Source organism: Haemaphysalis longicornis, unplaced genomic scaffold, assembly GCF_048455015.1.
Source record: "Haemaphysalis longicornis isolate Haplotype H1 unplaced genomic scaffold, Haemaphysalis longicornis Haplotype H1 scaffold_1, whole genome shotgun sequence".
Taxonomy (NCBI): domain Eukaryota; kingdom Metazoa; phylum Arthropoda; class Arachnida; order Ixodida; family Ixodidae; genus Haemaphysalis; species Haemaphysalis longicornis.
This window is the reverse complement of record NW_027526203.1, coordinates 110,352,751-110,424,839: the sequence shown is the minus strand read 5'-3', so window position 1 is coordinate 110,424,839 and position 72,089 is coordinate 110,352,751. Positions and strand designations below refer to the sequence as shown.

General features: G+C 47.4%; 1 long non-coding RNA gene across 1 annotated transcript; it reads left to right on the top strand.

The window, feature by feature from the left end:
* Window positions 1-38,924: 38,924 nt before the first annotated feature.
* On the top strand, window positions 38,925-49,017 carry LOC144179142 (uncharacterized). The gene is made up of 3 exons (XR_013324161.1): window positions 38,925-39,270; window positions 40,890-40,968; window positions 48,592-49,017. It is a non-coding gene; the product is annotated as an uncharacterized LOC144179142 (long non-coding RNA).
* The last annotated feature ends 23,072 nt before the right edge of the window (window positions 49,018-72,089 follow it).

Below are 72,089 nucleotides of genomic sequence, written 5' to 3'. Positions count from 1 at the left end.
GCTCGCGAAAAAGTTGAAAAAACTTCGTCGCCAGGTCAGAATTGTTCACTGGGACAAAACCCGCTCTGATGAACGAGCTGTTTCACTAACTGCGGATAACCTCATTTCTACGCTGCAGTCCGTCCTCAGAGACTGCACTATACATGCAACAGTAAACGAGGATTAGCCGACGCGCGATATGCAGCTCCTTAAACTCTGGGCAGAGCGCCGCCGAGCAGAGCTTCATGCTAATCGCCACCCGACGCAACTCTACGGTCGTGCCACGGCAAGCCGTATCGCAGCACAAGCTACGAGAAGCAGTTGTCACGACGCCGGTGGCACGACTGGTGCGCTGGTCTTAGCTCTGGTACTGGAAACAAGGCCTTATGGCGAACCTTGCACGCCATGGAGTGGGGTGGCAGCGTGATTGACCCATCAGCTAGCATTCGCCTGGCTCTCAATATCAGCCCAGAGGAGTTTGCGGACAGAGCGGCTGTGAGTTTCTTTCCAGACTACCAACAACCTCCGGCCACCCCTCCCTGTGTTGACGTATTGGATGTCTCAGGAATAACCGATCCATTTACGATGGCCGAGATCATCGCGGCCATTGAAGAATCCAAGGCGCACTCTTCTACAGGGTATGACGAAATCCCGTATGAGCTATTCAATAACTTGGAGGGGGAGGCCTTGGCTACTCGTTGAATGATGTATGGGCTAAAGGTGCCATTCCACCCGAGTGGAAACACTCAGTTTTAGTACCAATCCCCAGACCGGGAAAACTTCCCACGCACTTCGACCGGTTTCCTTGACACCTACAATATGCAAGATATTTGAACGAATAGTGGCCACTCGATTATCCTGGTGGCTGGAGCACAATAGAAAATACCATCCGGCTCAGATCTGATTCAGACAGCACCTGGGTACCGAGGACGGCCTTTCTGTTCTGGCTGACGATATTTTGCATGTTTCACCCCACAGCCACCTTGCGGGAACTGTCGTGGCTACCGGCATTGTCAAGGCTTATGACAACGTGGAACACAATAAAATACTTGGAAACATGGAGTTCTTGGGGGTTCCACTTCATGTCACCAGAGGGGTACACTCATTCATGTGCTCAAGGACGTTTTCAATACGAGTGGACGGCAAGCCTGTTGGCCTGTTCGAATTGAACCGTGGGGTACCGCAAGGTTCCGTGCTAGCGCCTCCACTGTTCAACATCGCATTTGCGCCATTGGCCTGGAAGCTACAAGACATCCTTGTGTGAAATTTATCATCAACGCGGACGATGTCACGCTGTGGTCTACAAACCGAGACCTCGGCTTGCAGTGTCGTCATCTGCAGCAAGCCCTGGATGTTTTCCATGCCTTTGCTCAATCAGCCGGCCTGGAAATTTCAGCTGTACAAGTGGCTAATGAGGCGGGAGGAAGTTAGCCTCCAAGGCTAACTGTGAACTTAAGCCGCAGTACCAGCCAAAGAAGAGCTGCGGTTGCTTGGACTTCCGATCCACCAGTCGGGTTCGGGTATCCATTGGCTCCGAAAGACACGGAAAGACTCTTCGACGAACTTGCACTTGATCCGTCGGATTGCAACTCGGAGTGGAGGAGCCCGCACGGAGGTGGTTTGGCGACTTGTACGCGCTGTTCTACAGCCGCGCTTACTCTACCAGGCACAGTTTCACAGAGTGACAGCACAACAATGGGCGAGGCTTCAGGCTATCAACAGAGAGGCCATGCGCACCATCACGGCACTTCCTCGTCTCCCTCCGATTCCTATCTTACAGGATCACGCTCAGCTCAATACTAACACGGAGCTTGTAAATCAACGTGAAGAAGCAAGAAAGTTCAAGCGTTTTTATATACCTATGGTCGGAGCGCTCTATTCCCATTTCTCTAAGGAGCCTCCCGTGACTTCAACCATAGACGACCTTCCACCTATACAGCAATAACAGCAATACAGCGCTATACAGCAATAACAACCAATAAGACAACGAAGCTTTGTCGCCGTGAACAGCCAGCGCCAACCTCAGATAACACAGTTCCAGACGATTACTGTGTATTGTACACAGCCGCAGCCCTTCTCCCGAACGGAGGACGGACAGCTTTCGTCAGTTCCACACACTCAGAACTGAAAGGCTCGCGCTGTTATTCCACCGACATGGTCATCCCGTGTCACTGTCATTTCTTCTGTCCGCGCCTAGTGTGCTTTTTACCATGTCAGCTAATCGAACACGTACATTGAATACACGGGCACGGTCACAATTTTATCAACTAATTAGCGGACAATCTTTCGCACTATCTTGCCCCACCTGAATCTGAATCCGCCCCTAGCCCTCTTCATTGTGATCCACGCTTCCGCCTTTTAGCCATGAAATCTCTCCTGAGAAAGGACACACGTGCCCTAATTCCCCCGTGTGTTTGCTCCCTCCCCCATAATCTTTCCCGGGTGGAGGACGTTTCTCTCAGGAGGCTTGGCGCTGGGGTGGCTCTCACACCTTCAGTCACCTGGACTTGGGGGCCCGCACCAGAAGACCCAGGGGCATGTCCCAAGTGTCCCGCTCCGGCAACTGAAACGGATGTCAATCATCTCTTCTAGACGTGTACAGAAACCAGAATACGCTAAGAGTGGTTAGTCCGCGGTGGAATAAAACGGGGGACTTCAACCTGCGGGTGCACGAAGACCGCTGCTGCAAGTCGCTGCTGAACGTTTTACACGAGACCGGACTCCATGCCTACCTTTAGACTTGTACAGTGTCATCAATTTCCTGACTACCTGTGCTTTTGTATCCCTTCCCTCTCTTCTACATAATGCCTTATCTTTTTCTTCATATGCCGCATGGCAAAAATGCGAAATGAAAAAATACCGAGCTTTGACTGCATTTACTAACTAACCACAGGGGGCATTGCTTTACGCCCAACGCCCGTCACCATGCATCTAGCTTTCTTGTAAGCGGACGGGTAGATCCGGTGCAGATCCTTATAGTAGAGGACTCTTTGCCGCATAAGTTTCTGCTGATGACAATGTCTTAACGCGTGCAACCGTCGATGCAGGCTTCGGATGCCGGTGGCAGTGTGGCCACTTGTGACAAGCCCGGCTGTGAGGACCCCCGCTCCGAGGGGTCGCAGCGCGAGCACGTTGCCAACAATGTCTGAGAAGTTCTCTACCCAAGGCGCGGCCTCTGTCAAGTCCCTCGAGAAAGGTGTCGTCTGGCCACAAATTCCCGCAAACGACACAAATATTTCTACCGCACTGCCGTCCAAAATTCCTGGCCCGTCATGTACAAATTCGGACTACTTATTAGGCGGCTCACAACGCGTGATGTGTGTATGTTTCATTTGCAATAAAGTTGCCTCTTCTTCAGCTACCTCCTACGTGGATTTGCTTTTTGTAAATGCGACTTACAGGTTTCAAGAACGAAGCTCTTTAGGAAATCGCGATTTTTCGTGTCCGCAGTTAAAAATCCCCCAAAATTGCCGACCGCGTGCACGTGAGCGCGGGCCTCGTGACGACGGACCAGCAGTTAAAACCCCGGCGCACGTTAGCCACGCTAAACATGCCCACTTAGAGAGATTGGCCAAGGTTGCCCCCCCCCCCCCCCCCAAAAAAAAAAAAAAAAAAACTCTCCAGAATGATCATGGCAACACTTCCACTAGCGCAATCCGACACTGCTCACGTCACTCTAGGGCTTCGCTCATGATTAGAGCTGCGCGTTCTTCATTTGCATGGGTGTTAGAAGTGCGCCGGCTGAGGCTCAGGGATGAGTCACCCCCCGCCGGGTCGTCCGCACGCCCAATGAGGAGGGCGCTCGCCTCGAGGCTCGTCGCGCTGGGTATCGGAACAGAAACGAGTCCAGAGAGCGAAAATGGACCATGTGGCCACAGAGAATGCCGCCAAGAGATGTCGGTGGGCTTAAAACCCCTAATCCGTTCAACGAAACCGGGCGAAGGTGCGAGCGGTACCGGCAACGTCCAGCCGATACCACTCGTCTACACCGGGACGGTCTGTGGGTAACGGGAGCCGACGCTCGGGAGCCGACGCTCGGTTCCACCATGGGTTTCTCTCAGTAGAATTTGGACACTCGTGTCAAGTGTGCGATAGGTTGTGGTTTGACTCGAATCTAATGACGATCAAATCCATTCGCAACCGCCAGAAATACACGGAGGGTGTTCGTGTGCTGCGTGTGATTTTCCCGGACGCACCGGAGGACCACGGGGAGATGCAAGCGGGTCGGACGTGCTGCGATTCGCTAGTTCGAGGAAAGGCCCCTTCATTCATCGTGACCAACGGATTCGCGTGCCCGCCCAAGCCCGTCTCGTTGCCGTGGTTGAACGAGGTGGAAGAGCGGGTGGCCTCTCCTCGAATTCCGTTCGTGAATATTCGTCGTCTGACCAGAGGCTACGGTCAGCACGGAATACGACGTGACGAGCTCGACCTGACGGAGAGCCGGTTCGTCCCACCGGACATGGTGACCATTCTGGCCCCCGATGCGGTGAGACTCTGCCACTCAAACGAGGCGGTAAACGCCTACAACGTGACTCTGGCCAAGGGAGATCGTGGTTCGGTTCAGATCCTAGCTCGGGATGATGTGCGTGATTGGGTGACTGAATCGTATCGCAAGCGAATGACGGCCAAGATGGAGAAGATAACCGGCGCCAAGGTCGGCAACTTGCCATCTGTGTTCGTGCTCTCGGTCGGAAGACCATACATGCTGACGAGCAACATCGATGTCCTCGACGGGCTCGTGAACGGGACGGTGGGAGTACTCGAGCATTGCGAATAACACAATTACCCCTGATACTGGCAAGTGCAATGACCATGCACAAGTCTCAAGGAGCCGCTTACACGGGTGTCGTGTACGAATAAAACAAGTTACACCCGCAGAAGCTCATGTACGTGGGCCTGAGTCGGTCGACCGATCTGCACAAACTGAACAACGCCACCGGAGGCTTCACGTTTCACTACGGCATCAAAGGGCACCCGGATCGCGCACTTCGTGCAGTATTTCAGAGATTAAAAAGTACCCGCTCGAAACGATCAGCCGAACTTGCAGAACAGCATACGCAAACATCGGCCAAGACGAATTCATTGTGGCAGCTCAACGTTCGATTGCTTCAGTGACAAGCAACCGATGTTAATCACGATGAACTGCTACGAAGGGCACACGTGCTATACTTCACGGAAACGTGGAAGGATGCCCGAATGCAGATTGATGACTACACTTGCGTTGGGTACAAGGAGAACGTGGACAGAACTGCGGAGTTAGTCAGCGTCTACGTTAAAATGACCGAAGCCCCTCTACTGGAACTAAGAAAAGTGGACCAAAAGCAGGTGGGTTCGAGCCGTGCGAGAGGGAGCTCTCTCTCTCTCTCACTGCTTAAGAGAAAGCTAAAACATTCAACGGATTCAAACTCAGACGCATGAACGAACAGGGACGTGGGCTCAATCTGGTGATGGAAGACTTTAACGTGAATGCCAAGCGGGACACGTGGCTGGATGACTACATGATGGATACGCTCAGTATGAGTTGCCTTAAAGGAGCCATTAAGAGAAAATACAACTTCGTTTAATTTGAAGGAACTAGGATTCAGTATCTCACTCAGCTCCATTCCAGCCGCAAAAGATGTTTTTTTAACGAAAAAAAAAGCAAGAAGTATTTAAAAACTTTCAAATTTTGCGCCACAGTGACGTGTTATGAGCAAGAATGACGTCATACGGGCCAACAATAAAACAATGTTCAGTGCGTCAACTGCACGTTAGCATTAAAGTGATGCGGTCAAATGGAACTAGAGGCCCCATTACAGACGTCCAGTCATGTGTCGTCGCGACAGGTCAGTTAGGCGGCCGCCAGTCGCACAAACAATGTTCCGTGACGTCATAGAAAAGTTGCGGGAAATTGGCTAGGGGGTCGCGACTGCTTCACACGTTTTCTTTAATATCTCCGTTATTTGTTCGAAGATTGCGATGATATTGGTATCATTGTTATCGGGACTAAGCAGTCTTTCTAATAAACCCAACTTGTATTTTGTCTTCATGGCTCCTTTAACAAGAAGTGGGGTAATCTACCTACTACAGTTCGTGGCACTTGCACAGATCTGGTCTATGCAAACTTCGGCACTTCTCAAATAAATCAATTGTACGAGCCACTGCCAGTCTATAGCGATCACAAGGCACTACTACTGAAGATGAAGAGAACGCCTAAGTGTAAAAGTACACGAAACGACGACGTACTTCCAACATCGGCTCCACAACCACTACCACTACAGGCAATGGAAGTGGTCACCGAGAGAGAAGAAGAATTAGTTCAAGTGTTTAATGAAGATGAACAGGACGCAACTACACTTAATGATGATTAATAAACGCACTTCCAACTAAATGGTTTTATTGCGGTGAAACGTGCTAATGCACACACAGCGTTTAATGACCAATATTTATAGCTTACAAAAATGAAGGGAGCTAACACTTATACAAAGATGAAGCGAAGGGCGTTTCAGCAACGAACACGCAAATCGGTTGCAATCGGGGACTTATGAAGGTTTTTTTTTTCTTTATTGCCTGCTTGGCGACAACACAACACGCACTGTTCAGTACACAAATCACTAGCTCCAGCCGGCTGAAGGGAGTGGCTTAAAACATCTTAAATTGCGCTAGGACATCCAGAATGGGTAACCACTCAGGCTCTTCCGGCATGACTCGATAAACTTCTCTTATATAAGCAACGCCTTCAATGAAGTACTCTCGCACTGTGCGAGCATCCTCTTCGGCATTTTGAACCGCCATGCGAGTTTTCCACATAGAATGCAAACTAAGTGCCGTGAACATATCATAGGGCACGCCTCCATCATTGTTTTGCGTACAGCTTCGCAACCTTCAAGTCTCCCGCGTTACTGTGAGCTTCCTTAATTTTTTTTTTTCATTGCAGTGATGGCTTTTTTTAAAGACGATAGTCTTTCTTGGGCTACTTAAACACAGAAATTTTGGTCTGTCTGTCTGTCTGTCTGTCCGTCTGTTTGACTGCAACTCGATTCAGCCACCCGGCCAAAGTAAACTGCTTACTGCGCAAAAGTCTTATATACTCACAGCCAAATGTAAACGTCTAAGCCTGATTTATATGTTCATACTTGTCAACTTTGTTGAACAAGAACAAGACATTACGCAAATATAAGACAGGAAATTAGTACACAAGGGATATTTACAGTGTTCCTTTATTGAAATTCATGGATGCTTGGTTTTACGGTAAAAAATGATATTCTACATCTACTGAAGAAAACCGCCGCCTCCTGGCGGCATAGAAAAAAACCCTCCGTCGCATGCCCCCGCGCGAGGGACACGAGTAAATGCAGAGCAGTGGGGGTGGTCACGTGGCGTAGGTTGTGGTAGTAGGCGGTGGTAGTTGTAGTTGTTGTGGTCTAGGGGTTCGGTAGTTGGGTTGCGAGACGAGAGAGAGAGAGAGAGAGAGAGAGAGAGAGAGAGAGAGAGAGAGAGAGAGAGAGAGAGAGAGCCATCGTTTGCACCCCACCCTCTCTGCGGGGCAATCGGTTGGATCGAGACGGCGCGCTGCCGACGCTGAACGCAAGCGTCTGAAGCGCGCTGCCGACGCCGAACTTCATGCACGAGAAGCCGCGGCCAAACGTCAACGTCGGGCCGCGGATCCTTCGTTCGGGCAACGAGTATATTCGTAGCGCGCGCAGTAGAGGGAGAGGAGGTAGCACCTGCTGCTGCAACGCCTCTTTCAGCACCTGTTGTTGAGAGTGAAGAGGAGCGGGGGAATGCGCACGTGCTGGCTGGCTGCGGACGCCTACTTACGGACGCATAACATCGTGAGTCAAAGAAATGCTCTGCATTTAAAATCACGCGGCAACAACAACGAAAGGTTCCACTAGCTAGGTTCCAAGTTCTGCTTGGAACGCACGTGGAGCACGGCCACGCGGCTCTATAAACCTTGTAGTCGGCCGCCTCAATTTACGCGCGTCTCCGCCGTACTGCAGCGCTGGCATCGAGGAACCTTGCCTGTAGCAGTGGAACCCGGTAAATTCAAATCGCCTTGCGCAAACCTTTCGTGTGTTTACCTTGGGATGAGCGCGACGGTACAGAAACAGCATGAAAGGTGAGCGGGAAAGCAAAGGGGAGGGCGGGCATTTTCTTGGCAAATGTCTACAAAGACTATCGTCTTTTGACGATATTTCAACAAAAGGAGCAGATACGCGGCCAATTTTTTTTAAAATAGATAAGCACTTCTATGCAGACGCAACGTGGAAACCCGTCTGATCGGCCCTCTTCCCAAAAACATGCATCCCACTTTGCACTCTGGTCGTCGCCACGCTCGTAGCCAAGCCCAAGAACAAATCTGCGGAGACAATCCTAATCTTTCATACGCAGATGCCAGCCCTTACTCCAGTCTGCCCCATCACTTAGCCATGGTAACCAGCAAAGGCAAGGTCGTCACGTGCGCCTCAATCAAGACCACATTTATCTGGGCCACGGAATAATTGGCTGTGGCCCTCGCTATCACTCAAACTTAAGCAGCGCTTGTAATTACAGACTGTCAAGCCGTCTGTCGCAGCTTTTTCGCAGGTTATGTGGCCTCTACTACGTGGAAGCTCCGGGCTCAACACGCCCCCAATAGGAAGATCGACATTGTGTGGACCCGGGGACACTCCTCACTAACGGGCAATACCTTTTCCCACAGCCGCAAAAGTTGTTTTTTTAACCAAAAAAAAGCAAGAAGTATTTAAAAACTTTTAAAAGCCTGCGAACTTTCCTCTCATGCCTCTGAGAAAACACCGAGTCCCGTTCCCCTGCTCACATTTGATGGCATCACCCAACGTTACCGCACTTCAAGACATTTTCCACCTCCTCACCCGCAGCTTACTAAAACAGAAGAAGTAATACTCTGGAGACTTCAGACAAACACCTTTCCTCACCCAACTTGGCTACACTGTATGCACGCCGCGCAATACCCTGCCACATGTAAATTCTGCCCTAACCCATGTACCACTTGCGGCGCAGCGCGCGCGCAGGGCGCGCGCAAAAATGCCGCCGCTTTTTGGAGGCCAGACTACTGGGAGCGCGCGCGCGCAAAGGCGGCAGCGGCGGTGGCTCAAACCGGTCCTCGCCCTCTCCGACAGTGTAGAAGAACGTTTCTGCGCGCTTGCCGGCTGTCCGCGCCGGCCCAGCTCCCCGAGGAGAGCACTGACCTCGCTCACGTGACCTCGCTCACGGGACCCGGGCGCTGATTGGTTCGTTGAGTTTGCCGCAAAGCGCCCTGCCGCGAGAATGGGTCCGAACGCCATCCGTGCGCGGCAGAGGAATCTTGCCGCGAAAGGGCGTTTTGCGGCGCCGCTTTTTGCGCGCGCGCAGCGCCGCAAGTGAGGACGTACCTTTATACACATGATCTTGGGGTGCGCACACAACCCAGCCCTCCCACTTTTACCCACTTCCCTTCCCCTCCCCGAGCTATGGGAGAACCTGACGGCCAGCGCCGGCTTAGATGCGCGGCAAATGCTGGTGTCCAGAGCTGAGGCAACACCAAGGAGGTTGTATAAAACTTGGGCAACACGGTCGTCCCAAGGTCTCCTGGACTGAGGGACAACTCCCACATCACCAGGCTCGCAATAAAGTTTTCCTCTTCCTCTTCTGTAACCTTGCTGTGTTGCACTTTCGCTGTATAAGAAAACGTAATGAAGGAAAGGCCCTGCGCCGCTAATATTTTCATAGAAGAGCGCTTGTATTGCCCATGAAGGAATGTGTTCCCAGCAATGCACTGTGCACCCAGAAATGCAACCAGAAATGCACCAATGAAATCTACTTTCAAGGGGCTTGGTGCATAGCGCTCTATAGGGATACGCAGGGTCTTATGCATGCATTTAATAAAAGTCACTAGGACTTTCGTACATTGCTATCGACTGCTTATATTATTTGTTGAAAAATGCATTCTCATGATGAACTTGATAGTGGTAAAGCCATCTTTAAAGGGGCTCGGTTCATATCATAGTGGAGTATGCTTGCGCATTGTTACGTTCGCGCACCTCACTTAATTAAATAATAGCACCCTGCAACTAGATTATCGTTCCTTAGGTATAACGTGTTTTCCTTTCTTGTGTTTGCTTCCCGCCGGCCGAGCTGACTTGGGCGCAAGGGGCGTCAGGAGAAACCACGGAAGCTTCTGTTTTGTTTGCCGCGCTTTTATGTTTACCCGACGAACGGGCCCGGAGAGGGCTTATACAAATTCGTAGGTCAGCCCACAATAGTTAAAAGCAATGTAAACTTTTGAAGGAGGCTTTCCTTCAGTTAGTTTGGGAAGCTGGCGGAGGGGGACCGGTGACATTTTGACGACCGCAATGACCTCCATGAGAACGCTCCGAAGCAGACGAGAGCTGAAAGCCAATCAAGGGGTCAAACATATGAAGGGGTCACTAGAGAGTTCTGTCTACCATGGTTACACAGCTCAAAGCTACTGGGCGAAGTTTTCATTCGCTCCACGTCTGGCCTTGGCACAGAACAGGGAGGATTTCACAGACTCGGTGGCTGGGATTATAGTGCCTCAATGGGTAGGTTGCCAGGCTTTCTTGTGCGCTTGTAGTGGAAGCCGCTCGGCACCCGTGCGCCAGCGGCTCCCGCCGAAAGGGGACTTTTTCTTTCTCTCCGGTCTGCCGCCGGCTTGACAGTGCGCCTTTGTGGAAAACGTGTATTGGCGGTGAGATCTTCGAGTGGCGCCCCCTGGCTCTGACTTCGGCTTAGGGATTCGCGCCGCTGTCGTCTGCTACACTCCGCTTGCGAGGGGCAACAGTGCCTGGGCTGGAAATCGCCCGCTTCGTTGCTGTAGTGCGTTAAAAAGCGTATTTCTAGCGACTCAGTTATTTTGCCAGCTTCTGACACATCTGAATAATTTGAAGCTGTATCCCCCACAAGTTTGCAACACACGAAGAGATAGAGAACAGCTTTCTTCAGAGTATCGGTCAGAAGATCGTGTGTAGCTCGTCCTTTCTTGATTATTCGCGAGGATATCAGCGATCAGAGATTCTCGATAAGTATTCAAAATGCGTAGGCTTCCCTGCAGTATTTTTGAGATGCTCCTATGAAGACTCAACAGTCTAATACTACGTACCAAGCAGCGGCCTCTACACGCTCATCGCTCAGCAGGAAATAAAGCGGCTTTCTTCTGTTTCTGTCGTTGTTGTCTTGTATCGGATTAATGTTTCTTGCTTTTTTTTCTGCCCAACGCATTAATTTTTCTGCGCTGTCACCAACTTCTTATTAGGAGGTTTCGGGATGTTTGGGAGCCTCACAAAGGTCGTATGGATATTTCTTTCATTTTGTATGGCATACATTCCCTTCTTCACAAATTGGCTTTCATTATGGCTGCGTGCAAGAAGGTGCATATCCGCAGCGTGCTTTGTTTATTCACATGCAAATACAATGAGAAGGTTTGTGCTACACCACCGCGATCGCGCCCTAAACAACGTGGTCCACAGTACTCGAAGGCGGTTTTTGTGCTCCGAATTTCTATCGTAATTATATCGTTATCATAACGAACTGACTCTCAACTCGAACAATGATGACATTTTTACGGTGTTGAAGGCACGATATACTCGCTAACTAACGTGATAAATAGTATACCTGCATATATTACAAGACTCGAAACCGAAGAAGAATTCCAAGTAGCTCTTTATTGCTTTTCAACCCTTCCAGGCGCGAAGAACAAATCCTATTCTACTCGGGATGACGTTCTATGATTTGAAGAAAATTACTTTTACTCTCTTGTCCGGGACTGAAGACCCGGCCCACTTACCAGATCGATTTAATTGTTAAACTAAGTTTTCCCCTCCTCCCCTTACTCCTCTTCCTCCTCTTGAGTGCAGATTTCCTATAACGCATATCCGAATATCGGGAAGATATGGCTGTGCAAAATGTTCCGAAATATCCCTCCAGGTCTTAACAAACATATATGTGTTACTATAAATTTAACGAAGACATGACTCGTTTTGCTCAATAAACCTCCATACTGGTTAGATGCCTGGTATAGAATCAGCACGCGCGTATTACACACTGGGTTATTTGGAACTCAACCTACAGTTTTTGCAGTCTATAGTGCATGTCGGCAAACTTTCATGCCTTGACAACGTAAAGGGATGTGACAAAACGCGTTCGAGCGTTCGGCAAGGTTGCAAAGACTGTTTTACCTTACATATGATTACCGGGAATCGTACGTGATGCCTTCTGCCAAAGCCGACAGCCCTGAAGGCCTAGAATGTGTTTTGGTCTTCCATTTTCGCTGTTGTCGGTTATTAGCAGCTGACTGTTCCTTTTGTTCGAATGCTTACATGAGAAGCTGACGCCTAGCTCCGACTCTTCGCGCTCCGCACAGGACCGGCTTCGCAAGGAATGGGGTGGCGCCGGCAATGTTTCTCCCGTAGCGGTATCCAAAACTATACATTAATTGACACCATGAGCTAGTGTATGCGATTTTAAGCCTATTGTTATGATAAAAAGTTACCCACACGCCAATTCTGGTGCGGACAAGCATCAGACGTTCATCAGAAAGAAACAGCAGGGAGAGCGATCCTGAGTGAAGCAGACGACAAATGAGAGAATCCCTAAGCTGACGTCACAGAGGCGCGCTTCGCAGCGCCGCCTGTGTTCGCGGGCTTACTACGGGGGTCATCCCCCCCCCCCCCCCCTCTCGCACCCCTCTTCAACGGCCGCCTTTCGGGGGAGCGCTTACTTGTCGTCTGGCCGACTCCTGGCATTAGTCCTGGCGTCGTTGTCGTCTGGTCGCTTGGGGGGCGTTTTTCCTCTCCCTTTTGAAGACCGCGGGGGTTCTTCTTCTCGTCGGGAGAAGCTCTCGGCGTACGCATCTTTTGGAAATAAACAGTCTTGTCTTGAAACTGCAAACCAGCTTCACGTCTGCTTTCTCGCCACCTTCAGCAGCCGACATTCCGGGGTGATACACGCTCAACGAGATCACAAAGCAAAGGAATTTTGGCGGCGCGGAGCACAATCATAGGCGGCACGGTATGGACAATACATCGAGACAAGCAGCCCGAAAACCGATGGCCGGCGAAAGGTTTGCTTTTCGTTGGTTGGTTTTTACTTGCGCTATATTTGTGTTTTGCTGAATACCATCGGGTTTCTGTATGAGAGTGGGAGAGGTGGGTCACGTGGCTATTTTGTACCCACCTAGCATGGTTGGCACGGTGGCCAATCAGCGGCCTAGTGTGGTATAATCAATGAGCATTCTCCCTCTCAAATTGTGACGTTCCTTCAAGCCTCCTCCAAATACATCTCTTTACATCGACCGTCATACACTGGAACCCTCCATGCTGGCTTTAATTGCACATTTTTCTCTAAAAAGCGGTCTAGCGCGAGTAGTTTAAAGTCTTGAGCCTGCTCTCCTCACCCCACGCGGCATCTCCAGCCTTCTCAAGGAGCCCACCTGTTTTGGGTCGAACTGTCCGCATTCAAGATGTCCCAAGTTGCAAACCCCCGACCTTCTACTCCCACTTCCCCAACTTGACGTAGAGTCTTCCTGCCGCAATAAAGTCTACCTGCTCCTCCTCCTCCTCCTACTTTTGTGGCCGGGGTTTTGCTGGTAAAACCGAGGAGTTGGATGTGTTTGTGAGAACAGAGGGCGGAGAGGAGAGAGCGGTGGGTGCCCGCGGGCCTTGCCGGACCACGTTTATGCGATGCATGAGCCTTGAGATTTGTAAATACGTAGTGTAAATAAAGTGTACATATTGTACATCTTGCTTTTGCTTGGAGTAGACCGTCGTCGGCTACGTGTCGTCGGACAACGAGCCAGCAAGCCGTCGTTTCATCTTGTGATTATCTCTTCGATCATCGGCCGACAAACCCACTTTAACTCAAGTTATCAAAATATTCCCGATTGGGTGTTTCTAGAATGTTTTTAAATCTTGCTCCTCAGTAATGGAGCACCCTCGTCATTACTCGTGGTTGCAGTGGCTGGTGCTGTCGTTCTACTTGTGAATATATGTGCTGGTTTGTATCTTGCGCAGACTGACAATATTATTCGGCGTTGAGATCCCCGTGTGTCACGAGGAAGGATGGTGTTTCTAGATGCGTAGGATGAGGAAACATTTTTATTGTTTTTTTTTCCGGGAAAGCACTTTGGTAGTCGTGGTCAACACGGAACACGGTATGCGAGGGGGGTGGGAGGGGATCAGAGGCGGCAAGTTGGAGGCAGGAGGAACGAGGCTCTCGGCGAGTTCTCTGCTGGACGCGAACGCCCAGGAAACTCTGAGCGGACGCATGTTCCCCTCCTGGACTGGTAGACTGCCAACCAGTGTTGCCACCGCTGGGCGTCAGATATCCACTAAAAAGCCATAAGAAATCCGCCAGATTCCGCTAGGGCCTATTTTATTAGAAAAACAGTGCAATTTCGTATGATAAATACCTTTATCATTCTTAGAATCTCCCCAAAACTGCGAGAGCTGAAATAACATATAAAAGAGTCTTCCAAAGAGTCTAACTAGAACACTTGAAGCTTCAGTGCGGCGGTGGTCGTCATTTGTCAACCTCATCACAGATGAGGCTAGAAGTAATAAATGTTCACACTGATGAAAAAAAGAACTCACAGGTCAACAAAAAACACATCGAGGTCTTCGTCACCGCTGTCGTCGTCTGATATCATCTCTACAGGAACTTGTTCAGGTACTTGTTCAGGGACCAGAAAGGAGACTTGGTTGCACATACGTTGCAGATGTCCCGATGGCACTAAGAACTGCCGCGGGAAGTTCGTAATCAAAACAACGTTTCTGGTGTCGCTTCAGCCCCGCTCTTACGACGAAGATGGCGTTTCTAGTTTCAGGCTTCATCTTATTCCGCAGCTTGGATTTTAGTATTTTAAGCTGACTAAACGTCCTCTCTACTTCGGCATTTGAATACGGCAGCACGAGCATCGACATGGCAAATCTGGCCAGCTCGGCGAACAGGTTTTCGCCGCAGGCGTCCTTACAGGAGTGAACTTCACACCAGAACGACTGCGTGGATGATATTTGCCTCCAGTTCAGGAGGGTGATTTTGCTCCACTGGTTTTAATTTTTTTCTGTTGTCTCAGGGGGCACTGCCATTGCTTCCAGCAGAGGAATCAATGGCTCCTTCACGACGCACAAAGCGTTTTCGATCGATAAGAGTGATGTTTCCTTGAGTACTGTGATCTTGTAGGGAAGTCGCTGTCTGATTTGATCTACTAGCGTGGTAATAAACCGTATGCAGCTTTCTCGCATCACAGCTTCATCTGCGAGAGAGAACCCGTCGGTCTTCTGAGCTTTCACGTTGTTAACGTACGTCTCAAACACGTAGCCCAGATATGGCTTGGGGTTGAAGTGGTCCTCAAGTCTCCACGTCAGAACGTCAATCTGTTCTATCGGAATTACGACTTTTTTAACCAAGCTTGAAAGCAAAGTCATAAGGTCTTTCTTGCAGGGCGATTTTGAATCGGTGCACTGCGGGAGGTATATCCGCCAGAAATCCGCTATGTATGAAAATGGCCCGCCAAAAAATCCACTAGCCGCTAGACTAATTTTTTTCCCGTCAGGACAAAATGAAATCCGCCAGATTTAGCGGAAAATCTGCTATATTGGCATTACTGCTGCCAACGCCGTCTTCCCGGCGTCCTCAATGCAGCCCTCTTCTTTGACCAGTGAGTGCACGGGCAAAAGCGCCGCGTTATATCTCGCCAAGATATCATCAACGGCCAGGGCACCGGGCTAGTGCACCGCTCCAGCTCACCGACGCCACCGACTCCTCACACGTAAGCACGAACTATTGGGCCTTCTCGAGTATCAGTCCTTGATCGTCCGCGGACTGCCCGAGACGCGATCCGGCGCTCGATTTTCCCATCTATTCCTATGGGGTTTCCGGTCCGAAAGCAGTCCTCGGACTTCCCGCGGATCGTCCAGGACTGGTAAATCGAGGAGGCCCATTGTACTTTGGAATTTCCTACATAGGAACTGTACCGATTTGACTAGTTTGTTATTTGTATTGGTTACGTTGTAATTTGTCCCGTCAATATACTTTGTCCGACGCCAACACCTCTCGCTTCTTTCCCGCCAGTTCTACCTAACCTCCTCAGCACAAAAACTACTTGCAACAATATAATGACGTATACGACTGGACTCTCTCACTAAATAGAATAGAATAGAATAGAATAGAACTTCATACAGGATGGTACATCACCAGAATATAGTCAATACAGAAAGGGGTCCCAGAGTAATGAACTGTAGTGGGACCCCTTGTTATTGATCGCATACACAGAAATACCTTAATTGCAGATGTTAGCAGGAATGATACCTAATTTTTATTACCTATCTTATACAAAGAAATAACGAGAGTACGCGTAAACAGTGAATTGTTAACATTGCATATTTTAGGAATAAATAAGGAACATATTGAACAAATAAAGCACACAGCATTCAAACAACTAACCCAGTAATATTTAAACAAAATAAAGCATCCCATAAATGATACAATATTGAGTTCAGTCAATCCATATACATACATAGCAGTTGTATAAATGCAATGCATAGGTGTGTAAAAGATAAAAAAAACCACTACACTAGGCGAAATGTGAATGCGCACGTCAAAAGTCTATGTGATGGTTCATCAAAAATGATGGAGGGAACGTTTAAACGTTGATGGACGTACTTGTGTTTTAACCGTATGAGGTTAGCTCGTTCCATATTTTGATTGAAGTAAAAGCGAATGTCTGTTTACCGTAGTTCGTGCGTACCTTTGGATGTAAAAAGTTATTTCGCAATGAAAAACGAGTGTGGTTAGTGTTTTCTAGTTTAGTTCTACCAATAATATAGAGAAGGTCGGATTCATTAAAAATGTAGTTCACGAGGATGGCTTGGTGGGCTAGTTGGTGTGTAGCATCATAAAGGGTTGACAGCACATAAACACTACGACACAAGGAAGAGAAGACAGGACAAGCGCTGAACTACAACTGATTTTTTATTTCGCCATGAAAGACAAATAAACCAAGACACACCCAATCACAAGGCCCAAAAAACATGACAAACACTTATGACGCGCCCCGGCTTCTACGCTCGTTGCACCAGATACTGTTTTTCTTTTTCTGATAGTGCAACAGATGGTCTGCTGACGCAATTTTTATGAAGACGTTCAATCTCGAGGGCCTCGATAACCTCCCGTGTATGTCTGTCCTTCCCTCTAGCAATGACTGAGCAGTCCCCGAATAGCGGCACGCAGGCGCAATCTTTGCAGTGCGCAGCTAGGTGGCCCGAAACAGTCGTCTTTTCTACGAGGTTTTTATGTTCTCTCAGCCTATCACTAAGGCATCTGCCCGTCTGGCCGACATAGGTTTTCCCACAATCCAGCGGGAGAGAATAAATAACGCCTTCATCGCATTCAACAAATTGTTCCCGGTGTTTCTTCGAGCACCCCCCTTTTTCTCTGTCACTGCCATTCACCATCGGACACAGCTTCGAAAGTTTGTTGGGAGCAGAGAAAATTACATCAACACCTGCGCGCATGCCAATCTTCTTGAGGTTATGCGCAACCCTGTGCATATACGCCTCGAGCTTCGCGATCGCTGCGCCGCCTGCCGCCGCTTCTCCGCGGTGTTGACGGGATTTGCGCTGCGTGACTGATAGGGGCTCGTGCAGTGTTTTGGTTCTATTTCGCTTCTTTTCGCCTTTCCGCGCCCTAAAAAAACTTGTTATGGTGACGACTATAGACAAAGAGTACGTTTAGGTCACTTCAAAAGCAGCTGCGTCTTCGTAGAGTACGCGATCGCCTGCAAGAGCTACCCGGGGACGCGGTTCTGCGCGCTTCGTCGCTGCTCTTCCGGGCGTCGGCGACGGCAGCAACATATCACCCATGCCACCTCCAAACATCAGGCACAAATGAATTCTACTGACGCCTCGTTTAGACCTGATACTGGCACAATGAGAGGTTGGCTTCATTTTGCAGCGTGGACAACGAATGCGGCTTCGTTTCGCATATATACGCCGCAGAAAAATATGTTTCGGGGATGTGACTACCCAATCCAGGACAATAACTTATGCCTTTTATAAGAATATAAACCATGCAAAAATGTAAAGTATATTCCAAGCCTGTGCGTCGTTAAATATGTGCCCACACACGCCATATAGCAAGAACCAAGGAAATGAAACCACAGAAAAATAAATGCTGTGCCAATGCGGAATTTAGAAACATAATAGCTCTAACGGAAATGAAGAAAAAAAAACAGTGCAGCTTCTGGCATGCTTCGTCTAAACTTAAGCCAGGTAGGTTTCACAAGACCAACTATATACGCGAAATGCACTGCTATTTCGCGAGAAATCGGTGGGGGGGTGGGGGGGTGGGGGGGGGGAGGAGGAGGGGACGCCGTGTACAAATGCGGAGCGGAATCAAGCAATGAGCGTTTTAGTAATCCCACACATAAATCTCGCGTTCACTTTCCTTTTGTTTTTCTACTTCAACGAACAGCTGATCGTACGGCGGACGCATTTTTGGAAGTATACAGGGTAGGCCGTTCAACAAGCGATGAAATGTGTCGTTGGAAGAGTGTGGTATGTGATAAGGCCCTCTGATTTCAGTTTCTGGTTTATTCTGCAGGCTCCCTGTGCCATATGACGATATTTCGAAGAAGCATTTAGTCGCGGACGCGAATTATATTGTAAGCCCGTCTCCGCGCTGCTCGCAGAGGATATATCTATAGCAGATGAAGGTCTGCGGGCGCGCACCTCACGACAAGACGACTCTGTCGTGTGCTGATCCCCGAGTATAATTATGCATTGTCCATGCGTAGCATGAACATCTGAGGAACAGGTGGTTACGGAGACACGGCTAGTAAATTCAGGTCAGTGTAACTACAATCGGCTCCACCCTACGCCGGTTCCGCGACGCTGGCCTGTGACACACACCTGGCGCTTATACAGACCGAAAATACCACACTAAGATCGCGTCGGAAAGATTTAACCTCTCGTAAACACACCCCATTTGCGAACAGAGTGACTGCTCCACACAAACATGAATTTCAAACGCCCACAAACAGCAAATCTCAGTCGTGAACGTGCCGCAAAAGCAGCGGCGGCACTGGGGAGCGGGGCGCGGACTCCCGCGCCTGCTTTCGAAACGGGCCGCTAGGGGGATTTCAGTGGCGCCCCTACAGGCCGCGCTCGAGGCGTATAAGGAACCACCACAAATTTTTCTTTCCTTCGCCTTATCTCCGGGCAGTACTGGTCACCACGTTTTAACCCCCTTAGTAAGTCACGAGCCACTGCGGTCAGCAAATGTTGTGGGTACCCAGCAGACAACAGGCGTTTGATTTGAGCCATGAAGCTTTTTTCTGCTGAATATGCACATGACTTCAAAAACGAATTTTTTAGACAAGACTTAACAATGCCCCGCTTTACCAGTTTTGTGTGATTGGAGGAATAAGGAAGTAGCGGCTTTGACGCACGGGGCTCGTACATCCAACACACATGTTCTTCAGTAAAATTAAACAGCATATCTAGAAACTTGAGAGAACCGTCCAGTGGAACTCTTGCGTCAATTCCAAAGGCGCAAGACAGTAATTGAAAATCGCCAAAACACGGGATACCGAATCGTCAAACTTAACAGTTTTACAATTTAAAACTATGAGGTAGTCGTCGACATACCTAAAAATTCGTTTCACATTCGACCCAGATAAATGCTCACTTAAAACACGATCGTTATAGGCTAAAAACAAATCACTCAAAATAGGTGCGATGCATGACCAGATGCAGATCCCGTTTTTTTTTAATGAACGTGCCCCCTTCCCATGAGATGAACGTTGAAGTAAGGTAAAAGTTTAAAAGCTCTAAAAAGGCAGCGACCGTCATACCAGCTGAGTTCTGGAAGCCCTCAACACCGTGGTTGTCAATTGCGCTTTGAACGCAGTTCAAAAGCTCTTTCAGGGGGAGGGAATAAAAAAGGTCCTTAATATCGATTGAAAACGCTAAAAGCCCTTCGTCGTTGGCTTTTAAAACGTCTAATACTTCTCAGAGTTTTTGATCATAAAGGGATCGTCAATAACTAAAAGCTTGAGCTTTTGCTGCAAGAATAACGCAAGGGGCTTTTGCCATGCACCGTTCTCCGAGACAATGGCACGAAACGGAAATTCTGGTTTGTTGGGTTTTTGCCGAGAAAAATACCTTCAAGCTTAAGCTTTCTTTGCTGGCTATGTAGCGTGCCAGGGACTCTAGCTTCATACTTTCACACAGGCTGAGAGCGCCTTTTTTCACTTTTGTTCCAGCGCCTGCACAGAGGAGTGGAGGCTCACCGCGCCTCAGCTCGGTGGCGAGAATGTGTGCGCATCCTGGACACTACAACTGAGTGCTGGTGGCAGCACATGTTGCCTCGTCTACGAGCCATCGTTCCGAAGAAGACTCCGTGTGCGACTAACCCTATTCACACCCTCGAAGATCTGCATCTTCCAAGCGAAGTGGTATGCGTCCTCGAAAAAGGCCCAAAGTTCGCTGTTGAGCCTAAGAAGAGTGCAGCTGAATTTGTGGCACTGGTGCGCAAGGTTGGGGAGGCAGCCGCCCAAGAGTGCGAAAAAGAACGATGCATCTCTGAAGGTGTGGACGTTTTATGGAGGACAAAACTGCCTACCTGTGGCCTCCCCGTGAGTCGCACTGTGCGCTTTTTACGCCAGAATGAATTGTCTATTGTTCAGGCAGATAAGGAAGGTGGCTTCGCAGTTTTCTCTGCTGCTGACTATCGGAAAAAAGCAAATCGTGCCATCAGCACCCTTTTCATTAAGCGTAACGATGTAAAGCTTTCAAAAGTGAAAAAAGACGCTCTCAGCCTGTGTGAAAGTATGAAGCTAGAGTCCCTGGCACGCAACATAGCCATCAAAGAAAGCTTAAGCTTGAAGGTATTTTTCTCGGCAAAAACCCAACAAACCAGAATTTCCGTTTCGTGCCATTGTCTCGGAGAACGGTGCATGGCAAAAGCCCCTTGCGTTATTCTTGCAGCAAAAGCTCAAGCTTTTAGTTATTGACGATCCCTTTATGATCAAAAACTCTGAGAAGTATTAGACTTTTTAAAAGCCAACGACGAAGGGCTTTTAGCGTTTTCAATCGATATTAAGGACCTTTTTTATTCACTCCCCCTGAAAGAGCTTTTGAACTGCGTTCAAAGCGCAATTGACAACCACGGTGTTGTGGGCTTCCAGAACTCAGCTGGTATGACGGTCGCTGCCTTTTTAGAGCTTTTAAACTTTTACCTTACTTCAACGTTCATCTCATGGGAAGGGGGCACGTTCATTAAAAAAAACGGGATCTGCATCTGGTCATGCATCGCACCTATTTTGAGTGATTTGTTTTTAGCCTATAACGATCGTGTTTTAAGTGAGCATTTATCTGTGTCGAATGTGAAACGAATTTTTAGGTATGTCGACGACTGCCTCATAGTTTTAAATTGTAAAACTGTTAAGTTTGACGATTCGGTATCCCGTGTTTTGGCGATTTTCAATTACTGTCTTGCGCCTTTGGAATTGACGCATGAGGTTCCACTGGACGGTTCTCTCAAGTTTCTAGATATGCTGTTTAATTTTACTCAAGAACATGTGTGTTGGATGTACGAGCCACCCGCCGCGGTGGCTCAGTGGCTAAGGCGTTGTGCTGCTGAGCACGAGGTCGCGGGTTCGATTCCCGGCCGCGGCGGCCGCTTTTCTGATGGAGGCGAAAAGCAAAAACGCCCGTGTGTACGAGATTTCGGCGCACGTTAAAGATCCTCAGGTGGTCAAAATTAATCCGGAGCCCTCCAACGCGGCGCGCCTAATCGCCTGCGCTGCGTCGGCGCGTTAAACCCTACAATCAATCAATCGATGTACGAGCCCCGTGCGTCAAAGCCGCTACTTCCTTATTCCACCAATCACACAAAACTGGTAAAACAGGGCATTGTTAAGTCTTGCCTAAAAGATTCGTTTTTGAAGTCATGTGCATATTCAGCAGAAAAAAGCTTCATGGCTCAAATCAAACGCCTGTTGTCTGCTGGGTAACCACAACATTTGCTGACCGCAGTGGCTCGTGACTTACTAAGGGAGTTAAAACGTGGTGACCAGTACTGCCCGGAGATAAGGCGAAGGAAAGAAAAATTTGTGGTGGTTCCTATATGCACAGGGTTGCGCATAACCTCAAGAAGATTGGCATGCGCGCAGGTGTTGATGTAATTTTCCCTGCTCCCAACAAGCTTTCGAAGCTGTGTCCGATGGTGAATGGCGGTGACAGAGAAAAAATTCCCGCGCCTTCCCGCGAGGGGAACACGAGTAAATGCAGAGCATTGGGGCCTCAGTACTGGGGCGGTATTCTTGAGTTTTGTCCCTTTTGCGTCCCTTTCAAAAGTGTCCCTTTTGGCGAGCCCTGATTGGCTAAAAGCAAATAACCGGAAGTGACGTACCGCAAGCGTGGCAAGCCTACTGCCAACGCCCACTGCTTAACCGGAAGTGCGTCACGATGAAAGGGACGCAAAAGGGACGTTTTCAAAAGGGACAGTTACGAGAATACCGCCCCTGGTTGAAGGCAGTGTTGCTTCCATCGCTTCTTCCGTGATGCTGGAGTAGCAGACACGAGTAAACGTGGGAGCGAGCGTCAACCAAGGAAGGAAGGAGCAACGCAGTGACTGAAGCACGAGCGACCGCTAGCGGCTTTATATTTGCAACGCGCGCAGTAGAGGGAGAGCGGTACGGGGGGGAGAGCGCGCATGCGCAAGCAGCGCGCGCTCTTCTACGCCCCACCGCGCTGCTATGACGCACCTGTTACGCCGAGACACGGCCGGACTGGAGGAGCGGCGAGCACGCACTTTCATATGAAAGTGCGCGCCCGCCGCTCCTCCAGCCCGGCCGTGGCCGAGACCGCGACGGAGCGTTCCGGGGGTGACGAGTGAACGGGCTGACTACGACGCATGCGCGCACCTGCTGCGGACGCGGAGCTGTGGACGCCGTCCGACGCAGGAAGAGGCGAGGCTAAGAAATGCTCTGCATTTAAAAGGGGGTGCTCAAAGAAACACCGGGAACAATTTGTTGAATGCGATGAAGGTGTTATTTATTCTCTCCCGCTGGATTGTGGGAAAACCTATGTCGGCCAGACGGGCAGATGCCTTAATGATAGGCTGAGAGAACATAAAAACCTCGTAGAAAAGACGACTTTTTCGGGCCACCTAGCTGCGCACTGCAAAGATTGCGCCTGCATGCCGCTATTCGGGGACTGCTCAGTCATTGCTAGAGGGAAGGACAGACATACGCGGGAGGTTATCGAGGCCCTCGAGATTGAACGTCCTCATAAAAATTGCGTCAGCAGACCATCTGTTGCACTATCAGAAAAATAAAAACAGTATCTGGTGCAACGAACGTAGAAGGCGGGGCGCGTCATAAGTGTTTGTCATGTTTTTTGGGCCTTGTGATTGGGTGTGTCTTGGTTTATTTGTCTTTCATGGCGAAATAAAAAATCAGTTGTAGTTCAGCGCTTGTCCTGTCTTCTCTCCCTTGTGTCGTCGTGTTTATGCGCTGTCAATCCTTTATGGTTCATTAAAAAGGCGAAGGCAGTTGTGGCAACGTTAAATGCTATGGTGTCAGTAATCGGAAGACATTTAAGATCAAGAAAAAGGGGGGGCAACGGGAGCATCAAAACGACTACAGGTAATTATACGCAGTACCCGGTTTTGATTTTGCTGTAATGGTGCTATGTGGGAGTTGTAAGTCAGACCCCATGACCCAATACAATAGTTTATATGACTGTGGAAAAAAGCATAGTATAAGGTGATTAGAATCCGTTTTTCAAAGTAATGGCGCGCTTTTATTAGTACCCGAACACCATATGCAACTTTCTTCCTGATTAGGTTAATGTGTGCATCAAATTCAGAAAACGGTCGAGTTCAATTCCTAAGAATGTGCATTCATCAGTCGGTATGATGGCGTGATTATTGATGTACACAGGGTTGAGATCGTCGAAGCTTTGTGGGCGTGCTAAAAACCACAAATTTTGTCTTAGATGGATTAATTAACAACTGATTATTGACACCAGTAAGAAATGTTGGCGAGGTCATGGTTCAGCTGTGAAATAACACTGGAAAGTTTTTCTTGGGATGTGAAAATGGTGGTGTCGTCGGCGTACAAAATGCAGTCGGTTCCGGATGTCAGAAAATTCGGCAGGTCGTTAATATAAATCAGAAATAATAAGGGGCCAAGAACGGATCCTTGGGGCACACCTTTGTTTACAGTTTTTGTGTCGGAGAGAACCCCTGATATGTTAACTGTTCGCGTACGATTATGTAAGTAATTGCGGAGAAGCTCTAGTGCGGGACCATTTATACCTAATGATGCCAGTTTACAAAAACGTATGTCGTGGTTAATACTGTCAAAGGCCTTAGTAAAGTCAATAAAAACGGACCCAACATATTTTCCTTTATCTATTTCGGTTTTAAATTTATCTGTTAATGCTGTTAGGGCAAGGTTAGTTGACAGACCACGGCGGGATCCGAATTGTCTTGATGTCAAGAGGCGAAATTTCTGGAGGTAGTTCGAAAGCCGCTGTTCGATTAGCTTTTCTACCACTTTGCTTAGCAATGGAAGAACCGAAAGTGGTCGATAATTACTAATAATTGCCTTATTTCCTTTCCTAAATACAGGAGTTATTTTACTTTGCTTTAGTTCGTGAGGAAATGCGGCATTTGTGAACATAAGGTTGACGGTGTAAGCAAAAGTATGTGAAATAAAATTGGCAATTCCTTTGATATAAGACGCTTGAATGTTATCGAGGCCTGGACTGGTGATTTTGAGATTAGCTATCGTCGTACGCACTTCACTCGGTGTCATAGGATAAAGAAAGAATGACTGTGATGCATGATGCAAACTATCGTCGTAACTTGTGGCTGGTGCACTTGGTGAATAGCTAAAGTAAGTGCTAAAAGCATTCGCAATATCTTTGGGCGTTGTAAGTACTTCTTCGCCAAGCTGTATTTCGGTGGCGACACTTTTTGCAGGGGTGCTGTTAAGGAAATTGTTTAGTAAACGCCACTGCTTGGAAGCATTATTACCCGTCTCTGGTATCTTATATTTATAGTAGTCCTTTTTGGTTTGTTTCAACAAAGAGTTTAGTTCGTTGCAATATTTTTTGTAGCGCTCCTTTAGGTGGATACTGAACGGCCGTTTCTTAACTTTGCGATAAAGGTTGTCTTTTTTGCGCAAGCGCTTTAACAAGGACGGTGTAATCCACGGGTTTTGCGGGCATGAATAATTTTTTCGACAAAGTACAGTTGATGTGCAGCGTTCTATGGAAGTGGTTATCATTGAACTAAATTCAGTATAGCAACTTTGTGCGTCTTTAAGACATGTTACACGTGTCCAGTCAGCGTTTTGGATTTCTTCGATAAATATTTTTGTCAAATATAGATTTCGAAAATTCATTAGTTCTTCTGTAATTGGGACAGTTAAAACGAAGTAAAACTGGATAGTGATCAGTGATGCTCGTACGTATGATATAAGCTTCAGGAGTACAAAATAAGTTCGTCAAAGCATGGTCAATGACAGTTCCTGGATAGTTGGGTGGACAGCGGGTTGGTATATTGACTAATGATTGAAAGCCATAACCTTGAAAGCAGTTGGTGTGCTCGTCGTGAGAGGAGTTGTCTAAGAGACTAATATTAATGTCGCCTAATATCACTACATTTTTGTTTTCATGTGATAGCGTATGAAACAGTTTGTCTAATGCTGTGCAAAAATCTGGGAGGGAGGAGCTACGTGACCTATATATGCTGCCGAATATTATGTTTTAAGTGCAATGCACTTTATAAGCGACCCCAAACCTTCCACCGCCGGCGGCGCCATCCGTCCGCAGTCCTCCTATCCCCTAGCAACGGCGTGGAGCGGAGAGGAGCGTCGGTAGCAACGGCGCAGTGACGTCACTCACCACGTGACGACACGCCCCTCACCGCTCCTCGCGGCGCGACGGCGTGGGCCGCGCGCGTCCCTCTCCCTTCCCCGCGCCGTGACGTCACATACTCCACCTCCTCTCCCCGGCAGCTGCCGTGCGCCGCTGTGTGTCACTCTCCCTCCCCGCGCCGTGACGTCACGCACCCGCACCTCCTCTCCCCTCGCTCGGCTGCAGCTGCCGTGCGCCGCTGTCCCTCTCCCCTTGCGCTCGCCTCCTCTCTCAGCCACCTGGCTCGGCGCGGCGTACCCCCCTATATATGCAGCGATAAACCGCCAGACCTCCGTGGGTCGGCTCGCGCGCGCTCTCTCGCTAGTCTCCTGCTCGCTCTGCTCCAGTTTAGACCGTTCGCTGGCTGGGCGCCTCTCAAGGCGATGTCAGAATTACTACGCCGTGTACTCTCGGCGCAAGAAATGCATTCGCACTTCCTCACGATTCCCTTCGGGGAGGTGGGGGCAATTTTTTTACTATCAACGCCGAAACACGAATTCTCTACTTCTACCCACACCGATTCGCAGTCTTGTACTTCGAGATGAAGGTCGTGTCTACGCTTATATCTAATGCTTGATAACACAAAAATAGCAGAACCACCATAAGTTGATGTTTGACGGTGACACAATTCGGGAGTATAGGAATGAACACTGTAAATATTCTTATCGGAGTCGTTGAGCCACGTTTCTGATACGCAGACAACCGAAAAAGGATAGGGGACGGCAGATAAGAGTGCTTGAAATTCGTCATGGTGTTTCCTGAGGCTGCGGGCATTAAAGTGGATTACAGAGTGGGAGTTTTTTTAGTTGATAAGGACGGAAGCTGTTTTGTATCGATGTATGCCATTATGGTTGTTGTGAAGTCACAACTGATAACCCGTCATCGTTCTACGAAGGTACCTGTTCATTTGGCGTCAGACTCACGGCGGGTGTCGAGCGGCGGAAAATTTCGAGATCAGATTCGTCCCTAATTCTAAACACTCGGCTTTCTGTTGTCTGACGGTCCTTGATGACGCAATCATCTGTCCAGAGCAACTGCCATGCATTTTCTTTCTTCAAAGCAAGAGCTTTGGCAAACAGCTGCTTGTTTCCCTGAGTGAGGTGATCGTTCACATATACGGACTGGGCGTCAGTTCCTTGAAAACCGATGTCGTTTGTTTGCAGGCGGGCCTTTCGCGCTTAGCGATGAATTCCGCTTTCTTTGCGTGAGAACTGAATCGAGCTATGATGTGTTTTGAGGCGGATTTGGACGGCACTCGATAGACAACATCAAGGTCGTCCTTTGTCACAGGACACTCAATTTTTCCCCGATTGCTTCCATTAGGCTGATGTTTGGAAGCGGTTGCTTCCATTAGGCTTCCATTAGGCTTCCATTAGGCAGCTCGTGTAAATGCCAGAGAGTTGAGAAAGAAAGCTTTGGCGGTCAGGGATGTACTTGGCGGCCGACACGGAATTAGAAAAATTGCTGAAGATAGGGAAATGGCTAGGTGTGGCGGGTGCTGAGCTGGTGGAATGGTTTTAGGGTGAGGCAAATGCTGCTCGCGAACGAAGGGCACTCGCGAGAGACTCCGAAGTTCAGATGCTTCAACTCCAACTGGCCGCTGTAGACCACAAGGGAGAGCTCGTGAAGAATAAACCCCAGCTCTCGAATAGATTCTAGAGTTAGACCTTGCAATATAAGAGGTGGCTAGTCGCCTTGAGGAAAATGGATGCAAAAAAGAAAGCGTCGAACTGCAGGCGCGTAAGAAGGAAGTAACGCAGGTAACGCAGGAAGGGGGTGGGGGTAGTGCTGCTTTTTGGTCCTTTTAGCCACCCGAGTAACGTGAAATTAACCCTCTCGTCCCCGTTATAACTCTCCGTTGGCAGCAACACGCAATTTGCCTGCGCCACCTTCCTCTCTGTTTTGGCAGCTAGCCGCTCTGAATTTGCGACCTGAGCTAGGTTAGCGTGCTAATTATTCCAGTCAATGTTTACGCGTGCCTAGCATATAGCTGCAGCGCATCTAAGCGCGTATAATCTTCTATGTCTTCGGGTAAAGTGTTTAGGTGATTTGTTTAATTCTAAGGTTTAGGTGCTCCCATACACGGACTTAAATGCGTGCAGTCTCTCAACTGACATCGCTTCGTTAAAGAAATAAAAAGCTGTTTCAGGGGCACAGAAAACTAGAATGCGAGAGAAGAAAACAAAAAGTAGACAAAAACTGCCGTCCGTGAGGCTAGAACTTACGACCGACAGTTTAAGAAACCAGTGCTCTACCACTGAGCAATAACAGCTCGTGTAAAGGCGATTTTTTTTTACCTATTTTAACCTATTACCGATTTTTTTTTACCTTTTTGGCGAGTGTCACTTTGGTCCCGGCAACGCACGAGGAGCACGTCAAAATGAATGAAAAAAAAAACGTTTTTATTATGAAACACAGAGCACTATGGGGAAACAACAAATATGTGAGAGTAATCTGGAACGGTGCAATGGTACCCGCCATCCCTCTTTCAAACGCAGTAGTGGTTTTTAATTACGAGGTTCAGTCAGTGCTTCAAGGGAACCGGGAGGCAGTAGTTCTCTTGACATATAGCAGCCGAGAGTAAAACAAGTAATGGGGCAGTGCAGGGGGAGATGGGGTGGGCCTCTTTTGAAGTGAGAGAAGCGCAGAACAGAATGTATCATGAAGGACGGCTCAGAAACATTGATGTAAGAGATTGCCGGCCTAAGTGTAACGCCATCTTCAGATAAAAGGTGTGGACACGCAATGGAGAAAAAGAGCTAGGAGGCTTTGCGAAGTATAGGAAACCAGGCAGCGCAGGGGAAACAAGCAAGACAATAACAAAGACACAGGTAGACCCGGAGACTACGTGTCGGGAACAAAAAAGGATGCACGCAAGAAAATATTGTTAAATATCACAATTTATGGTCTATTTTGTGCTAGAGGAACACAGGCTAGATGAACCTCTTTCTTCATTTTGTGGGATATGTGAGGGGTTCCTCGGGGCCCTTGCCAGCCCTCTGGAGTAGGCCCCCACGCTAGCTCCCGGCGTGTCAACCTCGCGGGCTCCCATGCCTACGGCAGCCCAGCGCGGTTCGCCGATACGAGAACACAGTAGACAGTAGTGCCGAAGCACAGCCGTTTATTTGGGGAATCCCAAAGCATGCGAGCACAAGGCTCGACGGCGTTCACGAATCACGCCGTCCGGGTAGTGACCGCGAACGGGAGGCAGACACTCACGGCGCGCGACAAACAAAGCTCCCACCTGAGATACATGTATCCGCACCGCCGCCATGTTCCGCCAAACCAGCCCCGACTGGGTCTCTGCCGAGACCCCCCCCCCCCCCCCCTCCCCTGACTCCCGCGTGCACACGTTCGCGCCGCGCGCCTATGCCCGCACTAAAGATCGGTGGTGCTATGGGTCTATTCGATTCAGCCTGCACCTCTTGAACCAGTTCACAGCGGTGCAAAGCGGGTTCCGCCATCGGCGGAACCAGACCTGCACATTTTTCGTCTGCTTCTGCACCTCCTCGGCAGGGAGTGCAGGCAAAGCCAAGAACCCGTCCTGCACCCGTCGGCACCACCGGTGAATCGAACGGCGCGGTTCAGGTGCCGCGAGCTGCACCGCTGAAACGAACGGCGGAGCGCCGGACCGGTTTCCGCGCACAAGCCTCTCCCGAAGCGCGCGCCGGCTCGGGATCGCGGACCGTGGTTCTCCGCGATTCCCACAATTTAAAACCAAATAACCATTTCTACCAGAAAGCTGTATACCTCTACCCCTCAACGGTTTCATCTCCGTGGGAAAAAAGCCAAAGCGTCAAGGCCTAATACACCGAGCGCCTGCGTCAGGCTAATCAGGCATGCAGCCTAGAGCTCAGAAGGAAACCACAAGACAAGCATCGAAACCACATTATGGGTGATAAGGCGCCTGCGAAAAATGGAACCCCCCCCAAGTGTTCCTGGTAAAGATTATGTTTGCAGAATATATTTGAAGGCTAAGCAGGACTAGCGTCACTAAATAGAGCAGTTCTTGCCCAAGATGCCGAGCGCATGTTTCAGGATAGACAGGACCCAGCATTTGCCGCCAGAGAAGCCGAGCGTAGTGTCAGTAGATAGGGTATTAGAGTACCGCCGCTGAGGCATCGGCGGCCACGGCGTCAATGCCGGATATATCAGCAACGGCGGCCATTTTGGCGTTTTTCAGTGTTGCGATGTTGCCACATCTACGGCCCTCTAAAAAAAAAGAGTCCAAAGGGGGTCGTCGCTGCAGTGACTCCCTTAGACTCTACTAAGACCCTCTTTTACGCTCCACGACCCTCTTTAAAACAGGGAGGGGTCACGGGACTCTTGCACTTTGCAGTGGGAGTCACGGGTCAACAGCATTTTTAGCATATATTTATTGACTGATTGAATTTCCACAGTGATACTTAGGTTTGTTGCTACCGTATTGCAAGATTTAGTGGCGCAGATACAAAAACATGAAAAGTAAGGGCACACAGGTGTGTGTCCCGTGACTTTGTCCGCTTCTGCGCAAACGGTACAAAATTTGATTTTCTAGGACTGTAAAGCATAAAAAATCTAACGCTGTTTATGGAACACACAAGGTTGAAACGCCAAGCTTTCTACGATACAAACGCAAAGTCCACAATGCAAAGTGCTGAGCTAAGCTAATGTGGTGATTATGATTTTTAGTGTGTAATTGGGTCATCTGAATATGCTGCTTCGGTTAGCTCAGTGTTGTCATTGATTTGGACTTTGGCGGATAGGAGTGTGGACTTTTCATTTGTATCGGAGACAGCTTCGCCTTTTTCATCCTGCTCCTCTTCGTCTTCTTATTATTCTTTTTTCAATATGTGCCCTCCAAATTTGTAAAGTTGGCTTTCCTACTTCGCGTTTTAACAACTACACCACAATTTGCCCTCCCATTGTTTAAAGTTGGCTTTCCTGCGCTGAGTTTATCATCATCATCACCACCATAAGCTTTCCCTTTTGATAAAGCTGGCTTTCCTGCAGTGCGTTCAGGCGTAAAAGCGCCATGAGTGGGCATAGAGAGCTTCACTTTAACATTTTTTTTGAATATGTCGTATCAGAAAGCAATCATCTGCAATACATACCATACCTGTGGTAGCCAAATTATTTTGTTCTTACAATTGTCGGTTACTACGGGCGAATGAAAATGCTAAAGGGCGCAAAGACTAGCAAATATTTTAACATTGCATAGAAACCACATGTAACAATAACACAATATACTTAATATATACGAATTAAAGTCTTTACTGCAATGCTGTTCAATGTTGATGAAATAAGCAGAAAGTATGATTGACATTGCTTCTCTGTATGATTTAAAGGGGGCCTGAGATGGATTTCAAAGTGTTTTTGTTTGTGTCAGAAATCTACTCTATAGTTCTTGTAGAAACAAGTCCAAAAATAGTAAGCATATTCGCTCACGCTAACAAAAGTTATTACCCCGACGAGACAGAACTATTTGTTGGCTCGGCGGCTTGCGATGACGACATAGTCCGACCTCGTCCGAGGCGAAGCACTCATTTCATGGTTGGCCGCCGGAATGTCCGCGATTTTTGACGGCGGCGGTTTGGTTTAGAGCGTCGTCGTTACCATGGTTACTTCAGCGAGTGGGTCGCACATGAGACGACGACGTCCTTTTTTTTTTTAAGCTACATTTTCAGCCTTTACGGACTTTGAGCAGGAGATACTGGTGATTGCGGAAGTCGACCTTGCATGCGCGAGAGTTTCCATGAACGGTAACTTATTTTTACCGTCGCTACATAGCGATACAGAGACTAGAATTTCTACCGACTGTAGTAGCGAGCCCCCTGCGCCGGCGAAATGTACGCTCGCGTTTTGATTAGATTACCGGAAAGTTCCGAGTGAACGCCCTCCCCCGAAACATCGCCCACCCCCTTTTACGGGTGAAATATTCAATTTACTGAAAGACGCGCGCCCACCCCGTGAAATCCATGGCTTTAGCGCCGATGAGAGAACAAAACAAACCCGAATCATCTCTTCATGTGTAGATGCGGTCACTTATTCGTCCTTTCCGCGCTTGACCCGAAATTTCGCCCATCTCGTATTTTTCACTTGATATCACTGTACTTAAATTTGGGTGGGCGTTCTTCCGGAACTTTACGGCACAGCAAATGCGCTGTGCTCTGCGCTTCATGCAAGCAATCTTAGTTGATGTTGTTTACTACATTCTTGCTAAATGATGATCAGGAGCACGATAAAGGACAATTTTTTTTAGAATGAGTGAGCAAAATTTCCGCCCCTACTCCAGCTTCCCGCGCTTCCAATGGTTCAGATGCCTTTATGAACTAGCATAGCTCTTTTATGCTTTCAAAATCGTCTTGGGCAAGGTAAATATAGGTAACTGCGGAATCATTACAATATATCTTACTCATTTTATATCGAAATATTTAGCGGTGGCGTGAATTCTGGTTAATGCAATACTTGGTCCTAATTCTTCCCACTAGATAGCGGCGTCAACGTCATGTTTTCGATTTTTTAAGCTCTACAGTAGAAGTATACGGCTCTTTTAAAAAAAATTATTGTATTGTGAGAGTTCAATCTAAGATGTCTAAGATTCAAGCCATTCCAAGCGTAAGCGAACAGCTCTGAGCAACAAACGTTTGTGTCATTTGCTTTGCGACAAATTCGCCAGATGTCGCTACTCGGCAGCGCAGGTTAAGGTCAGGGACCTTAGCGCCGGTAAGCCGGAATGCAGAAACCGCAGAGTGCAATCCTTTCGTTTTCAGCGCAAACGGCTACTCTTGCTTCATTTAACACGGTAAACGGTAAAGCGCGCTAAGGACACTAGGCAACAGGTTCATTCAGAAGGCCGGTGCAGCAAACCACACTTTCCTGCGATCATGACTTGATAGGAAGCAATGAAATGAAACTCTTCGGCAGTTGTCGTTACGGGATGAGCATGCTCTTGCCCTTGTCGCGACCGCCGCAGAGAATCAGCTGCGACAGCGTTTGGGCTTGAACTGATTTATTCAGCCCGCGTGAGCGCACTTGAGCGTGCGCCTCGTGATCACGAGCAGTGGCCGGCGTCGTCCAAGCGCTGCGTGCGGAGCTCCTCCTTCGTCGTCGGCGCGGCGCTCCCTTGGCGCGCTGTTCGTTACCACCTCTGAAACAACGTCGAGGCTACGCTCGAAACACAGATGGTGCAAAGAATCTATTCGGGTACAGCGTCCAAGAAAGCAAATGCAAAGAACCAGACACGGAGCGCTGAGCGATCACGCTGGCTGCAAGCGTCGTTGCTCCTGCGCTCACTGTATCCTTCCGCCGAGAACGGAGGAGCGTCAAGCCCGGTTTGGCCCGGTGTGTAAGTGCTTTACACTCCGCTATAAAACAAATATGTGTGACTGTGTAAAAGCACCCACACACAAAAGATGTTTTTTGTAGCTTTGTGATGTTTTTACGCTCGTAAAAAAATGATTAAATCAAGAGCGCACAAACACGTCACGATTAGTTCAAGAAATAGCCGTTGCGCTCCGATACCATCGACCCCCCAAAAAACCCCATCTCAGGGGCCCTTTAAATGGGTTGTCTATTTTTTACGTTAAAAACATTGCCAACTGTGCACCGGATAACGCTCTGCGAATAAGAACACGAATAAAACTATGCTTCGTAATATATATTGCTACGCAACTAAATGGCCTTCTCAGGAACCCTACAAAATAGGCGGGAGAATATCAGGACGTGTGGCGTGTTCGTAACTAGCTTTTGCGCCACAATTCTGCCGCTCTACAATTCAGCCTCTTTATGCACGATGTTGCGTGCCTGCTTTCTTGCAAAGCTTCGTTGTCGTGCAACAAAGCCTACTTTACTGCAGATGTTATTCTCATTCGCGTTTTACCAATTAAGCAGTATGTTCAATGCTTCATGTGCCACTAGTAATTTTGTACATTAAGTACATATCGATGTAAGGCATCGCACTTGCGCGCGTACAGAGCTCTGTGTTCAGATGTCGCGTAAACTTACACCAAGCTGACCGACCAAAAAGCAGAATTCAAGTGTTAGTCATTCAAATCCTTACTTGTAGTTGCTTTTATTCAATGAAAACTACTTCATATTGCGACAATCTTTTTATTTAAATGATTAATGCATGTTTCCCACTATTATTATATATTTGAACCTGTGTGCGAGCGTCGCCTGCCTCTTTCAGTGCGTTTAAAAAAGCCGCCAAGTAGACACGGGACTGATTTGCGTTCGTTTTATAAAACGCTGTGTCTAAAGGTACGTCGGACGTACCCGCAGCATTTCTTAAAGATACGTCGGACGTACCCGCAGCATTTCTTAAAGATACGTCGGACGTACCCGCAAGATTTCTTAAAGATACGTCGGACGTACCCGCAAGATCTTTTAAAGATACTTCGGACGTATCCGCGAAACTTTTTTAAGTACGTACGTCGGTGTATTCGGTTTCACTCGGCCCAAACATGCAGCGTACGTTCAGCGTTTTCTCGCTTCGACGTCGCGTCGCCAGAAATGCATGGCGACGCGAGCTGAAACTCGAGCGACGCCGATGTCTACGCGCGCAGATATCGGCGTCGACGCAGCGCAAGAGAGCATCGGAAAGCGAGCGGCAGCGTCCCTCTTCGCCTGGTTTGGGGTCGTTCCTTTCAGCAGAAAACAATCAATTTCTTTTTAACTTACGGTAATCGGTTGCCTTGAGACAAATTGCAAGCTATTTCTGCTCGCAAGCGCTCATCCATTTGTGGCTTGTTCAGCTTTCATCGGGGAGATCGGGGATCTGCGATAGCTTTGTGTGAGTTAAATGAGGGAGCTCTGGTTACATCGCATCCATTATTAGAATAATGTGGCTTGTCAGCAAGATCGGTGCATGACGAGCAAGCGTTATCAACGCCAGAATTCTGGCGCATTCCATTCCATTCGTAGCTCCCGTGGCTTGCGCAGGGGAGACCGGGGATGTGCGATAGTTTTTTTTTACTCAAATAAGGGAGCTGTAGTTACATCGCTTGTAGCACTAGCATTATTGTCCTCGGCTCCAAGATCGGTGCGCAAGAAGCAAGCGTTACCACTGCTCAAATCTCTGAAATACGACCAAAAGAACGCACACCCGACCATCGCCTCCTTTAACTGGGCAGACTCAGTTGGTACACCGAATTCTTCAGGCCTCCTCGTCTCCTCGCGTGGTCGAGCGGTTGAGAGCCGGGCTTGTGTTTTGAAAGTCCGTAGTTCGAATTCTAGCAAAAGCGGTTTTTTTTTCTTTTTTGTTTTTTTTTGTTTTGTGGTGAGGGTTTGATCAGTTTTTTTTTTTTTACAGGGCACAGACAGGGTGCCAGAGTACCCTGCCTTTCAACCTACAAATGACGTTCGACGGTAACCTCCGTACAAGGCAGCGCTGAAATTTGTTTTGCTTACAATTTGAATTCATGAACGTGCAGTCGGTACGCAACATGAAGGTTAAATCAAGTAGCAACTAAAGCAGTTGTGCTAGGTGCGTCTTCGTTTATCATTCGATCTTATTTTGTTCTGATTTGACCGTATGGCTCGAGATACATTTCGCAGCATTTCAATATTTGCCCGCCAACATAGCAATAAATAAAGACGCCAAGTGATTTTTTTTTTTTTTTGCTAAAGCTAAAGTCTTGATAATTGCAGTTCAAGAAGCGACAATAACTGCTCATAAACGACTTCAACAGGATGGCATACGTGTCCACCAACGCCCGCCGACGCAGCGACTGGCGCGCGACTTCGCCGGTCTCCTGCGGGCCCGCGCGTTGACGCCGAACGACGCCGACGCTCGCGCGACGCGTGATTTCGCGTCCATCTCGTTAGGGCAGCAGAAACATATGAGGGGGGAACACGAGGACACTAGAGAACACGAGAACACGAGGAAAAAAATACATTCTGCGTCAGGTTAGGCATCGTTAGATTCTTGGCTTAGCAAACGCGTGATGGTTTTGCCGTTGCTGGTTCGAGATAACCACGCTAGTTTCGAGCAACGCCGCTTTCGAGCCACTCTGGGCCCTGTGCGTCCGACGTATCTTTAAGAAATCTTGCGGGTACGTCCGACGTATCTTTAAGAAATTTTGCGGGTACGTCCGACGTATCTTTAAGAGATATTGCGAGTACGTCCGACGTATCTTTAAGAAATATTGCGGGTACGTCCGACGTATCTTTAAGAAATTTTGCGGGTACGTCCGACGTATCTTTAAGAGATATTGCGAGTACGTCCGACGTATCTTTAAGAAATATTGCGGGTACGTCCGACGTATCTTTAAGAAATTTTGCGGGTACGTCCGACGTACCTTTAGACACAGCGTTTATAAAAACTTGTGTACATTACGTAAAACGTACATATATAAAAAGTTCCTGCCAGAACCAGATTTCTTTTGTCTAGCGTTCGCTTTAAAACTCAATAACAAGAATACAAATGAAAATATTTTAGACAACGCGAATCAATAGAATCCACTGCGAGCCAAGTGGAGTAAGCCAGTGAGTGGCGCGAAGGTGGCGAAGGCAGCGGGGCGAGTTGACGCATTTTTGTCGAATTCGCGAATCAAAACCGCTGCGGGATGGAAACGGCGTGACACCGGTATGAAATTTGCTGTGCGGAATTCATTGCGCACCGCCTAAAATCGTCTACTAGAGTTCTTCAGTTCGGCAAGTCGACGGCGTGCTACGGTTGAATGCGAAGCCGGAACAAAGGCTGTGTCATCGTGTTTTTTCACGTGAGTACTGTCCCTGCTAATAATACCAAGTGAAATAGTTGTCTCGGTTAGCTTTCCGGACACATGCCGAAAAAGTTGCATATGCTGTGCTTGTTTGCTTGCTGCCTGGCGCCTCGTAAGCATTGTGAAATCTCTCCTTCGCCCCCTCCTCCCTATTTGAGACTGTTAATTCCGTGCAGTGCGCTTCGAAGCTATCGCGCTCGCGAGACCGGCTGCCGCCGCCGCGACCGTCCTTCCTCGCGGCTGCTCGCGGTCTGCGGGCCGCGATATGCGTCGTGAAACTGCCGTACTCCCTGTTCTGTGGCCGTACTCGCTCGCCAACGCGCCCCTACAGCGTACGCGTTGACCGTGTGCTGGCGGCGTTGTCGGGAAAAAAAAAGTTGGCAAGAGGTGAGGACGCAGGAAATGTAGTTAAACAGATGAGAATTTACAATGTGCAAGGGGGAGCAAATAGTATGCAAATGCAGGACAGGGAGAGAGAGTTCGGGCCGCGCGCCAGCGAGCGAGTACGGCAGTTCCACAACGCCTGACGTCGCCAAGCTTCACGAGCTAATGACGAAGCCCGTCTTTGAGTTCACGTAGAGTTCACAGGGGCACAGAATTCATATACGTCGAAATTGGAGGTGAAAGGCGGACATGTGGCCCCGCAGGGAATTAAGTCTCGGGGTGTGTGTGTGGGGAGGAGGGGTATTTTACAGCGCCTACGAGGCGCCTGTTCTAACTTGTTCATGCCGTCCGTATTCTTCAGCACACCCTCCTTTTGCCCTCGTCCATTAGCCCACGTCAAGCTTGTCTCTAGCGCTACTGTTGTGTTCGCTGTCTAACGGCTGCTTTTTGCACCGTCGGTCGCAGAAAACCATTTGACTGTTGGGCGGAGCGGTACAATTCTGTAATACACGGCGCTAGTTTGCAATGGCAGGCTATTCAAAAGTGTGTCAAGTGTTCCCTTTTTATTTTGTAGTTTTCTTCTTTGACGTTTCGTGAAATAACAAACCGAACTACAAAAAAAAAAACAGTACATGGGGGGTGTAAATCGTTTTGAACCCTTTGGTGCAGCGTCATTTTTAACACTGGTCTGCCCGTATAGGCAAACTTGTTGGGACCGTTTAGTGTCCTTTATATGGGGAAAAGCCATTATGAATGGCATATTGGCTTGTATTGTCACGTTCGCGCGATATTTGCAGGTAAAGAAAATAGGCCCCAATGCAAAATGAATCCTTTAATATAGGCATCAAAAGAAGCCTGGAGCATGCTAAATATTCTTTTGAAGGTAGGTTGTGCTTTTTATGATCACATAGACGGACACAAGAAAACTACGTACAATTTCACGAGTAGACGGCGCCATCTTCTCGTGAAAGCGTACGTTTTTCTTGTGCCCGTCTCTGTGATCGTAACAAGAGCAACTTACCTTCAAAAGCTTACACCAACTAGCCCGACATAAAGCTGTGCAAAATATTACATGTCCTGATCACACACTCAGAGTGTACTTTCTGTATTTAGTGAGTCGCCTGTTAGCATCATTATTGTCTGCCAGACATGTTGTCACTTGGGCATTACTCCAGCATGCAGACCAGTGTTGCACAAGTAGACATGCTTCAGCGCTCTTCCTGTCACCCTCATCTTTTGCGCAGTCTTTGTGCGCCATTAATCAACTAGCCAGCAACCAAGTCTTCATCTTCCCTCTCGTTATATTTCGTATGTACTGTATTACAGGGGCATAAACACATCAGCTTGTCTACATTAATTAAGGAGGAGGTGCTCAAGCAAGGAACAAGGTTCGGGTGGAGGCCAATCGCGGAACCAGAGGACTCTGAAGCTGGTGAGCTAACAAGGACTGGAGATGGGCCTGCGGATTCTGTGTACCAGAGGTTCCAGACGAGCGAGTTGGCTTGCAGACAACCGGGCTTGGTTCTACACCTGGCCGCGGTTGGTGGCCACGGCCCAGGATGGATCACCACACCTGCCACGCAGGGCGGGGTGCTGCCTGTGCTGCTTTGTCCGAGCAGTACATGCATTCGGGGGCCAATGCTCTGCTGCAACCTGGACCAACGATGACCCGTGGCACACATCGCTGAATGGTGCTTCTCGTGTTGGTGAGAGCATTTCCGTTTTTCTCTTCGCTTGAACTGGATTTCGGGGGCTGCACATTGACCCTTGTGTCCTTGTTTGGTGCTAAGTCTCCCTTTCACCGTTCGCCATTGTAACTCATTCTGTTCCCTTTCTCCCGAGTTCCGTGTGAACGTGTCACACTCCTGCAAGGCCAAGAGAATCTTCGTATCAACAAATTATTTTTCCCGAAAGGTTAGAGTGTCAAGCACCATACTCTTGGCTGTTTGGCATGGAAAGACCCAGCATTTGAAACATGTCATAACAGCAGGTAAAATCTTGCAGGGCTGCAGATTTTCATCGACATGGCTGTGTGAGGTTATGCGGGTTTGTAGTAGGTTTCAGGGGATATAAAATTTGCTTGTGCCTGCTTTGGACTGGCCCTTGAGACTTCGAATTGCTTGTGCGGTTGACGTCTGTGTAAAATTGTCATTTGTTGCAACTGCTCCTGCCCTTACTTTTTGCCTTCACCTTTGGCTCTATCAGGTATGGCTGCTCTTAATCCTCAAGTCCTGTGGATGTCCATGCTCACGGGGTACTTTGCCTTTTTGGAGGTTTGTATTACACTTGTCTCTATCTCAGTTCTTTCAGTTCAGCTCATAACCACCATTTGCTCTCCTAGAGATCGCATAAATATTGTTGATTTCAAATTAATTCCAAATAACGGTTGGCTACTGTTATTGCACGAAGGCATCTTTGGATGTTAAAATGCTGTGAAAATTGTTAAAAATTGAACCTTGGTGTCACTTCTTTTTTTATTCCCAGAGAGGTTGTGTCAGTTTTGTGCTTTTCGTTTACGCACCAAAGGCTTCACATAAAAAAACCAAAGCTTCATAATACTAATGGGTCATTCCACGCGAAACGTTCTGGCCCAAAAATTGGCCACCGCCAATTCCGTTGAGAAAAGCAGGTGAAGGAATCCTGAAATACTATGAATACGTCGAAACCTTCATACAACAGCTGTAGAAACCCTAACGAGGATTTGAATATTCAGACAGATTTGATCAGTGGACAAAGCTTCCTCAAGACAATATTACACTAAAATAATGCCGAGCACGGCAAACACTAGTTCGGAAGAGTTTTTTTTTCCACCCTCCGGTTTTGTGAGTAATGTAACCAACATAAATGAAAACATGCAAACCAGTTATTCTCGATAGCACAAAGGCAAAGGAGACTGGGAGAGGGTAAAATGGGGGACAAGAAAAGGAGGGCTGGTCAGCCTTAAGAGCAGAAATTGACAAAGGGAGCAATAGAAGAACGGAAACTTGAAGGGAACAGTGCAACAACGCCTTCGCGGAGGGCTCAAATTGGTGCGAGGGGCCAAATATGGCCTACCGTCGAAACAAAATCTAAGTAAAATTATCAGGCTAGATACAAGTTGTTCCAGACGGAGTTCACTATGTGCGGTGCGGCTTCTGTCTTCACTTGCGGCAACTTTTGCTATGTATATTGCACATCTGATATGTTTAATCATTTTTGTGGACCACAACACAGGAAGAAGCAGTTTTCCTCCCTTCATTGACCAGGGCAGTAGTCTGATGTGAAGTGAAGTTTAGAAGCGAACACATGCCCAGAAAATGCTAGGAAAACACCTAAGAGGACGTGGTGGAGAAGCGCCACTCTAATGTAGCAGGGCCGGCAGAAGACTCTTGTCTGTCGACATTTTTTAGTGCTAGCCCATATTGCGTCTCTCATGCCAAAGCCTCAGTGAGAAATATGAAAATATTCTGTGTTGCTTGCGTATTTCTGACTAATGTATTTCCGGCTTGGAAGGGAGCCGAGTGAGTACTGAAAAGCTAGTTCTTTCAAACTAAACAAAGCTGTATTCAGTCTTTATGGACCCTTTACTGCATGTGTTATTGCTTGCTTGCTGCAGAAACAGTGCTGACGTTGTCATCTGTGTGTTTACAGCAATTCCGCGTTTTTCACAAACTTGTCATCCAGTTCCACTTTTAATACTGCTAAATGAAAGTAGTGCGGAAGTAGAGACCCTGATAATAAAGCAATTGTTAATACACCGTGAAAATATGAGGAACGTAGCAATTACCACATTGCATTTGTTAAGCTGGAGCCCTGTGGAAATTTTTCCTTATGGCCTCCTCTATACTCTCTTGTTGGTCCCCCACGTCTTATTAATTTCCATGTCAGTGATATGTATTTTTTTTATCATTAGATGCAAGAGGGTTGGATACACTGTCCTGCGGCCTGTTTTGCTGAATGAAAGTGGTGTCGAAGCCTTCAGAGAAGCACTGGTAAGAATTTTTAGAAAAACGGTTGTGTCAGCGAAATTGCTTAAATTTCTTGGAATCGTTCCCAGTCTTCAAAAATCATCTATCGATTTCTCTATAATCTCGCTCCGAATAATCTGCGAAAAAAAAACCCCGAAGAAGCAGACAAAAAAGGCATATTGTGAGCTACTAGCTACCAACCTTCAAAACAACTACCTGGTTTGATAACCACGCCACCACTGTGACACCGTGACACACCTCCTAAATTTCCAATACGGACCCTGGCATCAATGAATATCGATGTGTGGGTGGGTTTTGTATTTTTAAGCTATTTTGGCAGTGATAACGCTCATTTCTTACGAAATGGTCTTCCAGATCGGCCTAGTCATGCTAATGCTACAAGCAATTAGGTTAAAGCTCCCATATTCAACTCATAAAAAGCTCTCACACAGTTGCAATTTAAACAACTTCAGCCAGCGTAGGCATGAATAAATCGAGCCACTAGAAAATTCTAAGAAAAATAGCTTTGTTGAATTTGTCTCATGACAGCTGATTAAAGCTAGAGTTTAAAGGTAATTCTTTTTCTGTGAACGAAACGATGCTTCCTACTACTAAAACCTGTCCCGAACATCAAAACGCTCGAGACGGTCCGAAAATCCAGAAGCTGCCGTATGCATTGCGATGCTCGCTAAGTACACTACTTCTGGCGTTGACGCTGATATCTGCTAAGAATAGACTTCGGAATATGGCACACAGACAGGGCGGTAACTTTCTTTTTATCGCAGAAAGTCTACCAGTTTTTGGGGTCTAACAAAACATTTTTGTGTAAACATATTGATTAGGCACATTCTGCATCAGCTCAAAATGCAGATTATTCGATGCCCTTTCCAACAAGAACAGATTCGCAAATGAACAAAATCAGTTTTTGGCCAAACGTTGCAAATATGGATAAGTTGTGTATATCAGTTCGCAAATAGTTTAAAAAGTTTGGAGTATAATTTTTGCCAAACATAAAAAACACATCTTGGAAAAAAGTTTAGTTGCCCAGTACAATTTGTCAGATATGAAAAACATGTTACCATGTGTGGTGCCCTCGTTCTGCAGTGAAGCCCTACCTCTGTTTCAAAATATGCAATTTCGGATAGTTTACTGAAAAAAATCGGGTGGTTTGGCATTATTAGAGGCACTAATTTGTCCCCACATGATGTAGAAACATCTTGTCAATGGTTGACATTGCATTAATGGTCAGGTAAAAATTCGGGATAGGACAAAAACTGCTTGGGGCTGAAAACAAAACTCGGTCACTGTCAGTTTACTATCATGCACCTGTTGAAGCTTTCACTTGCTGGTTGTTATAATCTTCTGGCTCACTTTTCTAACCCTGCTTTCAGGAATGAGGTGCGATGCACTGGAACAGTGCCCAGCTAGCTATCCCCGAGTAACTGTTGCGTGACAAATGAAAAAGGCGTTCAGCTCTATGAGCCTCCTGCATTGCACCTCCACCTAACATTTTAGAAAACAAACAATACCAATCTTGTGGCAGACTCTGTCAGAATATGTAGTTCTACTGAGGAGCAACTCTAGACCTCCGAAAATATCCTCGTACAGAATCAAAACTGAAGCCAATTTTAAGCTCTCTCTCCTTGCCTTAAGGGGGGAGGTGGGTCTTTAGACAATTTTTTTTATTATTAGTGCCAGCTAGATGAAAATTGGCAGTCTTAAGCAGTTTTTTACACTGATTTCAAATATGCAATTGGTTTTGACATAGCTTCATTTGTTCAAGAAATACAACAATTTGAAATTTATTTATTGAGGCATTTCTTACGGGGGTTTAGAGCAATTTCGCTTTAGCAAACTCAATGATGATTGATACGGACATAATGCCAAAGGTCTACTCTGGGGGGCTGTGCTATTTTTATTAATTTTGAAGACTTTTGCAAAGCATGAAAGAGGTGAACATTTGATATCAGCAATTCGTATAAAATTGCCTAATTTTTATTAATTTCTGCAAATAGGTAAACAATGACAGAGCAATAAAAATAGCATCACCCCCTAGATCAATTCAGTACGAATACAATGGTACCAGTCTTGTCATCCTAGCCCAAGAGTAACATTACAAAAACCCCCGTAAGGCAGAGCTTGGTCTTGCAAAAAAAGAAACCGAGAAAAATGCATTTGAAGATTCAGATCACGATAACTTTTGCTACAGCATAGCTACAACAATATAAATAGCATCATTTTGTAGCTCTATTCTTCACGAAGAAAAGCATACCAAGTATGTGACTGTAACACAAAAATAACTCTGAAAAGGTTGACGTAAATTCACACGAATACCATACAAATTGCAAAGGAAAATTAAAATTTCTACTGTTACACCTCACAAACTTTATATCCTCATCTGTGTCTTTACAGAATACAGAAAGGCACAATTACCATGTGCTGTTGTTATTTTTGCGGTACCAATGAGACTGAAGCACAGCAGCCACCCAGAACTAGATTGTCCTGCAATGCATCCCAAACCTACAGCAAGGCTGTAGGTGAAATGCACTTTGGTCATCAATGCTTCAGTGATGCAAATAGCATCAGCTGCTAGACCAATTCAATACAAATGAAACTATACCAGTCTTGTTATCCTGGCTCAAGAGTAAGATAAGGAAACACCCCGCAAGGAAAAGCGTGACCTCACAAAATAAACTAGAGGTGCAAGTGGACTTCAATTTGGCGATGGATACCAGAGTGATAAAAACAGCATCACCTGCTAGACAATTTGGCGATAGATACCAGAGTGATAAAAACAGCATCACCTGCTAGATCTAATAATTAAATGATACCAGTCTTATCACCCTAGGTCAAAAGCCTGATAGTGAAACACTCAGGCAGAGCATGACATCGCAAAATAAGAGAGAAATGCATCTTTAGTTTCTAACTCTTGCTACAGCATGGCCCAATATAAAAAGCGCCGTGTCACTCTGTTCCTCAAGAAAAACAAAAAACAAATATGCGACCGTACCACAAAAATAATCAGGAAGGCTCTATGCAAGTAATGAAAAACTTTTGTAAACAGCGCTGGAAAACTGCACTTCTTGCTGAACTTCAAGTACGGTAGTTCCTACTTTGCACTTCCTTCAATGTCTATGCAAACTAAAGACAAGCACAAACATATTGTGCTGCCAACTTTGTTTTTCACAAATGAGACCAAAGCACAACAGCTAACTAAATCCGGACGTTTTCACGCGGCGCTTCTCGGACCAGATTCGTACGTGACAGGCGATCTCGGCACCGCCGTCTACGGCGTCTTCCATCGTGTTTCCGTACGCTTGCAGCGCGTAGTTCCTGGAGGTAAAAGTCTCCAGGCATTGCGGCACGAGACGTAAAGACGTTGTGACAGAATTGCAGTCACTAACGGCAAAGAAAACACACCTGAATTGCAAATACTGCGGCGCCGAACGCGCGCCTGCAAAAACAAAACGAAAAAAAAAATGGCGGCTCAACGGCGCCGGCCAATCAGAGACGCGGAACGGGGGGCTCGACTCGAGCGCGCCTGCTCCTGCCAATCAGCGGCTCCGAAACGACCTTCGGTAAATCGGCGGTACCGCTCGTTCTTCTCATGCGACGCCATTTTGAGTTGGCGCAAAATACGCACAAAGAAATCAGCTACAAAGCGAGCCCAAGATGGCCGCCGCCGGCAGTCTGCTTCGAGTGTGGCGCGCGCGCGAAGTTCAAGCTTTTTTAGCCCGTTTTTTGGCGTTTTGCGGCTCCCGCTGCGTTTTCAAAGTCGTTTTTGAGATTATTCCCGATCAAATTCAGCGGTGAAACTTTTAGAGTAGGTGCTTGAAGGTACAAAGACTTCAAAAATGTGTTTTTCCCAAAATGCGTATTTTCGCGATTTTGGACCATTCTAAGACCCGCGTCCCCCCTTAACTGATGTCCTTAACTCTCTCCTTGCCTTAACTGAGGTTATCAATTGACTTTCAACTGGAACTCTTATTGCACAAGTAAGGCATCGGTGAAGTGAAATCACAAACGGCATGCTTTTTTTAGGAAAAGTAGTGGGCAACGAAGGCGTTAAGGCAAATCGGGTTGAAGTTCTCTGTCTAGTAGTGCCAAATATAAATTGCGCAATGCAGAAATGAAACAAATGACAGGAAAAGGGCTGAAAATGCTAAGTGCACTTGTCAGACATGCGGAGACATCCACGAATACTTTGACTGAAAAAAAGCTACCCGTCCTCTAAACCAAAGCTCACTAGTGCATACCTGGTGTCATTTTCTGGTAGTTCTCACCTTTAAACGCAGTCGGATTGCAAAGCTGACGACATCACTTGATACTTGACTTCTGTGAGCCATTTGATCAAAAAATCTAATGTTAATGCAGCGTAACCACAAGTGACATCCTTTTTTGTATAGCGCAGCAGCCATGGCACCTATCGAAACAACACATGCTGCTCAACCCTCAAAAACACCGTTAGAAATTTTAGTGTAGCGAGAGCAGGAAAATTAGAACTGATTCTGAAACTGCAGTGCCTAGACTAACCAGTGGGATGCGTTAGTTGCAAGAGAAATGACAACATGGATATCAGGAATATACAGCATTGATCATCGGTGATCGGTGCTTTATATTGCCGATTTTATGTGGCAGTTTTTTGCAAGGTGTGGTGTGTATGTTTTCTCAGAAGGGAGCGTTGCTGCTGCGCTTGATAAAAAAGCATGCGACTCGTGGTCATGCTGCATTACCATGGAATTTTCTTGATCAAAAGTCTTCCAGCAAGCCAAATACCAAATTTTGCCAGTTTTGCAATCCGGTGGCAGTGGCAGATGATAATTACCTGGAAATGACACCAGCTTTCCACTACTGAGCTTTGGTTCAAAGAAAGGGTCGTTTTATTTTGTGAAAGCTTATTTCTGAAGGTTCCCCGCATGTGTATCAAGTGGTCCTGGCATTTTCAGCCACTTTCCAGCAGTTTTCATTCTGTTTGTGTGTTGCAAACCTAATATTTCGTGCTACTACGCAGTTACCCAACTTCAAGCCGATTTGCCATAGCACCCCCGTCGCCCTCTACTATTCCTCGAAAAAAGAACGCCTTTTGTGATATCGCTTCACTCATGCCCTACTTTTGCGATAACAGCTCCAGCTGAAACTCAAAAAATAACACCAAGTCATCGGATATCAGTTCAGACAAGTAGAGATTTCCAATCAGCCTTGAACACTGCCAGCTGTTCACTGGCCAGTTTTGTTAGTACGAGGCTATTTTTGGAAGTCTAGTGTTGCTTCTTACTGCAACTGTCTATTCTGGCAGTCTCCAAAAGGTTTGATATGGTGCCTTTTTGAAAATGTTAGGTGGCACTCTTTTCGCCGTGCGAAAGCTTGCTGGGCACAATTCTAGTGCATCGCAAGTTATTCCTGCAAGCAGGGCTACCATAGCGAGTCAGAAGATGACAATAAACCGCAAGTGGATGTTCTGGTAGATAATTGATGATCAGAATGTCAACAAAAATGCACCACTGAGATTGGTTTTAAATTCCAAGCGAATTTTTTGGCATCTCTTGCTTGCCATGAATCTGGTGCTTGCTGTAGTCCTTAATAAGATGTTTTTACATCACGTGGGGACTAAGTTGGGCCCCTAATAATATCAAACCATTTCAGAGAACCATCCAAAATTGTGTATTTTGGAATGAATGTTCGGCTTCACCACGAGACGCGGGCACCATGCGTGCAAGCACCACGTGGGCACCACGGGGACAAATTAATTTGCACTAGTGAATTTTTTCTTGGACAGGATTTTTTAATGTAAACCTTCAAAATGCGTATTCTAAATTTTTTCCACTATTGGTGGTTTGTTATACACAACTTTTTTTTTCATTTTTCTTTACGGTGACAAAATTTTGATTTGGGTTTTTTTTTGCGATCATTATTTATGCAAACATTACACAACTGGTGCTAGCAAGGGCGTTGAATCATCCGCATTTTTGCCACTGCACTATGTGCCTAACCAACACATTTAGCAAAAAGAAATGTTTTCTTAGAGCCCTAAAAACTGGTCAATTTTCTGCGGTAACAAACGAGTTGAAATCAACGCTGGTGTCAGCTTTACTGCATCACTCTGAATTTGTGCAGAGAAGCCCCTCTAGTACATGAGAAGTTCGAGAACAAAAAGTTGGACATCCAAAGTCAATAAATTTGGATAGGGAAACTAATTATTGTGGCATGTCCCATCAAGGCTGTAGTGTCAGCTTTACTGCGTCGCTCACAACTCGTGCAGGAAAGCCCATCCAGGGAATTGGAAACTTTGGAACAAGTTTTGTGGCAAATTTAATTATAGGAGAAGTTAAAAAATCAGGGTACGGAAACTAAACGCGTTGACAATAATTCAAATAGACAAGTGGTTTAAAATTTTTTCTTGTGGCCACTAAAAACATGAAGAAACCGAGGCACGTAACAAGGCAGTGGTGCCCTTTGTACTGACAACTTAGGTTTCTTTTCCATCAGTAATAAGTGTGATCTCGATAACTACAACTGTAAGCATTATTTAGTGCTTCATGCTTTCACTTAAGCTAAAAACTGTTGAAGGAAAAAACTAAACGGGGTGCAGACATTGCATGCAGAGTAGAAAATATAGTCAGCGTATTGAATAACTTAAAAAAGCGTTAAAGTTAATCAGTGAAGCATAGATAGAAGGTTCAGGCAAATTGCTATCAAGCCTAAAAGCAAAAGAAAAGTGCAACAAGCAGCACACACAGCGGTTTTTGCCCAGGGAATGGGGGGGATCTATGATTTGTCGTTCCCATCTGGAAAGTCGATGTATCCAATTTGTCCCTTGGCTTTTTGCATGTACCCACTCATTGCGAATCATGCAAGTACAAGCCTTTCTTGGGCCAAGTTTGACTTCTGCAAAGAACCTAAGCACTGATTTGGGAGCTTTTAGATGTTTATTACATAAAAAACAGGAGCAAAGTGAACCTTTATTGCAATGAGCTTGAATATTTAGACACTTCGCTATGATTCCTTTGTTACCATTGTGCGGCCCACTATTAAAGGGTGTTATTTTAGACGATGCACTCAATAAACTTAGTTGCAAGCAAGTGCTTGTCCTATCATCTTCTTTGTCATGTGCTATGGACTCGACTTTTTAAGAACTATGTACCAACTTGCCTCATGCTTTTTACTGAACAGTTTGAGTTAGACTTTGTACCCCTCCAGTGTTTAGCAGTGTGGAGCATGGCCTTTTTGCAGCAGGTGTCTCAGTTCACTTACTGCTTTGTTACTCGTGCTGCCTTTAAGCTTTACATAGATATTTTCATACCATCAAAAGGGGGGAGTAGCAGCCTTTTGCACTCATAAATTCTTAGTCTCCCTCCCTGGAGCTTTCAGATCCTCTTTATGGATGCAATAATTTTTGAAGCCTTTGCATTTCTGGGGTGTCCATATGTAACTTCATACATTATACATATGTTCCCTCATACAAAACATTTCATAACAAAAGCCAAATGGCGAAGCAAGGAAATGTAATGGCAAGAGGTGTGCTCCTCGCCCTCTTTTTTGTCAGGCACTGGGCAGTTAGCCTGTTGTTGATGATTTTACTGTGCTGGCTACAATTTCATTTTTCTTTTGTCTTATCGTTCAATTTCTTTTCATTGATATTTCTGGCAGGTCCGAGACAGGGCCTGGTCCAAGACGCCAGGACCCGAGGACACCTTGCAACGCTTGTGCACGGCCTGTGAAGATTTCTGGATTGACTTCATGGACTTGTGTAAGAAGTCTGCCTTAGAAAAACAGCAACAAGGAAAGAAGCCTTTAAAAATTATTGCAATTTATTTCCACACCAGTTTAACCTTGCTCCAGCAGGTATGCAAAGCTGGTTAACACAAAACTTGTTTTTGTGATTTAATATCATGCCTGTTAGTCTAGCAAACCTGCGTTGTGACAAGCCTTAGCAAGCAGTAAAACATGCTTAGTGTATCTGTATTTTTAGGCTATTTGCTGGTTATTTTGTAATTTAAAACAGCTGTGATACCCTAAGCTGGCTTTTCATTCAAATGTATCACTTTCGTCTTTAATAAAATAATTTTCAAATACTTTTGGTTTGCTTTGCTATACTTGTATGAAACTGCTCATGAAGCTGCATGCATGTGGGCTAAAATTGCACTTGCACGTATACTGCAATGATTCCACCAGGAGTATTACTGACCATCTCTGGGAAGGTCACCCATACACTTCCACGACTCTGTCGCCATAAGCATCACGGGACTCTTTAAAAAGGGGCGTCCTCACAACTCTTGTTACAGGATCGCAATGATCATCAGGCAGGAGTCCCGTGACTCTCTTTTTTCTTTAGATAGGTCAGTGCTGACTCTAAGGAGGTAGTCACCCATATTCTACTGTGACTACTGTGACTGGGTCCGTGTGACCCCCTTTCAATAAGAGTAGCGTGATTCTGCGAAAGGGGTCGATGAAGAGTCAAATCTGTGGCAAGTAAATACCCCCCAAAGAGGGTCACAGGGACTCCTTTTTTTCTTAGTGTGGTACGTGCACCTTTAACTTAGAGGGGGTAATTTGTTAACAACGCTACGGAAGATGCAGCAAAACAGCATCTTTGGACACACTTCTGCCGCTGAAGTGCTGTACACGCGTTATCTTTTATTTGCATTCGGAACGGCGTCAGTCGCGCGCAGCCGCAGAGCAGGGAGGACAAGCTAAGCCTACCAGGGTTGACCGACTGAAACGCACTAACAACAAAATGGCGGTGCCCATGAACCTTGATTGATTGATTGTAGGGTTTAACGCGCCGACGCAACGCAGGCGATGAGGCGCGCCGTAACGGGAGGGCTCCGGATTAATTTTGACCACCTGGGGATCTTTAACGTGCGCCGAAATCTCGTGCACACGGGCGTTTTTGCTTTTCGCCTCCATCAGAAAAGCGGCCGCCGCGGCCGGGAATCGAACTCGCGATCTCGTGCTCAGCAGCGCAACGCCTTAGCCACTGAGCCACAGCGGCGGGTGCCCATGAATTTTCAACTTGTAAACGAATTTCACGTAATACGAACTGACCAATGATCATGGCGGCAGTACGGAACAACCGGAGAAAAGAGTAACGATGCTCTGTACCATTATCCAGTGCTTGTGTAGCCACTACACTAGCCGAGACACTAGCCGAGCGCAAGCGACAAGCACGCCGAGGCGACGGAAAACATTTCATACCCTCCTCCATTACAATTTGTAATGGTTTACAACAGCTTTTCTGGACATGCACTTTCGCAGGGCGGGACGCGACCATTTTCTGATTATAAGGTGATCATTTTAAAGCGAAGTTTCGGTATCCTCACTGATACGCCAATAAGCTTTGCAGGAAAGCCAACTTGCTCTGACGATAATGATGAGTGATCGTCGTGGAAGTGAAAGAAAAAACCCGCCCCGTGGCCGGAATTGAACCTGGGCCCTTCTTGTTAAGAAGCCGGCGTCTATCCGATTGCTCTATTTTGGCATTGTCGAAGCTAACGCCAAGCAGAAGGTACTGATTCGCGCCGTACACACCAAACCAAAGCGCTTGGCGTACGGAGTGCACACCCGAGAGTTGCTGTGGGTATTCTAGAAAAAAGTACGTACGTCGACTTAGAGTAACATGTACTCACAGTGTGGGATTGTCTAACCAAAGAATCCATCACGAGAAATCTGCGCGTTCAACCAACGTCTTCGTTAGACGGAGAGGTGCAAGATTTTTTAATTTCTTTATCTTTCCTTATTATTCTTCTACTTCTGAATTTTTATAACATGCTGACAATAAAAAAAATTATCACGCAGATTGCTCTTGTACAAATTGCAGTAAAACGAACAGCTCTCTTCTCTCTTCAAACTTACGCGGTGTCAGTATATTGGTGACCATGAAGTGTAGGTGGCACATCCGTATTCGCCGCGAGCTCGACATGTAGGTGGCGACAGCGTCGCGCTGCTAGTGTGGATGCTCCGCTGAGCGGCCCGTAAGAATGCACACTGTGGGCGCGCTTCTTGCCTTTTTCCCGCCGTATGTGCGCACGAAAGGCGCAAACAAGAGTGGTATGCTGTAGTTCGGTTCCTCAACGTTCAATGCATAGCATGGAAGCGGCAGTCAGTTTTCATTACTACGCCAAAAAAAGCGACGACTCATTGGGAATCTCAGAATGGCCGTAATTGTGACAATGAACTTGTACGCTGTGGCTCGTAGCAAGCTCGATCTTACCAGACTGTGGCTTTGCGCCTTCAATGAAAGCAAAAATAGAAACAAATCAGGACGCCTCGATCTCTGAAATTCAGTTTACAACAACAATCTCACTCGCTTTCACTGGCTAGCATGACGCATTCTTGCATTTGTGGGATGCCCTGAAATGGTAACACCATCTACCTGCCCCGACATTCTTTCTAAGAGCTTACGATATTTTTTGTGTCTTCGAAAGGCAACATAAAAGTACTGAATTTTGATCAGCGCAGAGATATAAATGTAACCGTTCTAACGGGTCTTTTAAATGAAATTTTAACGACTCTGAAGGAAGGTTTGATGAATAACGGTTTAGGATCACTTATTTACGGCTTTCTTCGCAAGTGAACTTGCGAATTGAATCGTCCACGCACGCAGTACAATCAACATCTAATGTTTAGCTAGGTTTTCGCAAAGTGACAAGCAGGTTTACAATGTGCAAACCAAGCTTCTGGGACCTCACAGTGAGCACAAATTTTCTGTTACGGCTGCTCTGTTGACCATTTGCGTACCTTTTAAAATCTAACAGGTGCCTGCAACAGCGAGATGTGTTTGCAATCTTGCGTATAAGGTCGCTTACGAACCCTAAAGATGGCAATAAATGTAGTTGCGCTGTTGCAGATGTAGTAAAACAGTTCCTTTTTATTTCTCGTTGCGATTCAGCGCAACGGGTTCCCGGTAACTACTTAGTTTTGTAAACTGAATATCGCTTTTGTCTTGGCATTTAATTCTTTAGGATTGGTTAAAAAATGAAATTCTGTAATTCTGTGCATTTAGTTTTTTTCCGTGAAGAGGGGGGGGGGGTCCGGCCAACGTTGCAAGAGCAGCGAGAAGAGAACGCATGTAACGCGAAAAGCCAAAGTATAGTTATCAGTATTACTTACAATCGAAACTACACTAGGCGACGTGTTCTGTAGCGGTGAAAAAGCAGCACGAATTTTTAAAACTGATTAACCCCCCTTTGGTCCGGGATTGTCCAGGAATTGTGGCTAGCCTTTCTCAAAATTGTATTGAAAGCAAGCATTGTGGGAAAAAATTAAAAAAGAACAGCGAGTCATGGCACACACCCCTCACACATGTGGGCAACAACGCTCATTATATGACGCGTTTTCTCCTGTTTCTTTAAACTTACGTCCACCTTAAGAGGTTAAGACGTGACCATATTAGGCGTTTGGTTAGGCTGAGTGAGACACGTTTCTGGACAAGGTGATTTATGTCGGATTTGAAAATTATATTATGAAAATGACACACGAAATGCCACATGACAGACGCAAACTCACAACTACTTAATTTTACCGAAAAATTCACCCTAAATACTCTTGCGCATCCATAGAAACGCATTTTAAATAATACGTAAAATTAGCAACTCGATACAGTTGAATAAATGTTTATTCCTCCTCCTCAGTATGAACAACGACTGTCTGAAAATGGTATTAATTTTAGGAAAGGTACCGGACACGATCACACAGGCGCTTGCGGGTGTAAAATACGTGTCCGGTAATTTATGGGCAATAGCGCACGGGTCGTGTGCAGGTAAATGTTTTAAAGCAAAGCTTTTTACCTCTACCCCCCAAGAGTTCTTTCGCGACCGTTGGTGTCACCAGAAAACTCCAGCGAATAAATAAAAGAATTTACTGGCACCGCCGCGAATCGAACCTGGAACTAATAGACTAACAAAGCGAAAGCCCGTTGTCTTACCGATTTAGCTACGAGCCCACGCGATGACTGGGAAGACAGGTGGTGTACTACACAAGCACATCTACGGGTTTACCCCCTGCCTTCTCGCTGAATGCCACGTAAAATTCTCACGCGACCACTCACGCCCGTCTAGCGGCCCTGTGCGCACCTTGCTCATGTGCTAACAGTTACAAAAATTAAAGGAAGCTCACACCAATGCACGGCATCTCACTTCTAGTACGCCAATGTGCTAACGCCTGTGGCCTCCAGTGTTCACGTAAACAATCACAGCTCCTTGTCGTCCGCCCTCACGTCAAACCAAAGAATACATTCAAATACTCCTTGATGGCCAGGCCATCACTCCAAGCCCCAGCATCAAGATTTTGGGCCTACATCGCGAGGCTAACACCAAGAGTGACGTCTCCTTGCAGCGCCTCAAAAATAGCATTAATCAAATCATACACATGATCAGGCAAGTTGCCACCAAGAAGCGAGGCCTAAGGAAATCCGGTACCTTTCGATTATTTGAAGCTTTTGTCATCTCGAGAGTTACTTACGTCCACCCCTGTCTTCTTGTCGACAAGGAAGACATAGAGATGCTTTATATAATGATTAGAAAGGCGGTCGAGCAGGCCATTGGTCTCCTCATGAGTGCGTCAACACAAAGGCTGCTTAGCACGCGGCTCCACAACATGGTGGAAGAGCTGATAGAAGGCCATCTTTCTAACCAGAAGGTCCGACTCAGAACTGCGATGCGTAACCGCATGGTTCACCAGATTGGCTGGGCAGCCCAGAATTTCACTCCGCTTGACGTACTCCCAGACTCTTGGCGACTAAAACTAAAGATGCTCCCTTTGCTTAGAAATGTGAACCCCTCACATGACCAGGGTCACCGAAAAGCACGGGCTCAAGCGCTAAACACCACCCTCGGTGGGGATCATGCAGTTATCTACACAGACGCCTCCAAACATGGAGGGCAGCAATACGCCATCATCGTGGCTACCTCCAAAACCAACCTCCTTGCTTGTACCTCGCTTATGACCCAAGAAATGACGGCAGCAGAAGAGGCAGCCATCACCTTGGCTCGCGCTCAACCAAGGGTCCGGAGGGTAGTCACCGATTCCCAGCAAGCCTACTGAATTACCAGTAGGGTTGGGTGTCCTGACCTGCACTTCGCGTGCTAAAAGCCACTCCCCAAACGGTTCCATTCAGCTCATCTGGACACCCCCTACGCTTCAATCTAGGGCAACAAATACACCCACCCAACAAGCCTGCGCTTTTACCTCCCGTGCTATGGAGCTGCACGAGGACAGTCACCCGCTTGTCATGTTCAGGGAGATAACCCAGCATTATCGCCTTCTGAGACAGACCGTACCTTCCCCTTACCCTGACCTTTCCAGAGAACAACAAACTATTCTACGGCTCGTACAATCCGGCCTTCTTCCCACAGCCTACGCGTCTTTACTTAATGTATCCGAATCGCTACGACGCTAAATGTAACTTTTGCTCAGAAGTAGAAACACTCCGCCCCGTAATCGGGGTGTGCGACTTTAGCCCTGAGCACCCTCCTCTCTTTCCGTCAACTACCCAACAAGAGCAATGGGAGATGCTGCTTTCCAGGCCCTCTCTACCTACCCAGCTTCAGCGGGTGGACAGAATACAGGCCGCGCGGACTGCCTATGGGCCCTACAGAAGAAGGAATCACTCCCCAGAGCTGCACTCTGGGCCGTTCAGAAATCGGAAAAAAAAAAATATTCCTTCGTCCTCCTCCTTCTCTGCCGCAAATCTTGTCGCCTCTGTCCGCGGCGCAGAGACGGAGAAGACAGATCGTCTAACACCGGGTTGGAGCTTATTTGAATTTTATAAGAAAAAGTTTTCATTCTTGGGCTACACCAATAAAACTCAACCAAACACTGTTCCTGCTTCATGCATTGATTTAACCTTAACAAGAATATCTCTTTGAAGTAATGAATGGTGTGGTTAAGTGCATTTCACTTTTCTATGGTTTTGCTATTTGTAAAGCGATGTGAGTGAAGTCAAGTGACGTAGCATGGGTAATCGTTATGGGTGCCGTTTACAGCTTTGCTTTCCAACCAGATTCACGGGGTGGATTGGCGCGATTTTTTTGTTTGTTTCGTCTTTCTATAAGGACACAGCGCAATTTTACAAAGGTGTGGAATTTGCACGCGTATGCACAAGTCTTGTTGCTGCTTACCCGTTCCGCGTACTAAACTTTTATCCTTTAAATAATCACCACGCCACCTTCAAAAAGCACCCTTCGACGTTCCCGAAACGTCAGACGACTGCACTCAACATTAAGAAAAGTGCAATGTGTGGAAGCAATGTTTATAACAAGTTTCACACTCAAGCGGTGACCAGGGCGAAGATGTTTCGTGAAATTAAACCAGCGCATTAACCCGCAACGGCCGCTGATTATTGCGTTTCTAGAGGAAATGCGGAAGCACAGGTAACTATGTCATTGCTTACTGCCAAACGAGCACACATATTGGTTGTTTTGTCGTGTGCAGCACGCGTCTTGCGCCGCACGCAACGTGAAAAAGCAGACGACGCGAGAGCGCCATCTACACTAGGAGGGGTGCGTCCCGCCGCCGCTAGGGGCCGACTGTGTTCGCGCTCGGGGCGAATAGGGCGGGGCGAATAGGGGGAGAAATGGCTGGAAACGCTGATTGGTCAACGTGTGTGACGTAATTAAATTTATGTATCACGTCATTATTTTTTTGGCGTTAGATTTGTTTGTTTAGTTGTTGTTTATCCCCAGAAATTTTTCCCTAGCCTTTGCAAAAGCGCTAGAATGCCCCCTAGCCCGCGCTTGGCCAAGTAATGGCGGAAAGCTCTTCAAGCGGGCTTCTTTGTGTTGAGGTTGCAAAAGTTAGCTACTGAAGGGAAAATGTGTTAAAGACGTGCATATACCTTAAAATTCGACCGATGCAATCGTCGCTTTCATGCAAGAAGAATCTGGTTAGTCATCATGGTGTGGTGTGTTGAGTTTCAGCACACTGCACATCCCGCAGTAAAAAAGGTGAGGCATCCATGTGCTTTCTGTTATTAGTGCTCACTTATTTTTATTTTGGCCTTGTTGTTTACTTTAAACATTCCTTTTACGTGAACTTTTTGGGCTCGGTTGTTTTGCTTTTGCAAAGGTGCACGCTCCACGTGCCTCATTCCATGAACTCAGTGTTCAGGAAAAAAAGGGAGATAAAACAAGTTTTGACGACAGATTTGTTCGTGGAGCGATCGCATTGTATTCCATATTTTTCCTGCGTTGCGTGTGCAGGTATTAGAGAGTTTTAGCAGTACGTTCGTTACGTTCGTTCCGTTGCTACCGGGTTTACCGGGACCCGACTGCGCATGCGCGCGTACGTACCGGGTTCTTTCCGTAGAGTGAGACGGAAAACGTGTTTTAGCACTCCGTAGCGTCGTACCGTTCGTTCCGTGTGACGGCTGATTAGCCGAGTAGTTGCAAAAATCCGCACGCTAAAAATACGTAAATAAACAACGCAGTTTCCCCTAAAGCATTGCAAATCTAAAATAAATCGCGCTCGGCCGGACGCATTGTGAGGCAGGGGCTGCGGTGGCGGCGACGGCACCAGAGCGAGCGCAGGTGACGACATGGTCGCGCGCCGTTCACGTGGAGGAATGGCCTTGGCCTTGCCCGATTGAAGCGCTAGACACATGTACAATTGGTACACGCGATTCGTATGCGACTGATCGTTACGACTGTCACCACGACTAGTCGTACGCGTGAATTTGAGACACATGGCCCGATGCGGGTGTGCGATGCCTCGTCGGCGCCGCTCCGCCCACTGTTTTTGCACCATGGTCAACTACGACGATCGCTGAGCTGAATTTGTAGATTCCGCGGGTTTGTACGCAAGAAATGGATAAAGCAGGCAATCGTGAAGCGTTTTCTGCATCGGAAACAGTCCGCGCACACGCCGGTCGCGCCTGCCAGCTCGGCACACTCAGCGGCTCGAACCGGCGCAGACCACGGTAGCAACCGCTTGTCGCTGTTCTTCCAAATCAATCTGATCACTAAAACGAAGTTCCACCTGCGAGAAAGTAGGTGTTAGTGTGGTGAAAAATTGTGCTAGGGATTGTCCTCGGGGCTTATTTTAAAAGCGACGATCAGATATATCTGCCGCGATGCAAGCATATGCTGACCGGCCATGGATGCCGCGGCGCGCGGTGCGGCGAGTGGCCGAGAGATGGCGATACCTGCCTCGGAAGCATCGAAACAGGCTACGCAGATGTCTCGGTCACCGGTCGCTCACGGCAGTTGTAGCTCAAATAAAGTTTCACATGCGAGAAAGGGGATGATAGTGAGGTGAAACGTTGTGTTACGGAGTGTCATTCGCAGTTGCACAGATAGCGGCGATCGCCAGGACGCTAAGCCTAGAGTTCTCAACACCCGAGCAAGCCGGTTGCGGGCTCCGGATACGGTAACACCGGTAACACGGAAGCAGAGCGCCGGGATAGACGCCGGCCGCGTACGGAACAAATGGCGCATGCGCAGTCGGGTCCCGGTAAACCCGGTAGCAACGTAACGAACGTAACGAACGGAGCATACGTACTGCTAAAACTCTCTATTGTTGCGTCTGTGCACTGAAATGACGACCGTCCCTGAGGAAATGACGATCGCCCTTTGTCCACCCTGTTCAGAGCCTCAACCTTAGCAGCAAGGCGTACATACTAATAACATTTCAAGACCGCTTCCAACATTCCACACATAATACGCTTAAGTGCGTGCCTACAGTGAAATTCCTGATAGCAGATTGAAATGTTGTGTTGACATGGGCAAGGCACGCTTTAACGGCGGCGTGAATCACAAAAAAATGGGTTTAGATTGCGATGGGGTGTGGCTACGCAGCGCAAGTGTGAAGGCCCGTTCGCACTTGCGACTGGAGTGATAGAAGCGACGCGATTGCTGTCCGCGGCGACAAAAATTGGTCGAGACCAAACGAACAAGGAAAGCGGCAGAAATCTCGTCGCTTCTACCGCTCCAGTCGCAAGTGTGAATCGGCCTACCATCTTCCCACCAGAAACACATGTAGGTCATGTAATTGTATTGTATTTGCCATGGAATGCACTGCGTGTGATGCCTAACAAAATAAGCAGTATTCAAAAACTGAACCGCGGGCCACCTGCGGCCCGCGCCCCGGACGTCCGCCAGACTTCATGGCGTGGATACAAGGACCACATCATGGTCCCCTGCTCCGGTTCCTTCGGGAATCCGGCGTGTATCTATACATTTAGTTTCCCCTTATGCTGATTAGCAAACTTCCGCAATAAAAAAAAAAAAAAAAAAAACTGAACCTAATCTGCGGTGGCTTACATGTAGCAAATGTATGACACGTTTCTATTTTCGTGCGCCTTTTGAAAACCCTGTTGCAGTAAACGATTTCTTGTGGCTTTGCCCGAATGTTTTTTTTTTCCTCACAGAGCCTGCCAGATAGTGCATCCGCGAGGTGGTTATAATATCCATGCCAGACGTACACAAAAAATGGCATTAAATGCTGAAGACCTTAAGATGCCAAATGACATTAACTGACGGGCCGTGCTACGGGCGTAGGAAAAAATGGTCCCGGAAAAAATGGTCCGGGAAAAATTGGCCCTGGAAAATTGAGTTCCGGAAAAAAAAATGGTCCCAAAGCCAATTTAGAGAGAAAGAGAGAAAGAGAGGCATTTATTGTACTAATGAGCAGCATGTTCTTAGGGGGTGTATCACGATTGCCCGCGCTCAGAATCCACGCCGCGAAAACCCCGCGACGTTAGCCCCGTGTCTCATTTGTCCCGCGCTCAGTATCCCCGCGTTCCATTTGCCCAGTTGCCAGTTTTCCCGACCCATTCTCCCGGGGCGATATTATGGCGCATCATTTTCTTTTCAGTGATTATAATTTTTTTAATTAGAGTAAAGTAAGGTTAAATGATCTTTTCAAGAAGATTGGGTCTGCCGCTTTCGCGAAGCAGCACTGGGGCTTTATTCCTTCTTACCTTAGCTGCGAGGGTTCAAGCACGATGGTGGTCCCTCCCCCCCCTCTTCCCTCTCCTCTCGGGTCTAGGACATTTCGGTGCACGGACGTTTCGCCGCATGCACGTTTCGGTGCGCAAGCGTTCCGGGAAACGATTATTTTGTGCTTACTTGTTTTAAACAGTCATTCTATATTTCCGCGTAACTTGGGTTATGGAGCCCAATATTTTCTGCCGTGCTTGCACATTTACATTCATGCCATTTTTATTGGCGCCAGTTGTTTGAATAAATTGAGCATTTCAATATTTCTGTTTATACCTTGTTCAGGAAACATTTATTACGCAGCCAACTAATTAAATTCTTTCGCACACCCTTTATTTATTACAGCACTTTATAATGTAGATTCGCTCTTTTTTGCCGCATGCACATCAGCTAAGGAAATCAGCCGATGTTTACGATGTATTTTGCAAGTAATTTTCTCTAAATAAAAGGCACAATCCTACTATCGCAAAACAGCACCTTTACAAAGATTCTGTTGCTCCCAAAATGCAGAAAATATGAAGTGCTTCATGCCGGCAGCGCTGTGACGCTAAAATAAACTTGCAAATACTGTTGTTGGCAGCTTTTTCTTACTGATTCTAGAATATCGTCGTGAAGAAAGAATGGGCCTTTTTGAAGACAGCTGCAGCTTCTATCTCTCTTAAACCTTGCTAAAGCGTGTATGGACGGTTCCAGGCCTCGCAGTTGTTCGTGCGGTTTTAATCCAATTACTTGCATTAAAATTTTTAATCCATCCATCCATCCATCCATCCATCCATCCATCCATCCATCCATCCATCCATCCATCCATCCATCCATCCATCCATCCATCCATCCATCCATCCATCCATCCATCCATCGATCAATCGATCAATCAATCAATCAATCAATCAATCAATCAATCAATCAATCAATCAACCAATCAATCAATCAATCAATCAATCAATGAATCAATCAATCACTCAATAAATCAATCAATCAATCTCCATTCATCCATCCATCCATTGATGATGGTTTGATTTTATTGGCGCAAGGCCGACATGGGCAAAGAGCGCCAAACACAAAGTTATTTGATGAGGAGAGAACACGAAAAAAAATCAGATAAAAACTATGAGCACGGCTGGTGTAAAGGGCCAGGGTGAAGAACAAGAGTGGTTAAAAAAAATAATAAGGTGGCTGGTGTATAGGACCAGGGGTAAAACTATGGGTGGTATGAGATGAGTTGTAAAAAGTGAACTGATAGGAACTGAAAGGTGCGCTGAACAGAAAACAGGGCATCGTCTCCTAAGAAGTATGACCGGTGTGGTGGAATATGTCGTGTGTGTAGTTGTGGGAAGTGTGTGCGTCGTGTAATGTCGAGTGCCTTACATTGTATGAGGATGTGGATCACGGATAGGGCCTCTCCGCACCTGCTGCACAGAGGTCTTGGAGATCCAGTGAGCAGGTGCGAGTGCGTTGCGTGTGTGTGCCCTATCCGTAATCTGGCCAAGGCGACTTCAGAGTATCTATTGCGTGTGTCGGTGGTGTATGCTCCCAAGTGAGGTTTTATTACGTGTAACTTGTTGTCTGTTTGTTCACTCCAGTGTGTTTGCCATGTTTTGCGAAGTTGTTGTCTGATGTGTGGTTTCACGTCGGTGTAGGGTAATGTGGTTATGTATACTGTATTCGAGAGTGTAGCAGCAGCAGCAGCCATTCGGTCCGCTGCTTCGTTCCCGGCTATACCACAGTGGCCAGGGACCCAGCAAAGGACTAGTTCAAATTTGTGGACATACACAGACATATTACCCTTGACTATTAAATTTACAACGTGATTTTTTGAAGACTTTGTTGACGACAACGCCCGCACAACACAGAGAGAATCTGTATATATAATGGATTGTGGGATGTGACTTTGAAGGATATGATTGACAACAAGAAGTAAACCGTAAGCCTCTGCCGTAAAGATACTGGCATTACTATTAAGAGTTCTAGTGACACTAAGGCCGGGCCCATGCACCGCGCAGGACACAGAGGTGGCAGTTCTAAAAGTATCCGTATGAAATTCAGAACACCCATACTTCTGCTGCAAATACAAGAAATGCTGCAGGATTGCACATGTGGGAGTTCGGTTTTTATCTACATGTGTGAAAGATGTGTCGCATAATACAGGGCGGAGATGCTATGGTGCTATAAAATCTGTTAGAGAACTTTGGATTGTATCTAAAAAGGAGACAGCAAGCTCTGACGCTTCCTCTCTAACTCTATAAGAGAAGGGCGCAGAGAACGATGGTCGATTTAAAAAGAGTTCAGTCATGGACGTATCATGAAAAACTGATTTAAAAGGATGGTGAGGCATGGATGAAATTTTAAAAGCATAAAGGAGATCTATGTGTGCTCGCTAACGTTGTAGGTTCCATTTGTTGCACTCCACATAGAGGCTTTCGACCGGGCTAGTGCGGAAGGCGCCACACGCCAGGCGGAGCCCGAAATGGAGCACTGGGTTCAGCATTTTGAGGGATGTTTTACTTGCTGACCCACAAACAACGCTACCATAGTCCAATCGTGAACCTATCAAGCTGGTAAAAACACGTAAGAGAAGTTGATTGTCAGCACCAAAAGAGATGTGCGACAGAACCTTCAGTATATTCATTGTTTTTAAGCATTTATGCGTTAGTTGTTTTATGTGTGGGATGAATGTCAGCTTTTCGTCCAAGATAATACCTAAGAACTTGTGTTCCTTTTTTACGGGAATCGAGACACCATTGAGTTGAATGTCTGGATCCGGCCGGATGCCACGCCTCTTGGAAAACAAAACACAAGTGCACTTTCCGGGATTAAATTTAAAACCCTTGCTATCTGCCCAGCCAGCTAGCTTGTTAACACCAAGCTGGACCTGGCGCTCACAGACAGACAAGTTACAGGATTTAAAGGAGAGTTGAACGTCGTCTACATAGATTGAACAGGAAATCGACGGTGGCAATGCCTTCCTAAGGGAATTCATTTTCACAATAAACAAGTGCAACTTAAAACTCCACCTTGCGGCACGCCGTGTTCCTGCACATGAACCCTAGAAAGTGCAGCTCCAACTCGGACGCGAAACGCTCTTTCAGACAGGTAACTGGCAAGCGTGTTCATCATGCTACCCGACATGCAAAAAGACTTCAAATCGCTGAGGATGCCATACCGCCAAGCAGTGTCGTACGCCTTTTCAAGATCAAATAATACTGTCATACAGTACTGCTTATGAAGGAAAGCATCTTTTATATACGCCTCTAATGCAACGAGTTGATCGTTGGTAGATCGCCCCGCCCTGAAGCCTGCCTGGCAGCTCTCGAGAAGACCATTGTACTCTAAGAAGTACCCGAGTCTCCAGTTTATCATCTTCTCAAAGAGCTTACACAGGCAGCTTGTCAGGGCAATGGGACGATAACTGGAAGGAGAGGAAGGGTCCTTCCCTTCGTTTAGGAGAGCTACTACTATGGCATCCCTCCAAGAGCGTGGAATGTGCCCCGAAAGCCATATTTTGTTGTATAGGTGTAGGAGTGTTACAAGGGTGTCTGAGTGTAAGAATTGTATCATTGTGTAAGTAATCTTATCTGCACCTGGAGCTGAAGGTTTACATGTTGTCAAAGCAGCCTTCAGCTCATAAATTAAAAAGGGGAATTGTAAGAAGTGTGCGACTTGTTGCTATCACGCAGTGACTTCTTCTACGCAGATGTTTTGTGTTTCATGAAAGTGTTTGTGTAGTGTGCTGAACTGGACACGTGTTCGAAGTGTTGTGCAAGCGTGTTAGCCTGGTCTTCCAGTGTGTCCCCTGTTGTACTAACCAGGGGCAGGCTGTGTCCGTTGTCCTTTTAGTTTTCGTATTGGTGATGATGATGGTTGGGTTTTTATGGCGCAAGGCCGACTAAGGGCAAAGAGAGCCAGAGAAAAGTTTATTTAATGAAGTGAAGTGGTTACCACAAAAAGGTAGGTAAAAAAAAACGTGTCAACCGAACATAGTAAAATCAGTTAGAGATAATGGTGATGGCTGGTGTATAGGGCCAGATTTGATTATGCGTGATAGGAAATGAGGTTTAAAAACTTAATGTCTGAAAAATAATCAAACACACGTTTCGCAGAAACACTGGCATCGTCACCTAGAAACAGTGATGGATGTAGGGGGATCTGTTGTCTGTAGAGTTCTCTGAAGTGTTTGTGTCGTGTTGTGTGGAGTGCCTTGCATGTGATTAGTATGTGCACCACGGATAGGGCTTCTCCGCATCTGCTGCACTGGGGTCTCGAAGATCCCGTCAGCAGATACGAGTGCGTTGCATGGGTGTGCCCTATCCGTAATATGGCCAAGGCGACTTCAGAGTATCTATTGCGTGTGTCAGTGGTGTATGGTCCCAAGTGAGGTTTATTACGTGTAACTTGTCTGTTTGTTCACTCCAGTGTGTTTGCCATGTTTTGCGAAGTTGTTGTCTGATGTGTGGTTTCACGTCGGTGTAGGGTAATGTGGTTATGTTTACTGTATTCGAGAGTGTAGCAGCAGCAGCCATTCGGTCCGCGTCTTCGTTCCCGGCTATACCACAGTGGCCAGGGACCCAGCAAAGAACCAGTTCAAATTTGCGTACATACACAGACATAATACCCTTGACTATTAAATATATAACGTGATTTTTTGAAGACTTTGTTGACGACAACGCCCGCACAACACAGAGAATCTGTATATATAACGGATTGTGAGATGTGGCTTTGAAGGATATGATTAACAACCAGAAGTACACCATAAGCCTCTGCCGTAAAGATACTTGTATTACTGTTAAGAGTTCTCGTGACACTAAGGCCGGGCACATGCGCCGCGCAGGACACCGAGGTGGAAGTTTTAGAGGCGTCCGTATAAAATTCAGAACATTGGTACTTCTGCTGCAAATACAAGAAGTGCTGCAGAATTGCACATGCGGGAGCTCAGTTTTTATCTACCTGTGCGAAAGATGTGTCGCATGATACAGGGCGGAGATTCCATGGTGCTATAAAATCTGTTAGAGAGGCTTGAATAGTATCTGAAAAAGAGACCGCAAGCTCTGACGCTTCCTTTTTAACTCTGTAAGAGAAGGACGCAGAGAACGATGGTCGATTTAGAAGGAGTTCAGTCATGGACGTATCATGAAAAACTGATTCAAAAGGATGGTGAGGCATGGATGAAATTTTAAAAGCATAAAGGAGATCTGTGTATGCTCGCTGACGTTGTAGGTTCCATTTGTTGCACTCCACATAGAGGCTTTCGACCGGGCTAGTGCGGAAGGGGCCACATGCCATGCGGAGCCCGAGATGGAGCACTGGGTCCAGAATTTTGAGTGATGTTTTACTTGCTGACCCATAAACAACGCTACCATAGTCCAATCGTGAACCTATCAAGCTGGTAAAAACACGTAAGAGAAGTTGTTTGTCAGCACCAAAAGAGATGTGCGACAGAACCTTCAGGATATTCATTGTTTTTAAGCATTTATGTTTTAGTTGTTTTATGTGTGGGATGAATTGTCAGCTTTTCTTCAAAGATAATACCTAAGAACTTGTGTTCCTTTTTTACAGGAATAGAGACACCGTGGAGTTGAATTTCTGGATCCGGCCGAATGCCACGCCTCTTGGAAAACAAAACACAAGTGCACTTCCCTGGATTAAATTTAAAACCGTTGCTATCTGCCCAGTCGGCAAGCTTGTTCACACCAAGCTGGACTTGCCGCTCGCAGACAGACAAGTTAGAAGATTTAAAAGATAATTGTACGTCGTCTACATAAATTGAACATGAAATCGATGGTGGCAATGCCTTCCAAAGAGAATTCCTTTTAACAATAAACAAAGTGCAACTTAAAACTTCACCTTGCGGCACGCCGTTTTCCAGCACATGAACCCTAGAAAGTGCAGCTCCAACTCGCACGCGAAACGTTCTTTCAGACAGGTAACTGGCAAGCGTGTTCATCATGCTACCCGACATGCAAAAAGACTTCAAATCGCTGAGGATGCCATACCGCCAAGCAGTGTCGTACGCCTTTTCAAGATCAAATAATACTGTTATACAGTACTGCTTGTGGATGAAAGCATCTTTAATATATGACTCTAACGCAACGAGTTGATCGTTCGTAGATCGCCCCACCCTGAAGCCTGCCTGGCAGCTCTGGAGAATTCCGTTGTACTCTAAGAAGTACACGAGTCTCCTGTTTATTATCTTCTCGAAGAGCTTACACAGGCAGCTTGTCAAGGCAATAGGACGATAACTGGCGGGAGAGGAAGGGTCCTTTCATTCCTTTAGGAAAGCCACTACTATGGCCTCCCTCCAAGAGCGTGGAATGTGCCCCGAAAGAAATATTTTATTGTAGAGGTGAAGAAGTGTTTCAAGTGTGTCCGCATGTAAGTGTTGTATCATTGTGTGTGAAATCCTGTCTGCACCTGGAGCTGAAGGTTTACAAGTAGCGAGTGCGACCTTCACCTCATGAAGTGAAAAGGGGGTGTTATAAGATGAGTTCAACTTATTACTGTCTGGCAAGGACTTCTTCTCACATGATGCTTTGCGTTTAATGAAAGTGTTGGTGTAGTGTGCTGAGTTGGACACGTATTCGAAGTGTTGTGCAAGCGTGTTGACCTGGTCTTCGAGTGTGTCCCCTGTTGTGCTCACCAGGGGCAGGCTGTGTGTCTGTTGTCCTTTTAGTTTTCGTATTCGTGTCCAGACTTTATGTGTGTCAGTGTATGAGTTGATGGAAGTGAAGAAGGTGCGCCAACTCTCCCTTTTCGCCTCACGACACACTCGCTTCCCAAAAGCCTTTGCCCGTTTAAAAGAAATGAGGTTATCTGACGTGGGGTACCGGCGAAGGACACCCCACGCCTTGTTCTGGGCCTCTCGCGCCCGCCGGCAGTCCTCGTTCCACCAAGGCCTCCTTGGGGTGCAGGACCCACTGGAGGCCTGGGGAATGGACTTCTCGGCGGCGTCGAGGATGTGCGCCGTGACGATTTGGGCGGCTTCCTCCACGTGTAGGTGTTGTATGGATGTGTGGTGTAGTTTAGATGTTTCTGTGAATGTGCTCCAGTTTGCTTGATTCATTAAACTTTTTATAGGAAGATGGACTGCTCGGGCCTATACCTATATACGTTAATGAGGTGGGGTTATGGTCACTACCATATGGGTCCTTGCCCACGCCCCACTCAAGACATGGAAAGAGAATTGCGGACCCAATAGCCATGTCAAGATGCGAGTATGTATTGCGTCCTAAGTTATGGTATGTAGGCAGTTTTTTGTTGAAAAGGCATGCTCTGGAGGATGTAAGAAACTTCTCTATCAGGCGACCTCGGGCATCCGTTCTAGAGGAGCCCCAAAGAGCATTGTGTGCATTAAGGTCGCCTGTTAGGATGTATGGTTCGGGCAGCTGGTCGACGAGCGCCTCGAAATCAGAGCTCGAAAGTGCATGATCAGGAGGAATGTAAATGGAGCATACCGTTATCAACCTATTAAATATCGTACGGATTGCTACAGCCTCTAGGACAGTATTCAGAGGTAGAGGTGGCAGGCTAAGGATTTCCGGGCGACAATTGCCACACCTCCTGAAGAGTGTGTGCAGCCAACCCTGTCCTTTCTGAATACCATGTACCTATTTAAGAAATTTGTTTGTTTAGAATTGAGGTGGGTTTCCTGGAGACACATGATACTTGGCTGATTGGCATGCAGAATCTCATGCACATCGTCAAGATTTTTAAGGACGCCTCTGCAGTTCCATTGGATGGTGTTTTCGTTTCCCATTATTTAAATTTAGAATAACTGGAGTGTCTGTCTGTTTGTTCATGTGTGGTCTTTCGGGGCTGTTATTCTAGGATTTTTAGGCCTTTCTGTCAGCTTGGACATCGGAGGCCGCTCCTTGCGCTGCGTTGCAGGCAGGAACGGCGCGACATCCATCTCCTCGTCGGATGCCAGAAGGGTGCCCGGCGGACCAGGCACCCCGGACTTGGCCCCCTTTCGGGAGCCCTGCGTTTGAGCCGCCACCGCCGAGGGCGTCCGGGGCACCAGAAGTGGCACGGGAGGTGCGGTGGCGGTGGGAGCCGATGCGGGGCCCCCGGTGTCCATCCGGTCGGCACCCTCCAACGCACTGGAGGACGGGGAGGCAGAGGCGGGAGCGGCACCGGTCCCTACAGAAGAGGTTGTCACCACAACCGCTGCTGCCTCAGCAAGCGGCGTGGCGACGGATTGGGCTGCTTAGGCACCCCAGGGGGGGCGGCGGAGGGACCAGGTCAGACTCGCTGAACTGGGTCCCTGTAGACCTAAGACGCCGCTCCACCCCCCCGGCGAGCCGCGTCGGCGTACCTCCCCAGGGGGAAAGAGGCGAACCTCTTCCGCGCCTCTGGGAAAGTGATGTTCTCAGTTATCTCGATGTTGATGATCTCTTTCTCGGTTTGAAATTTTTCACATTTGCGGGAGTACGCTGCATGCGGCCCCCCGCAGTTCACAGACGTGAGGGTGTCGGATGGGCAGTTGTCGGTGGGGTGATCGTACGCGGCGCATTTTGCACAAGTCGTTCGGCCCCGGCGAGAGTTTGTACCGTGCCCGAACCGCTGGCACTTGAAGCAGCGGCGCGGGTTCGGAATGTAAGGACGAATGAAGCATAGAATGAAGCCTGCATTTATATATTGTGGAAGTGCCGAGCGGTAAAAGGTCAGGATAATGTGTTTGGTGGGGATTATCTTGTCGTCCCTGGGCATCGTGATGCGCCGCACAGCTGTGACGCCCTGATCATTTAAACCCTCGAGAAGGTCAGCATCTGTTTCCGTCAGGAGATCTGTCTCAGAAATCCCACCCTGGGAGCTGTTTAGGCTCCTGTGCGGCTTGACCCTGATGTCCAGATCATGGATGCGGGTTTGTGCAAGAAGAGTGCGGGCTTGTTGTTCAGCATTGAGTTCTACAAGGATTTCTCCGGTCCCGAGGTTTTTAGCTTGATATTTGCCACCTATGGTGCTTTGCAGAAATTTAGAGATCAAGAATACGGACATGGAAGCGACAGGTCTTGCTGAGTCAGCTGACTCAACCACAAGAAAACGAGCATAGTTATTCACGGTTGTTAACAAGAAAGTTGTTGAAAGAGGTGGGAACGAAACTTCGGTGCGGCCCCTTTTCGGGGGCCGATCATGTTTGGGGAGTGTTAAGAAAGGGGCGGGCGGAGAGAAGCAGAGAGGCAGGAGGCCGCCGTTCCGAGCAGTTTCTTCTTCTTCTCTTTATTCCTCTACCTCTTTTTCTACATTCTCCCCCCACCAGAAGATGGAGGTCCCATTTCTAGGAAATGAAGTGTCTGCACCGGTCTCTTAATTATCTTCCCATCCTGCGTCTTCAAGCTACAGGCCCGAGTGAGCCCGTCTCGTCCAGGAAAAACTTCTGTAACACGGCCCAGCAACCAAAGGCTCCTGGGGGTGCCAGTTGCCTCCACCAAGACCACGTCCCCAACTTGTAAACTTCGGTTGGACGCACTTGGATGATGATGAAAGGACCTCAGCTCAAGGATATACTCTCTTCTCCAGCGATTCCACAAGTGGTCCAAAAGCTTCTGCCGGTACCGAAGCTTGCTAATTGTGGTTTCACGTGTCACCTGGTTGATGTAGGAGTCGTCCTCATTGCCTGGGCCAGGTATGCCCAGCAAAGAAGTTCCAATGAGAAAGTGCGCAGGGCATATAGGCGAGGGCTCCTCCGCACTGGTGTACCTATAAGTAAGAGGCCCTGAATTGATGACAGCTTCTACTTCTGTAAGAAGCGTGGTCAGCTCCTCTGCGCTCAGGCTCGTCTTTCCAAGCACCTTCCGCTAGGCTGACTTTACGGAGCGAATCAGCCTCTCCCACCAACCTCCCCACCACGGCGCTGCTGGGACTATGAATTTACACTTAATCCGGTTGGTGGCGAGAAATGAGGATAATGGAGAGGTGCCCATTATCCTCCGTGCCTCTTTGATATCTCTTGAAGCTCTTCTGAATGCGAGCGCGTTGTCGGAGTACAAAGTGCACGGTACCCCTCGGCGCGCCAGGAACCGACGAAAAGCGAGAAGGAAAGCGTCCGAAGAGAGTCCGGTTGTTAACTCCAGGTGCACAGCTCTTGTGGTAGAGCACGTGAACAGCAATACATAAGTCTTTGAAGTAGTTGCGCCCGGGGTGTTTTTCACGTAAAGTGGACCGGCGAAGTCGAGTCCAGTTACCTCAAATGGTTTGGAAGCCAGTAGTCTGTCCTCAGGCAGCGGAGCATGTTGTACGTTAACAGGTCTGCTGCCTAATCGTTTATAGAGGAAGCTAGCACGAATCACCTTCTTCGCCTCCTGCCGAGCATGAATAACCCAAAAACGTTGACGTAACTGGGCCATAGTGCTCGCTACGCCACCATGAAATACACGACAGTGGGCTTCAACAACCATTAACCTTGTGAAGGCATGCCGCTTGGGTAGTACGACCGGATGCTTTTCCTCGTAGGCAGCTTTCATTCCCTGAAGACGACCACTTAGACGAAGAACTCGGTTGTTGTCGAAAAATGGGTGGAGGTTACGCAGGACAGATTGTTTGTCGACACAATGGCCACATCGAAGTTGCCCGATCTCTCGGTCGAAAACTTCATTTTGGGTATGCCGTATCCAGAAAATCTCGGCCCTGTCCAACTCCTCGGCGGTGATCGACGCAGGAAACGACCTTTGCGTATGTCGACAACGTTCCACGAACCTGAAGACCTGTGCTGTGATACGCAGCAGCTTTTGCAGACTGCTAAATCTCTCGAGGCATAAAATGGGCTCTGAATTTCCCTGTGTCTGAAGAAGCACCCCTGCAAACTGAGAGACCTTATCACCCGGCTGTGGGGGCACCATCTGCTCCCCGCAAGCGTCTTTCAATCTGCTTGGGTCAGTAGGCCAGTCAGAACGCGGTTTCGGCAGCCATTCTGGGCCTCTCCACCATATTCGACTCTCACGTAGAGTAGTCGCCGACACACCTCTCGTCAACAAATCTGCAGGGTTATCTTCACCTGGGCAATATATCCAGTCCTCTGGTTTGGTTACAGTTGTAATTTCAAGTATTCGGTTCCGGACAAACTGGTTTTGTTTGTTCAGATGCCCTCGGATCCAGTTGAGTACGGTTGTAGAATCCGTCCACATGACAACGCTCAGCGACAACGTATCCCACGATGTTCGCAGGTATTTCACCATTCTCGTTCCTACCACTGCGCCCATCAGTTCCAGTTTCGGAAGAGTCAAGGCTTTCATCGGTGCCACTCGAGATTTGGCCATAATCAAGGAAGTGACAACATGATCATTGGTGTCTGAAGCCTTGAGGTATGCGCACGCTCCATATGCTTTCAAGCTGGCGTCTACGAAAACATGAATGTCAGCAGCTTTCACTACTGTGTCAAGCCCATGTCTCACGCACCGTGGGATCCTAATCGAAACCAGCTGGAGTAAATCGGCGCACCAGGCTTTCCACAACATAGCTACATCGGTGGGTAGCTCAGCATCCCATGCCACCTGCCTCATCCACAATTGTTGAAACAGGATCTTAGCTGTGACAGTAAATGGCGCGAGAACTCCAAGTGGATCGAAGATCCGGGCCGCCGTCTTCAGCAAAGAACGCTTCGAGTTAGATGTGACCGAAGCCAAGTACTGGGTTACTGCTTTGGGCGATGAGTTAAAACAAGCATGCTCTGTATTCCAAAGCATTCCCAGCACGGTCCCAGAAGTTGATGCTCCGTCAACGTTTTCCTCTTTCTGGTCAAAAACCTTCTGAAGCTGCTTGTTATTAGTTTTCCATTTACGAAGATTCATAGCAGCTTTACTCATTATAGATTTCGATCTCTCGTAAACGTCCAAACCTTCGTTGTATGTGTCCGCTCCTATGAGGAAGTCATCCACGTAAAACGACTTCAGTTTTCTGGCGAAGTCATGGTCGTCCTCGCTCACCGTATCCAGATGATGGTGGATAGTGGCCATGAGCAGAAAGGGACTTGAGGTTGAGCCGAATGGCACTATCGTCATTCTCCATTCGACCATCTTTTCCGTGGAACTGGTGGGAATGTTCTCAAACCAGAGAAATCTGAAAGCGTCCCGATCCGTTTCTTGCACTTCGATTTGAAGGAATGCCTTTTCTATGTCCGAGTTTATAGCTATGGGATACCACCTGAACCGCAGCAGAACCTGAAGTAACTCTGGGTTGAGGTTCGTTCCTTTGTCGAGACAGTCATTGAGGGATGGTACACCTTGTGAATGCGAGGACGCGTCAAAAACAACTCGCAGCTTGGTTGTCAGTGACTCCTCGCGCACGACCTCGCGATGCGGCATGTAGTAAACCACCCGATCGTCAGGAACTACTTTGGGTACGACTTCAGCATGGTTGAGCAACAAGTACTGCCTGATCACTGTGTCGTACCTCTGTAGCAGCCCTTCTTGGTGAGAAAGTCGCTTTACTAATCTCTGCAGCCGGTTCAGTGCGATGTCACGATTGTCCGTCAAGGAATTCTTCCAGCTTTCTTTCCAGGGGAGTGCAACAGTGTACCTTCCGTTGTTCTTCTGAATTGTTTGTTTAAACTGTACCAGGCAATCAGTAGATTGTTCACTTGAGTCCGCTATGCCCATTGATTCCAGTTGCCAGAAAGCCTGCAAGAGCTCTGACGCGGATTCGTCCTCCGTGACGCTGCTCACCCTCAGAACGCAGACCATGAGGTGAGTTCCCCCATCTAGGAATGCCTTCTGCCGAGACTGACCTTGAAGCGTCCACCCAAAAATAGTGTCTATCGCCGCCAGGCCTTCGATATCCGGGCTTCGAATAACTTCTCCCGTTAGCAAACGCCAAAGGTAGTCGGATCCAATGAGCAGACCGAGGCCGGGCTCTGAATCTACTCCTATGAACATCTGCTGGTCAGCAAAGACCTTGCCCTGCCTTCGCAGATCTTCTACGAAAGAGATATCAGCTGATGGTGCTGATACATCTTGGCAGATGACAGGTACCACTATCGCTTCGATGGAGTGGACATCTGTAGCGTGTTGGCTCCGAAGGGGAACTTGAACGACTTTTCGCTTCTGCGCACACGGAGTAGAAGCATTGCCGAACGTGTTGAATGCGACCGTCGTCTCGTTCACAACCTTCAAACGCAGCTTGGTTGCGAGGTCTTCGGTGATGAACGACCTCTGGCTTCCGCCGTCGAGTATACCTCGAACGAGTCGGCTCCTCCCGTCGTGGCTCAACCATGCTCGGAACGTCTGA